Source organism: Ornithodoros turicata, unplaced genomic scaffold, assembly GCF_037126465.1.
Source record: "Ornithodoros turicata isolate Travis unplaced genomic scaffold, ASM3712646v1 ctg00000955.1, whole genome shotgun sequence".
NCBI classification, from domain to species: Eukaryota; Metazoa; Arthropoda; class Arachnida; order Ixodida; family Argasidae; genus Ornithodoros; species Ornithodoros turicata.
The window spans coordinates 429,134-500,699 of NW_026999426.1; the positions used below are offsets into that span (position 1 = coordinate 429,134).

Here is a 71,566-nt window from a genome sequence, read left to right on the forward strand (position 1 = left end):
CAAAAGCATAGCATTGTCACTTGCCCAGCGTAACCAACTCCTACCAGATGTATTTGTTGACGCAGCAGGCCTCAGCTGCGACCCCGACAGCAGAAGGCTGCAAGAAAGCTTCCTTCCGAAGATGAACCTGAGGTGCTCAGGTTGCATATTACGAATAATGACGGGCAGGAAGCAACCTTTGTCTCCATAAAAACTAGAAAACGGAATGGCGGAGCGCACGTGGCAGGAATGTGAAGGTGACTTGCCAGAGTTACATCACCAGTATATATTCGATAAACTGCCACATCATTATGTTGCCTAGAAGGCTCACAACAACAGGCTGTGACGGCCACTTACACGCTTCCGTTGTAACACGCAGCCAATAATTATATCTCGGGGATGCATTTTCGCACTACGAGCCAGATTTGTTGAGTGTGCGGAGTAACGGACAAAAAAAGACGCGCACGTCATGCGCTGCATCATATTTGTAGGTTGCAATCTGAAGCACTCATCTTGCAACCCTTTGCACAGTCTGAGGTGCGGTATTGTGTGATGCACACAATGTTGCTATGAACATGGGCTGAGGTACATGCTCAATATATTATTTTGTTACATTTCTTTAATAGTGTTCTTATGTGTCAGTGCCTCTGGATGTCATGCTAGTCTGTGAGCGAGAGGAATGCAAGTTTTATGTGCATTATGCAGAAGACACAGAGCTAATTCAGCATAAACCTCTCCATGTTCCGATGACGCTCCTTTATCCTTCAATGATCCTTCCCAAGCACGAAAGTCCTGCTAGTCCTGCTTTCTTGTTTGTTTTCAGGCGAAATGGGCTCGTAGACAGCTCCAGTAACAGTATTAAGTACGGAGATTTCACCATCTCACTCTTTGTCTCGAACTGTGATTGAAAGCACCTTATGGGATTCACCATGCGCCACATCACCCTTGCACCCTTCAGCACCCCTTCACCACCCTTGCTTCGTGAACTCCCCAAACATTCTGCCTTCTTACACCCCTTTTACACCCATGCACAAACTTGGCCACCAAATGGCTACGCAGCGATCATTATACAGACGCGTAAATGTGAACATCATTCGCTACACACTGTAGCTCTAATCATTTTTAAACCAAACCAAACCGTGTTCATAGGTCTTCACTAAATAGGTGAGCCGATAATGACTCAAAATAAAATAAAATAAAATAATCATTGCATCATCGCTGGCTGCAAGCTTGGGTACCCAACAGAGCAGCGCGCTCCTATCAATACGCCTTGGGCTGACCTTACACACCCGAGGCCTTTTCTGAATACATTCTGCCGGCGCTGGAATAAAAGATTTATCGCGAGGGTACTGCGATGTCAGCACTGTTGCTGTTTAAGTGATAAAACAGTTCGCCCGAACAGCGAAGCGCACGCGCGGGCCCGGTCTCGCGGTTTGGACTCGCGACGCGCGCGATTCCCCGCGGCGCGAGCGCAACGCGGACCCGTTCTCGCGGTTTAGACGCGCGCGATTTCCCCGAGTGAGCGAACTGTTTTATCACTTAAACAGCAACAGAGCTGACATCGCAGTACCCTCGCGATAAATCTTTTATTCCAGCGCCGGCAGAATGTATTCAGAAAAGGCTTCGGGTGTGTAAGGTCAGCCCAAGGCGTATTGATAGGAGCGCGCTGCTCTGTTGGGTACCCAAGCTTGCAGCCAGCGATGATGGAATGATTATTTTATTTTATTTTATTTTGAGTCATTATCGGCTCACCTATTTAGTGAAGACCTATGAACACGGTTTGGTTTGGTTTAAAAATGATTAGAGCTACAGTGTGTAGCGAATGATGTTCACATTTACGCGTCTGTATAATGATCGCTGCGTAGAAGCACGGCACCGTTTTCTCCGTAGCGAACATGCATTCCTTTCTTTCTTTATTGGTTCGCGCCGGCCGAGTGGCGATATCCTATTACATCCGGAACGAGGACCGATTGTCTTGCGTAAGCATACATGTCTGTGCCGTCTTTTGGCGATGGCAGGATAATTATTGACCTGAGGAATAATATGGATTTATGTGGTTGTGAAAATAGACTTTGTGTTTGTGAGTGTGAAAATGTTAGTGTGTGTGTGTGTGTGTGTGTGCGCGCGCTGGGACCCCACTTGACAGGTAAGTGTTTGCCTTTTCGTGTGACACGAGTGATACATTTATGTACTATTGCGTGAAATAGTGGTTTTAAAAAATAAGGGCAGTCGCGTTTGCATTGCTATCTGTAGGATAGGACGAGCGTTTTTAATGGAATTGCCTCGCGAACCTGGTGAAGTCTTTGTTTTGGGCAGGGTATTTTATGAGTGCCCGACGCCGGTCCTGCTGTTGTTTGTTTGTTTGTTAGTATGTATCTGTCACGTTCGTAGCGCTGTTCAAGCGCCATCCGCCTAGCGATAAGCGGCGATTCTCCGATTATTCCTGAGCGGTACGACTTAAGCCTTTTCCCTGCTCACTTAAGGAAATTTGTGTATCCCTGTCCTGTGACACAAATGCGTGTAATTTTTCGCGGTTCTTTTCTTCTTTCACTGCTTTTACTCAGAATGTTGGTGAGGGGGGAAAAGTCAGCATCCAGGTAGAGCAGGAGAAAGCCGCTCGGCAGAGGAGAGTTCATCAGAAAGGGATTTGTTTGTTTGTTTTTTGTTATATGTTGATGAGTGTCAGTATTCACTAGAGGTGTACGAATATTCGAAATTTCGGATATCGTTGGAATATTGTTGATATTCGAACCCTATTCGTATTCGAAAATTTGATAATCGAGAAATTCGAATATTCGAAAATGTCGAATAATAGAGCACAAGCGCCAGCATTCCCGCTAAAATGAACAGAATTCCAGGTATTGTGATTAATTTTGCGAAAATTCCACGTTTGGCACGTCCTTAGCGCGATTTCCAATTGGAATCTGACTTCATGTGCATCCAGCAAAACCGCAAGTTGGCTTCACAGCATGCTTCCGCGCATTGCATGCAGCCAACTTTAAGGCACAACGTCTGGTAGGCTACCTAGCCGATTTGATTTTTTTGTGTGCTTTCGTTATTTTTTAAAGATAATACAGACTCGAAGAAGTGTTTGTTTGTTTGTTAGTATGTGCCTGTCACGTTCGTAGCGCTGTTCAAGCTTTATTTGCTTTGCAAAAATTCAGACTTTATGGTATTAAGCTGTTCGAGTAGAAGTGACTTTCCCTGCTCGCTTAAGATAAATTGTGTATCCCTGTCCTGTGCTTTCTTCACGAAGGGACAATGCAAATGAGTATTTAGCATTATGCAATAATTATCTGATAGCAGAAATGGGTGTCTTTGTCACAGTTTATTAGCGTGTGTGTCGATATTTTATTTTATTTTTCTCTCTTATAGCTATGCGAGCAAAAGTGCGTGTAATTTTTCGCTGCTCTTTTCTTATTTTCTCTACTTTTATGTAGAAGAAAGCCCCCTGCGTAAAAGCTGAATAGTGTTCTATCAGTGGAAGTGGGGTTGTTTGTTTGATTTTGTTGGGTGTTCGATATCTTGACGAAGTAAGCAGTGCTTAATTTTACAGGTTTTTGAGCAGAAATGCTGGTATCTGAGCACGGAGTAGATATATTTCTCTGCTCCTTAAGAAAATTTGTACGTCGTTTTCCAAGCAGACCGCGTTTAGTTTACGCGAAATAGAAAAATGAAGTTGTGTATGCTCTATGATGATCCGCCGCAGGCTTAGCCCTTTTCCCCGATGAGCAGTGTTTTGTATGCGATGTCGCATGTCTGGACTTGTTCAGTAGTGTTGCAATTTTTACCCTTTAATATCTTGTTGGTGTCGTCTTGTGTTAGACGTTGAGCTTCGTAGCGACGTGCGGTAACGCTACGATTATTCCTGAGCGCACCGTGTGTTTAATGCGTTGTACCCTGTGCGTGCGTGCGTGTGCTTTTTTTCCCCTGATTTGTGACGTCATCGTGGCATGTCTGGACTTGTTTAGCAGTGTTGCAGTTCTTCCCGCCGCTAGTATGTTGTTGGTGTCATGTTGTGTTAGCCGCGTGGCGATGTGTGGTGACCTGAGGTCTTAAGCCTTTTCCCTGCTCACCTAAGGAAATTTGTGTATCCCTGTCCTGTGCTTTCTTTACGCAAGGGTAATGCGGCTGTGTATGTGGCACTATCAGATACCAGACATGAGTGTCTTTTTCTCAGTTTATTGGCGTGCGCTACGGTTTCTTGCAGTTACAGCTATTGGAGCGCAAATGCGTGTAATTTTTCGCTGCTCTTTTCTTATTTTCTCAACTTTTTATGTAGAAGAAAGCCTCCTGCGTAAAAGCTAAATAGTGTTCTACCAGTGGAAGTGGGGTTGTTTGTTTGATTTTGTTGGGTGTTCGATATGTTGAGGAAGTCAGCTGTTAAAGGTATCCGTGAAGAAATGCTTGCATCTGAGCGCAGGATAGGAATTCCTGAAGCACGGCACCCTCAGTGTAAATTAATTATTTTGGATATGAGTCTGCTTCCCTGCATGACAAGGCTGAAATGGGAAGAGAGAAAAAATTGGAGCGCTTCATTAGTAGCGATCCAAGTAATAGGGCAATTATAGTTTCCATAGAAAGTAGAATTTTAATGGGCTCCTAAAATTATAGTTTAGTTGTAGCTTTTCTAAACTGCAATGCAATAATCATTAATATAGTATAGGAATGCTATCGTGTTCCCGTAAAGGCGTTCTGTCTTGTGCTTTGGAATGCGCGAATAGAACTTTGCTCCCAGGCTTTTCCCGCCTTTATGCTCGCAATGCGCGAATGGAACTTTGCCCACCCGGCTTCCGCGCCTTTTTTGCTCGCAGGTGTAGCCTCAGACAACGAATGTGTGAGCATAGAAAGGGTCATGTATTACATAAGCCTGGAGGTGATGTTGAGTGGTTTCACTTATTATTATTTTAAAAGAGCAGTGGTAGTTTACTGTAATTCTTATGACCATGATGAGCCTTTGGGGTGAAAATCGTTAATATGTAGGGTGCTTTTTTGTTGAATTTTAATGAGAGAATGAATGTCATTAAGAGTAGGACAAAGGAAATAATCTTGCGATTCAATGAATAATAGGAGTCTTTGCCGGTGTCTTCTTCAGACAGGATGTGATGACGTCACACAGTCTGTAGCAATGCATTGACCGTTACTAGAAAAAAGTGTGGCAAAATAGTGTGTATTGTCCTGGGCAGATTTATGATGAGCACTGTTTTTGAATAAGAGGAGTGCGTGTGCTTAGAAATAGTTTGATGCTGGTTTCCTTCTTTGTTTCTTTTCGCTTTTCCCCCCTTGTCTGACAAACATGTGCTGACATGTCTGGGCTTGTTCTGACATGCTTTCCTTCTACATGTAGTTTTTTTCTTTTTGTACAAGGCATATTCTTGACGATAGTGCTGCCTTGAATGGGAGTAGAGCTATTCTTAATAATTTTGCGATTCATTTAGTTCAGAGAGTAACCGCGAGGGGGACAGGTGTGTGACTTTATGTCTTGCTGAACCATTTTTTTTTTCCTGTACAGTAAGACTTTGGGAATGAAATGCTACAATCTCCTCTTGTCTATGGTGTTTTTCTGCAATAGTTCCCTACGCAATCATTATAGTAGAATAAAGGAAATAATCTAGGGACAGTGATTCAATAAATAACAGGTGCCCTGTCTAGAGCGTACGCGTCCTTGAGCCACGCAGGTGCATGATGACGTCATACTGTGGCTTCATTGTAGATTGACCAAAGGAGCATTAGTGGAAAAAAACAGGGTAGCCCTGAGACAATAGGATGACGTCACGACCAATGAGAACGGCCAGCAGGGGGCGCAAGGATTCACTTCTCTCTTGGACGCTGACGGGTCTCGACACGCAAATTCTGCTCCTGGCGTTGGCCGTCAGTGGAAGAGCGTAGCTTCGGTGGGGTTCTGTCTGCCTCTGATGGGGTGCGGATGTGTGGTTCGTCACTGGTGAATGGTGTTCGACGATGCAGGTGGATTTTGTGACGAGCGGATTTACAATGTGGGAATGCTGTGAACGGGAAAAATGATGGTGAGTGCCTTTTTCACTCTGTTCAAGTGTTTGTTTTCCTCTGTTGCCCAGCAGTCGTACGATTTGTCCTGACGTGTCCTGACATGCCCCGATATGCATGCTTTCCTTTGTTGACGCTTAGTATTTTTTTCTCTTTTGACAAGGAACATTGTTGTCTTGACGATAGTGCTGCCCTGAGTTCTGCGCTCCTGGTTACCCGTACTCTGTGCTGATTTGTTGAGTGCCTAGTCCTCTTATTTGTCGTTGATGGAGTTACGTGTTAGGATATTTTGTTCTTTTGCAAGTCTCATTTAGTAAGACTTTGGAATTCCTACGATCAGCTTTCATGCATGGTGCTCTTCTGCAATAGTTTCCTATTCAATCGTTATAGAAGAATAAAGGAAATAATCATGGGATAGTGATTCAATAAATAATAGGTCCCCTGTCTAGAGCGTACGCGTCCTTGAGCCACGCAGGTGCATGATGACGTCATACTGTGGCTTCATTGTAGATTGACCAAAGGAGCATTAGTGGAAAAAACAGGGTAGCCCTGAGACAATAGGATGACGTCACGACCAATGAGAACGGCCAGCAGGGGGCGCAGGAATGCTCTTCTCTCTCTTAGCCTCACGACCAATGAGAACGGCCAGCAGGGGGCGCAGGAATGCTCTTCACTCTTAGCCTCTCGGAGGTGGTCGCCCCAGAGGGCGCTAGGAGCGCGTATGCGTAGCGGCCGCGGAGCGGCGCCCCAGTCAGTTTCTCTCCGGCTGTCGCAAAAAGCAGACGTGCGCTCCCCGCGCTCGCTCAGTTTCTGGCTGGCTGTCACGGAGAGCAGTCGCATCGGTCTGCGCTCCTGCTGTGGTGAGGTGATTTGTTGTGTAACTAATGCTTTCGTCAACTTTGTTCCCGCTTTGTTTGCGATTTTCGTGCCAGTGCTGGTTGCTGTTGTCCGGGCATTCCCGCCATTTTCTATCATCTTCTGCCTTGGGACCGGGAGTAGCGCTGGCATGATTCTTAATAATTTTGTTGTGAGATTAGTTGAGAAAGTAACCGCTAGGGGATGCAGCTGCGGGGTTTTATACAGGAGAAAAAAACCATTACGAGTCAGTTTCTGCCTGCCTCTCGGATGGAGCAGTCGCATCGGTCTGCGCTCCTACTGTGGTGAGGTGATTTGTTGTGTAACTAATGCTTTCGCCAACTTTGTTCCCGCTTTGTTTGCGATTTTCGTGCCCGTGCACGTCGGGTGCTGGTTGCTGTTGTCCGGGCATTCCCGCCATTTTCTATCATCTTCTGCCTTGGGACCGGGAGTAGCGCTGGCCTGATTCTTAATAATTTTGTTGTGGGATTAGTTGAGGAAGTAACCGCTAGGGGGTGCAGCTGTGGGGCTTTATACAGGAGAAAAAAACCATTACGAGTCAGTTTCTGCCTGCCTCTCGGATGGAGCAGTCGCATGGTTCTGCGCTCCTACTGTGGTGAGGTGATTTGTTGTGTAACTAATTGTTTTTTCTTGTTAGCTATTGATGGTTTGCATACTCTTGCTTTCCCAGCCCCTGTATTACAAGTGTTTTTCTCCTTGCATGCCCAGAGCTGTCCTAACTTGCCCAGACATGCCGTGATGACGTCACAGCTGACGTCACAGGATGTCCGGAACTGGTGGTCATAGCTGCAATGCTTTGCAACCTGCCTCTGTGCTCCGTCGCCCAGCGACGGTCACCGGCCTTTCCGGACCGCTTCCTTCAAGATGGCGTCGTTGATCTTCAACTAAACTCCTTCTCTCCACTCTATCTCTATCTATTTTTTTATTTTTTATGACCACGTTTATCCGGAAACGCACAGGGTGGTCTGGACACTAGTTAGACGCTCCCCAATTAGTGTGATGACTCATTGGATGATGCTGATTAATGTGGGGGGTCCCAATTAGCTCTAATTGCTAATTAATGGCGTCCAGAAGCCTTGTAGCGTTTCCGGATAAGCGTGGTCAGTACTTACTACTCTTAAATACCTTGAAATAAAGAATAGCCGTTTTCTCCCTTCAACATAACAGCCCATAACAACCGAATATTACTCTAGCTGTGCCTATTTACTGTCCCGCTAGCTGACTCCAATGTCCAGCGTCTCCACTGTCCTCCTGGCAGCTTTTCCTTCTGTACCGTTAGGTTAGGTTAGGTTAAGGTTAGGTTAGGTTAGGCTAAGGTTAGGTTAGGCTAGGCTAAGGTTAGGTTAGGTTAGGTTTCGGTTAGGTTAGGTTAAGGTTAGGTTAGGTTTAGGTTAGGTTTAGGTTTAGGTTAGGTTAGGTTTAGGGTTAAGTTTAGGGTTAGGGTAGGTCAGGGTTAGGTTAGGGTTAGGTTTTTCCTTCTGTACTGTTAGGTTAGGTCTAGCTTAGGTTTAGGTTAGGTTTAGGTTAGATTTAGGTTAGGTTTAGATTAGGTTAGGTTTAGGTTAGGGATAGGTTAGGTTAGGTTAGGGTTAGGTTAGGGTTAGGTTTAGGGTTAGGTTTAGGGTTAGGTTGGGGTCAGGTTAGGGTTAGGTTAGGTTAGGGTTAGGTTAAGTTAGGTTTAGGTTAGGTTAGCTTTAGGTTATGTTAGGTTAAGGTTAAGTTTAGGTTAGGTTTAGGTTACGTTTAGGTTAGGTTAGGTTAGGTTAGGGTTAGGTTAGGTTAGGTTAGGTTCGGTTAGGTTAGGTTAGGTTCCCCGGGTGACTCTAGCTGCCCCGTTAACATGCTGCAAAGCCCTCCAGCGTCGTCGTTATATGGAGCGAAGTGGCCACGCCCCGCCACATTTGAAGGCTTCGAGTCCACTCATGCACGACATCAATGAATGTGTAACACCCTTCGTCTTTAGCATGTTCTTTCCACACTCACTAAAGATGGACACTTCTCCCTTGACACTTTGGATGACCGCACGCAAAATTTTGCGTACGACCCGTGCGGCTCAAAACCAAACCGGAGACTGTGTCACGAGCTACTCTTCAGCACTCGAGTCTTGTAAGGTAGCGCAATTTTGTCTGTTGAGGCGTATATCTTTCGTGAGAGCATGTGCACCCTGGCAACAAAGGTGGGTAAGCTGTACCTCCTGTTCAGAGAGGTTGTTGACCTTATCATGTGCAGCGACATCTCTGTTGACCATGTGCCGTACCTTTGTCGCCGGATTCAGTTCTTCAGACAGGAATTTGTTTCCACGCACGTTGCTTCCACGAGGTAGTGTTCCATGGAAGATGCGTTACATCCTTCACTATATCCAATGTACATATGCAAGCAGGGGCCCCTCGTTTCATTGTGGTCGACGAGGTGTGAGGGAACGCATGAATACTGTCAATACTTCATAAACAGCAAGAAATAGGGAAACTTTCAAAAGCATAGCATTGTCACTTGCCCAGCGTAACCAACTCCTACCAGATGTATTTGTTGACGCAGCAGGCCTCAGCTGCGACCCCGACAGCAGAAGGCTGCAAGAAAGCTTCCTTCCGAAGATGAACCTGAGTTGCTCAGGTTGCATATTACGAATAATGACGGGCAGGAAGCAACCTTTGTCTCCATAAAAACTAGAAAACGGAATGGCGGAGCGCACGTGGCAGGAATGTGAAGGTGACTTGCCAGAGTTACATCACCAGTATATATTCGATAAACTGCCACATCATTATGTTGCCTAGAAGGCTCACAACAACAGGCTGTGACGGCCACTTACACGCTTCCGTTGTAACACGCAGCCAATAATTATATCTCGCGGATGCATTTTCGCACTACGAGCCAGATTTGTTGAGTGTGCGGAGTAACGGACAAAAAAAGACGCGCACGTCATGCACTGTATCATATTTGTAGGTTGCAATCTGAAGCACTCATCTTGCAACCCTTTGCACAGTCTGAGGTGCGGTATTGTGTGATGCACACAATGTTGCTATGAACATGGGCTGAGGTACATGCTCAATATATTATTTTGTTACATTTCTTTAATAGTGTTCTTATGTGTCAGTGCCTCTGGATGTCATGCTAGTCTGTGAGCGAGAGGAATGCAAGTTTTATGTGCATTATGCAGAAGACACAGAGCTAATTCAGCATAAACCTGTCCATGTTCCGATGACGCTCCTTTATCCTTCAATGATCCTTCCCAAGCACGAAAGTCCTGCTAGTCCTGCTTTCTTGTTTGTTTTTAGGCGAAATGGGCTCGTAGACAGCTCCAGTAACAGTATTAAGTACGGAGATTTCACCATCTCACTCTTTGTCTCGAACTGTGATTGAAAGCACCTTATGGGATTCACCATGCGCCACATCACCCTTGCACCCTTCAGCACCCCTTCACCACCCTTGCTTCGTGAACTCCCCAAACATTCTGCCTTCTTACACCCCTTTTACACCCATGCACAGAGTTGGCCACCAAATAAAGTGGACGGGGGAATTATTTATTTTCCCAGGAAAGGTCAGCCAGAATGACGGCTTGGCATTCCTTAAGAAATGATTCTTTAGTGCGTAGTCTTGCGGTAGTTAAAAGTAAGACGATTGGGATTTAGCGGTCTTCCGCCGTCCCACACACCATGTCAGAGGCTGCTGAGGAGACCGCTATCACCCAGGTAGTGAAGAATCGCCGCGGTTACACCACTGCACGGTGTGCCGAGTAGTGTTGCGAAAGAGATGGAGTACCCGAGGCTGGCCAGGCGAGACACTAAAAAACACTAGGCCAAACACCACGTCAGACGCCAGGCAAAAGCAAGTGCTTTACACCCACAACACCCTCGAAGCACCCGTTATGCTCAGTTACTTTATTTTTTTATCCTTAAGCTGTATTTAAGGGTGTGTGGAGATATTCACTCCCTGATTACATCCCAGTTACGCCAGTGTTCAAATTTGAAGAGTGCAAATTCCAAGTGCTTCCCGGAAATAAAAGGTTAAATTCAAATCAGGTGACAACAGGCGCTGCACTGCTATAGTGTACGTTTATTTGAAACACATCCTTGATGTGGTGTGCTGCCGTGGGTCGGGGTGGGATAAGTTGCCTTCCAGTCTTCGCAACTGCGAGAAAAGAGTGGCGCGAAATCAGCAGCCATGCTTGCGTTCGTACAGGTTCCAGTACAGGGGCGGTTTAAAGGGGGAGGGGCGAGGGAGGAAGGGGGGTGACCGTCCCCCATACGGTTGTGTTCCCTATGTAAAAACCCTTTATCCTGAATGATGCTCTGCCGCAAAGCACGAAATTTCCTTCAGACTGCCCCCCATGACACAACCTTAAATCCGCCCCTGTTCCAGTATTTACATGGATACGGCGTATATGGCCTTTGATCAGGAATTGGAAATGACAGGCGGAGGTATCCCAAAGCGAAGGGTAACTCAGGACAGAATAAGAGTCCAGTGACAACTCATTTAAATCCACGAACCGGACACGTGATTGTGACGGTCAATGGGAAGACCCTACACGCTGCAGTCTGAGAGCAATTCTGATGCACCACCGTGGCATCTCTCCAGGAATTCAGAGCCCTTATCTTTTAAATCTTATCTTTACAAAAACCGCTTTGCTGACTTTGCCTTATTTTTCTTATCTTTAAAAAAAACGCTTTGCTCGACCTTGAATTTTCCCCACGTAATCACTAACCTCCTTGCCTTTCGGAACGCTCGTCAATTCCTGCCTGCTGTCCCGTTTCGTCCCCTTGTTCGTGAACCTCCCATTTCTGTAACCGGTCTGGAGCAAAGATCACTTCATTCGCGTAATCCCCTCCACACTCTAACAAAGCCGCCATTCACTCCGGCCGTAAAAGCCTGTACGGGCACTATCTTCCCTCCGGGCTGTTGACCCACAATTCGCATGAACCTTTAACACGTATTGCTAACTGCTTAAATGCCCTGAAAGAAGAAATAGCCGTTTTTCCCCCTTCAACATAACAGCCCATAACAACCCAATATTACTCTAGCTGTGCCCGTTTTACCGCCCCGCTAGCTGACTCCAATGTCCAGCGTCACCAACGTCCTCCTGGCGGCTTTTCTTTCTGTACCGTAACGTTAGGTTCATAGGAGGATTTTGCTAGCGAGCCCGGCGGTTGCGCAAACCGCCTTGCTCCTGGCATCACCAAATAATTTGAATCTTCATGGCGTTTCATTTCTGTAGACTCTCGCGCGGTTATTTGTGAAGATTAAACTTTTCTTGTTTTTTTTTCTTTCGTATTAGCACCGCGAAGCAACTGCGACTATGAGTGGCGTTCTCACGTGGACAGATAGAGAGATGAAACGGATGTTGTTGTTGCCTGCACAACTCGCTCTGAGCTATGCGACCTCGAGCAAGTTCTTTATTGATAGAAGAGCCCTCGAACGCCCTTGAGGGTGCAAAAGAAGACATTTCCAGGGAAAAGCACCCTTTCAAATGGTGTTTTACACAGGTTACACCCTCTAAAAAGGGGTGTTCCAGACCATACGTGAAAAAAGTGGTGTGGGTTATAGGACCAGCCATTTACACCCATAAGGGTATTCTTCAGTTTACAGTGTATCATAGAAGACTGGTACTATAGGATTCCGCTCAGACTATACGTCACGGTCTGCGGGCCCGTCCATTCACCAGAGATAATGCGCTAGTTCTGATAACTCACATTACTGTAGGCAACGGTCAGTCCGGTCCGGTCTTGCGTCACGGCGCTCCATAGAATCCGGTGATCTGAGGAAAACATTACGCCTCATCAGAGGAGTCCGACTGAGGTCATTCGGAAGACGCCGGCAGGTCCCTGCCACACTGCCACAAGCCATGACTTCGCACCAGTGATTCCCCCAGAAATTCACTGCTGGGGGGTGGGGGGGGGGGGTGCTGAGCTTTCAGGGGAGGGGGGTTATGCTTGGTGAAGGCTCCACTTAAGGAATTTTTCTTAGACACAGAACGAGTCGTGGCACAATGGTGGCATAACTGCACAGCTTTTCCGTTTTAGTGTTATTACGTTAGAACAGAGTACAGTAGAATACAGATGCAATATGAACGGCATTTGAACATTAAGATGCATAATCGCACGACCGACAAAGGAAAAAGACTGGCACCTTGTCTCACGAAGCTCAATGAATACCTAGCAGCCAAGGGGAAAAACCTTGGACGAAAAAAGCAGAATACCTCGCTTGATTGAGTTGGGCGCAAATGGTTCTTGATGATCCACATTGAGTTTGTGTGTCCGCACGCATTTTTGCTCGTATATGTGCGCAATATATGCATTGAGCAGTCACTTTCGAATGATTCTGGACAAATGCATGGTACTGGCATCTGCATGACTGGGGCCCTACAGCCCAAGTTTGACAGTACAGGATGTAATTCGCTGCGCCGGACTCCATACCAGAACGTGTTGGTGGCCGAGCTGGGTGAGGTCTCCTGAGAAATTACAGGGGGGGGGGGGGTTGCAAAAATGCAGGGAGGGTGTACACGCCCCATGGGGGGTAGGGAAATCCCTGCTTCGCACGACACTTTACACGTCGATAGCACACGATCACTCACTCAAAATGGCGCCCCTTTCTCAAGACTTGCTACAAGCGGCCTTTTTGTGGCATTTCGCGCACGCGTTAAAACGTGGTGGTGCTAGTGGCAACGCTGTTTCCTGTTCGGTATGGCATTAGAGAGTTCTAGTAGACCGTTACGAACGCACGGAACGCTAACGCAGAGTACGTAGTTCTCGACCGTGAAACGGATAGCAAAAGAGTTTTAGCAGATCGTCAGGCAACGCTACGAACGGTACGGTAAGAACTGTGTTGCCATCCAACGGCGATAACATGAACTACCGTTCGCAAGTTGTCTAGGCATCTGTTTCTGAACGAATTGCCTAATAAAACTACGTTTTCATGCTCTGTTTTTGTTTTCTTTGCGTTCGAAAATTAATTTGTTGTTCCACCAGCAAGCGAAAGGACAACGGACACCCCCTCTCGGTCAGTTCACCGCTATCACTCGCCGTTATGGCGGACGCTGCTGCTCGCTCGGACTGGCAGCATCCAGAGACCAGAAGTTTGTGTTTTCGTATGGTATACAAGGTATACAGCTTCTTTTAAGAAGATGTAGTCCCTCGTACTGAAGCGCAGTCTCGTAGCCTTCACTTCGGACACAGTCGAGGAGGTGTTGCAGGCAGCCATGTTGTTTTGTGCGACGAAAACAACGTAGAGGACGGAACGCAAAAAGATTAGCCGATCGTTCGAACGTGAAACGCGGAAGCCAAGTTTCCTTTCCCGCGCACGCGCTCTTGCTCACGTGGAGAACAGCGTTCCTTCCGTTCACTGCGTAACGCTCTACTAAAACTCACTGTTATATCAAATTTTCCAAAAGGAGAAAATAGAGTCTTTGTTGTTCCAGGCGACCTTGACAGTGAGGGAAGCAGGCAGGAGATTCCATCGCTCACCTTCCGATTATTTAACAGATTACTGACTGCAATCCCTACCACCTTTCAAACTTCATCTCTAACACCTTAAAAGCTTCGGTTCGAGCATACAAGGTTAGATTAAGAAGGGACTGCTGCGGATACGAAGTTTGAAAGAGGGTAGGGAGGGGAATATGTTTATTAAGAAAATGAGTGGAAAGGTCAGCCAGAAGAAGACCAGACGCTTGCTATTCCAGGTAGGAGTCGGAAGCGAGCTTCTGACGGAATTAAATATTTGGCTTGGCAATCACTGCTCGTGTTGTCTGTCTCTTTTAGTTTCGCTGTCCTTGAGTATTATCGTTTTTTATGTATCGTTTCACGTGACGGTGGCGCTTCCTAAAAGGCCGCGAACGGGCCGACACAATGGTTGGCCATATGAAGATATCTATTGATGTATTTGAAAAAAAAAAAAAAGACAATCCGCAGTAGAGTACCGTAATAAATGTATCTGTATGCGCATTGTATCTTATCTATATTACCAAACGGTCCGCAGGATAAAACAATCTCTTACCGCACAGCAGTTTGTGAGTCGGAAGCTTTTGCTCACGTTGATGTACGATGTACCTGGCGTGCCACTTGTCCCCATGTTGTAGGAGGTGTACGCCACTTTTGTGGGAGGCTTCCCTGCCTCTCCGGTCAGGGTTCGCCCTTCCATGATCTTCATGATTATGCACAGGTAATCGGTCTTTCCTGTGTGGCTGAACCTGACACTATATCCATCCTTGACGGTGACTTCGGCGCTAGAAAACATCAAACGTCAGCTGCTCGAGGTTACATTACTTCTGAAAAAGGAGCTCACAAGAATATCGTGCGTTTCCTTAAAGGCATTAGAAAAGCTTGGTGACGTGACAAACATACGACAAACTCCAACGAAGAGAGCTGAATTTTCATTGTATCATCGCCTTTGAGAGAATGTGTTCGACAAAGTACCGACAAAGCTCACCACGCACTCACCTAACATTCTACGAATACAAACCTCCGTGAGAAACGCAGCCGATACCTGCACCATGCACAGGTATACATCCGCCTCCTGGCACACGACACGCAGCTAGGGGCCTCACACCCAAAACGGTTCCCACATTAGGAAAACTGACGCGTGAGCTACAATGAACATCAACCCACAGCAACACATCTCGTGCGTTTCCCGTAATATAACCTACGGGCGCGCACTTTCTTTGCATAAAGACGAGTTCTTTTCCGAGGAACTTCCGGCGATTCTTACATGCAATCCAAGTAAATGCTGGCGTCTTGTAAAACGAAAGGAACATAACGACAACAGGCTTTGTGATGCAAATGGCTCGTCTGTCCCCGATCATCAGTGCGCTGATATTTTTAACGATGCATTCATTGGCGACTTCGTTCATAATCAACCTGCTAATATCCCTGCTATTCCACTGCTTCATTTACATTGTCTGTCGGATTTCACTGTTTCTTACAACGGCATGTGAAAGTTAATTGATTCTCTCAAGATGTCGCATCCTGTTCCGATGATCTGAACACAAAAATACGAAAAAGTACGAAGTTCATATCATGTTACTTCCCTACAGACATTTTCAACGAGGCGCTCTCAAGAGGGGAGGTGTATAGGGCCTGGAGAATTACTAAAGTTATTCTTCTCCATAAAGGTGGTTCCACAACTAGTCCGCTTAACAACAGCCCTGTACTATCACTCATGCAAACTATCAGAACACGTAACTTTTTCGAACAATACGGATTTTGTAGAATTCCGACATTTTTTCTTCCCTTTCCAAAACGGCTTCCGTCGAGGCTTTTCGTGTACCACTCATCTTGCATGGTTCATACACGACCTTCATTACCATCTTGGTCAGGATATGAGCAGTGACTTATCTTCCTCGACTTAAAAAAGCATTCGATAAGGTCCCCCCATCAATCAGACTTCTCGCTAAACTATCTCAACTAAATCTTCCGGACAATCTAATGCAGTCGTTTTCAAATTATCTTCCCTTACGGAGGCATTTACGCGTGTTAACAATTATTTATTATGAAGTCTTTATCTTCCGTTATATCAGGCGCTGTCATGGGGCCTTTATTATTTCTCATATACATTAAGGCCATTTCACATAGCGTCAGCTCCATGGTTCGCCTTTTTCCCGGCGACTGGGTCATTTACAGGCACATCATCAGCTGATCGAACACTACTCCTGAACGTCCATCAAGTTTTAGATTCCTGGTTCTCCACATGGATGGATACCACAGAATCTGTCTAAATGCACATGTCTGCACGTTGGGAAACATCAAAATGTCCATCCATGCACACTGAGCGGCACACCTATTACCAACATGCCATAAGTACCATTGGTCTTGGTTAATATGGCCATGCCACTGGAGGCTTGACGTAATCGTCAAGCCTCCGAAGAAGAAAAGAACTCGAACTCGAAGTGCCTCAAGGCGACGTCACGCTAAGGGACCTCCCCCGTCGTCAGACGGACGCTGTCGACATATTGATGGCTGATCGTTGGCTACGATGCAAGGAGGGAAGACACGTGCGTACATCGTACATCGAAAGCCCTTCATCCTTGAACTTTTTCAATTTTACAACAAAGCATCCCCTTAACACAGCGCGGCTGTGGGTCATAAGCCGGTTATTCCTGTACATTGCATTCAGTGCGACAACAAAGGTGTCAACCAGCTGGCGAACAGTATCAAAATGGCGGGCACCAGGTGGCTGATAAGCGGATTCTTCTTCGATTCAGGCCTTGTGGCCGGTGCAACGGCGACTCTGACGCAAGAAAAAAACATCAGAGCGTGGCCAAACTCTTCCTATCAATGGCTCTGCGCTCCAGAGGCATAGTGCGCACTCCGTCGGTCACCTGCGGTCGTCGCCGTTCTTTTTGTTTTCTTTTTTTTTTTCGTTCCACAACAGGCACCGCAGCGGAAAGACATTGGAGTCACCTTAGCGCCCCTTTAAAAAGTGCTGTCGCATTTTAAAAGATGTGGCAACCTAACTTTTGGTAACGAAAAATATACGGTCAGAAAAGCTGCTATATGCACACATTTCGAATGGAACATGGCGGTTTCAGCACAGCTGCGTTCAGCTACCGCCAGGGGTGCCATAGATGTTGACACGAAAATTAGGTCCCACATCACTGTTGGCGTCGTTGCGGTTTGGTGCACTGTCGGTGACCTTATACCTGCTCCCGTTCACAACACTTCTCCCCTTCCCCAATCCCTTCCCACACCCCTTTCCCCTTCCTTCTCTCCGATAGGAGTAGCAGGCCTCCAGCAATTGGCGAGCCTCTCTTCAAAACCCACAACCAAACAAACTCACGAGAGATGTGGACATCTATACTGCCCATTCGAAATGCACATAGTTCAATGTTTGCGTTGCTGTTCAAGTGAGTTCTACTGCATCGTACGCGACCAACTTTATGTACTATAAGGGATAGCGCTGATCGTTCTGCGCAGGCGCCAGACATAAAGGGGAGCCTCGCGCATTTCACAGAGCCACCACGCCTCTCCTTGCGTACTCGTGCAGGCGACAACGTACGATGAACTAAAACGCACTATTGTTGCACGGAGTTTAGTTACCATAATTTGTTTCTCGACTCGTATTGCAGTTCGTCAACGGAAGTGCGTCCTGAAACCAGTCAAAGCCTAAAGTGCGCTAATCTGGATCGACTTTTATCTGCACACACCCTGTATCTTAAGTTGGACTAGTTTGAGCATGTCGTAAAATACCCCGGCATCGCGATGCGCATCGAGTTTCTCAAGAGCGTTCGGTGAGCGACGTTGCTACATGGTCGAACCCAATGCGTATTGAAAGGTTGGTTTGTCAACAGGCGGCGCTAACAGCCCCGAGACGGTACGCTGGGATTCACAAATATGTTCCTCAAAACGTCGTTTAGTAAATCTCTCCCACACCAAAAAGTCGGGAATAACCGCGTCCGCTTCCGCATTGAGGTGTTTGCTAACCCTTTACGTGGAACGGGGGGAAGGCTCCATCCACGAAGCGGCAAAAGATCGCAGAATGGCCAAACTCTCCCTATGCTAACTCCCTAACTAAACTCCCTAAACTCCTCCCTAAACTCTCCCTAACTCTCCCCTCTCTGAGGCAGTACTCTGGGATTGACAAATATGTTCCTAAAAAGTCGACAACAACCACATCCGCTTCCGCATTGTGGTGTTTGCTAACCCTTTACGGGGAACGGGGAGAAGGCTCCATTCACGAAGCGGCAAAAGATCGGAGAATGGCCAAACTCTCCCTATAAATGGCTCTGCGAGGCAGTACCCTGGGATTGACAAATATGTTCTTAAAAAGTCGACAATAACCACATCCGCTTCCGCATTGTGGTGTTTGCTAACCCTTTACGGGGAACGGGGAGAAGGCTCCATTCACGAAGCGGCAAAAGATCGGAGAATGGCCAAACTCTCCCTATAAATGGCTCTGCGAGGCAGTACCCTGGGATTGACAAATATGATCCTAAGAAGTCGACAATAACGACATCCGCTTCCGCATTGTGGTGTTTGCTAACCCTTTACGGGGAACGAGGGGAAGGATCCATCCACGAAGCGGCAAAAGATTGGACAATGGCCAAACTCTCCCTATAAATGGCTCTGCGAGGCAGTACCCTGGGATTGACAAATATGTTCCTAAAAAGTCGACAACAACCACATCCGCTTCCGCATTGTGGTGTTTGCTAACCCTTTACAGGGAACGGGGAGAAGGCTCCATTCACGAAGCGGCAAAAGATCGGAGAATGGCCAAACTCTCCCTATAAATGGCTCTGCGAGGCAGTACCCTGGGATTGACAAATATGTTCCTAAAAAGTCGACAATAACCACATCCGCTTCCGCATTGTGGTGTTTGCTAACCCTTTACGGGGAACGGGGAGAAGGCTCCATTCACGGAGCGGCAAAAGATCGGAGAATGGCCAAACTCTCCCTATAAATGGCTCTGCGAGGCAGTACCCTGGGATTGACAAGTATGTTCCTAAAAAGTCGACAATAACCACATCCGCTTCCGCATTGTGGTGTTTGCTAACCCTTTACGGGGAACGGGGAGAAGGCTCCATTCACGGAGCGGCAAAAGATCGGAGAATGGCCAAACTCTCCCTATAAATGGCTCTGCGAGGCAGTACCCTGGGATTGACAAATATGTTCCTAAAAAGTCGACAATAACCACATCCGCTTCCGCATTGTGGTGTTGGCTAACCCTTTACGGGGAACAGGGGAAGGCTCCATCCACGAAGCGGCACAAGATCGGAGAATGGCCAAACTCTCCCTATAAATGGCTCTGCGAGGCAGTACCCTGGGATTGACAAATATGTTCTTAAAAAGTCGACAATAACCACATCCGCTTCCGCATTGTGGTGTTTGCTAACCCTTTACGGGGAACAGGGGAAGGTTTAATCAACGAAGCGGCAAAAGATCGGAGAATGGCCAAAAGTCTCCCTATAAATGGCTCTGCGAGGCAGTACCCTGGGATTGACAAATATGATCCTAAGAAGTCGACAATAACGACATCCGCTTCCGCATTGTGGTGTTTGCTAACCCTTTACGGGGAACGAGGGGAAGGCTCCATCCACGAAGCGGCAAAAGATTGGACAATGGCCAAACTCTCCCTATAAATGGCTCTGCGAGGCAGTACCCTGGGATTGACAAAAATGTTCCTAAAAAGTCGACAATAACAGCAACCGCTTCCGCATTGTGGTTTACTAAGCCTTTACGGGGAACGGGGTGAAGGCTCCATCCACGAAGCGGCAAAAGATTGGACAATGGCCAAACTCTCCATATAAATGGCTCTGCGAGGCAGTACCCTGGGATTGACAAATATGTTCCTAAAAAGTCGACAATAACAGCAACCGCTTCCGCATTGTGGTGTTTGCTAACCCTTTACGGGGAACGGGGAGAAGGCTCCATTCACGAAGCGGCAAAAGATCGGAGAATGGCCAAACTCTCCCTATAAATGGCTCTGCGAGGCAGTACCCTGGGATTGACAAATATGTTCCTAAAAAGTCGACAATAACCACATCCGCTTCCGCATTGTGGTGTTGGCTAACCCTTTACGGGGAACAGGGGAAGGCTCCATCCACGAAGCGGCACAAGATCGGAGAATGGCCAAACTCTCCCTATAAATGGCTCTGCGAGGCAGTACCCTGGGATTGACAAATATGTTCCTAAAAAGTCGACAATAGCCACATCCGCTTCCGCATTGTGGTGTTGGCTAACCCTTTATGGGGAACAGGGGAAGGCTCCATCCACGAAGCGGCACAAGATCGGAGAATGGCCAAACTCTCCCTATAAATGGCTCTGCGAGGCAGTACCCTGGGATTGACAAATATGTTCTTAAAAAGTCGACAATAACCACATCCGCTTCCGCATTGTAGTGTTTGCTAACCCTTTACGGGGAACGAGGGGAAGGCTCCATCCACGAAGCGGCAAAAGATTGGACAATGGCCAAAAGTCTCCCTATAAATGGCTCTGCGAGGCAGTACCCTGGGATTGACAAATATGATCCTAAAAAGTCGACACTAACGACATCCGCTTCCGCATTGTGGTGTTTGCTAACCCTTTACGGGGAACGAGGGGAAGGCTCCATCCACGAAGCGGCAAAAAATTGGAGAATGGCCAAACTCTCCCTATAAATGGCTCTGCGAGGCAGTACCCTGGGATTGACATATATGTTCCTAAAAAGTCGACAATAACAGCAACCGCTTCCGCATTCTGGTGTTTACTAAGCCTTTACGGGGAACGGGGGGAAGGCACCATCCACGAATCGGCAAAAGATTGGAGAATGGCCAAACTCTCCCTATAAATGGCTCTGCGAGGCAGTACCCTGGGATTCACAAATATGTTCCTAAAAAGTCGACAATAACAGCAACTGCTTCCGCATTGTGGTGTTTACTAAGCCTTTACGGGGGGCGCGGTGTCGAGAGTGGTGGAGATTCAAGAAATTAGCAAACCCAGTCGCCCGTCATACCTAGACTAAAACCGTAACCGTAATATTCCATGGGCTTGTATAGGAACATTTGCAAATTAACGTAATGTTTTGTTGACTACAACAAATTCGCTGGGTTCGAGGATGCCAATGGCGGTCTTCAATCCGACTCGAGAATTTTAATCCCGTTTAGCGAACTGGATTGGATTAAGCAGGATTGGAGTTCGATCCTGGTCGAACGTGTCCGTGTAGCAGCGCCGGATCCGCATTGAGCTCGAGGAGCTTTGGCTCAATGCGGATCGAAAGTATCCGCGTGACAGGGGTATAATTCGTAATCGATTGTGCATGTCGAGTGATTGAACATCGTGATTGGAAATCCGTCCTGGGATCACCTTAAGGCACCCTAAGCTATTATGGGACACTTGCACAACCCCAAACTACCTAAGGGGCTCAGGGGCTACCCTAAGGTCCAGGATAGAGGCCGCGTTCAAGCGTGCACCGCGCGATGCAAATCGTAATTAATAATAATCGACAGGTTCGACGGCAATCCGCGGGTTCTTTGTCGTCGTTCATTATGCCCTGATAAGCGATGCCCGGCAGAGCGCGGCCTGCCTTCCGAGTCGATATTGCTATTGTGCCTCAGTCCGCGACACTGGTGGTACGGGACCGTTTCTGCACGAGCTGGATAATTCTTACAACCGTACCCACTTAGTACCCCGGAGCATCGCTTATCACCCTTGTGATAGGCAGGTAGCTTCGACTCGGATACAGCAGCACTTCAGTCTAGGTGCAAATTCAGTCGTTTCCGGACCGTTCCGTTTGAATACATTCATCGTGTTCGTATACAGTGTGGCTAGGTGAACAGACGTGCGAGTAGTGCGAACTTAACTTACTCCATAGAAATTGATGGCAAGAGGCAAGAACACAGAAGTAAGGACAAATACAAAATCAAGTCAACAAAGACACAAAGACAAAGGACAAACTCAAAATGAAAGAAGAGAGATTGAATTAAGTTATCTATTGACTTACTCGGTCTCGACCTTGCCTTCGAACGTGAGGTAGGCTCCTGCGCTCAGCATTAGTTCAGTGTAGTATGCCCAATAACCGAAGGCCATGAAATCTGCTGTCTGAAATTGTTCAAGTTAATTATTGACAGAGACCCCAACTCTGACAACCTCCATGGGACAAGCCTGTTCTAAGGCATGCAGGAGGATAAGAGCGCAGAGTATGTTTTGAAAACAAACTTGCACGCGCTGCAGCGCGAACCACCATCTTCTCATTGTGGAGCAGGAGAGGGTACGTGCTTTTTAAAGGAGCATGGAAGTGACATTTAACGTGACTCGAAATCCTGCTTCATTTGTGAAGCTGTCCACAAGGAGTCACCACGCAAAATATTTCCGATCTGTGGCGTATTGTCACTGCGCAATAAAATTTACAAAAGACGGTCGGAGAACGGCAGTCGCGGGCGAGAGACACGAGCCCCGCGTGACGTACAAGCTGTTCGATGCCTTTTTTCTTTGTTTTTTCATCTCGGCTCACACGCCGCTTAATTAATACGTTTCAGCTGTGCCGTGCAGTGCTGTGTGCTGTGCACATATGCTGCTGGGCGGCAGAGCCTTGTCAAGTGACTTCCGGTAACTTTTAGATTTGCTGTCCCACCATGTAATGTGGTAATTCAATAAATTGAAATTGAAAACTCGGAACCCTAGAGCCTATACCTTAGGATTAGAGGACTGTGGATCATGCTCACGTGATCGAACACTGCGCCGCTGTCCCCACCGGTGTAGGTGATATGAATTTCCATGAGGGTGGCGTTGAAGTACGTTCCGTCTGCCACGGCTCCGAACTGATGATAGACGAACTGGCCAAGGCTCAGAGTTTTCAGACTCCCTCGTCGCGTCCATATGTCTTGGCCATTCCATTGCACCTTAAAACGAAACGATTGTCGTAGCACGTATAAGACATGTGGCTGACAAGTTCATGAAAGAAGAACCCTGTTCTGGGCGTCTATACACCGACCTTCCAAAGAGAGAGGAAATATTAAGAAAAAGAAAGGAAAGGTCAGCCAGACGAAGGTCGGCTCGCTATTCCAAACAAAAAAAAAGGAAAATGAAAGAAGGAAAGAAAAGGGGATGAAAAGAAAAGGAAAAGAAGAAAAGAAAAGGGGAAGAGAGAAGGAAAAATAGGGGTAACGAAAATGGAAGAAAAGGAAAAGGAGAAAAGAAAAGGGGAAGAAAAAAGGAGAAAATGGGGAAAGAAAAGGGAAGAAAGGGAAAAGAAGAAAAGAAAAGGAAAACAAAGGAGATAAGGAAAGGAAGAACACAAAACTAAAACTGATAAGTCACACACACACTGTCACACAATTACAAGGCGTTGACAAGGTTCGAAGCGTGGAGAAAGCGGAAGAGCGCAGTGGTGACTGTCCCACTGGGTCGAGAGAGACACACAGGACTCACAAGGAGCTCAGGAGACCCGTGTCACGCAGAAAGCGGAGCACCGCAGGACCAAAGAGGACTGCGCACATGAGTGCACGTGAAGAAAAAAAAAGTAGTTTCCTTCTTCACGTTTTGCATTCTTTAATTGCACCACACTTACAACCCTTTTCTCGTAAGCTCTGCTGGAAATACATAGAATAAGGCATGATCCTAATGGGTTCACCTCGTAATTCCAATGCGATTCAATTGATCGAGATTCTCAATGTAGCCAGTAGTCAGAAAAGCTAGTGTATCTAGCAGTGCCTATCTAGCAAAACAATTGCTAGATACGCTAGCTAGCGTATTTAGCATCAACAAACAAGACCGCCCCCGTCCCCGCCCCATCCCGCTCTTGCGAATGTTAATTAGGGCTAAACCACGTGAGCGCCAGCCCACAGATACCGACCTCACTGTATCATCTGAGGAATTAACCACGTGGGCACCAGCCCACTTTCACGACTCCATCTGGTAAGCCATCCCTGCAACATGCCTTTCTTAATATTATAATTAGGTGCACGCCCTACTGTGTTGGAGTAAACCACGTCAGAGTGATACCGACCTCACTGTGTCATCTGAGGAATTAACCACGTGGGCACCAGCCCCCATATCGTAAGCCAGCCTCCAGCAAGTCCCTCGCACACGCAACACGCGCTTCTTATTATAATTAGGTTGCATGCACACCTACTATGTAATTAACTAAGACTGGGCACGCGCCTCAGTCTTATAAAAACGGTGCATGCAAACGGAGATTAGTCAGAACACTAAAAAATGGCAGACCAGTTCTACATCAATTTACTCTCAAACGCTTCCACCGATGTATTTCCTAATAACACGATGAGTAAGTTCAGAGTTAAACTTGCTCATCCCATGCACTTAGATGGGAAGTGGGAAGTTGCCCTGACAGAGGTGAATGTCCCGTTTGCAATTAAGAACGTCACCGACACTGTTAACGCTATATCTGAAACTAGTCTCTTTGCTCCTACACTCACAACAGAGCAAATTAAGTTTCGTGCAGGAGAAAACATTATCTTACCAATTCGACAATTCCTAACGAAACATTTAAAAAGCCAAGCAAGGATTCTACGTGTCACTGGACATTATGAGCTACAACTGCCACTCAATACCGGACTTGAGTTGAGCCTAGCTCTCTCTGCCAAGCTTGGTTTTCCTGAAAAGATTATTGGATCTTCGGAAGTGGATGAAGGTCAACCAGTAAAAGTATTGAAGTATCAAGAGGATACAGAAGAAAAAATTACGTTAATCATGTACCGCTCACGTACAACAAAATATGAAATTCCAGAAGGGTATTACGAGTCGGGAAAGGACCTAGTTGATGCAATAAATCATGCATACCGAACAAAGCTAGGGCTACCAGAAAGTGCACGTGTTTTGTTTTATAATCCATACAATGGAGTTTGTCAGCTGGAAGGTCGTAGCGAGGGTTATGTCACATTTCATCCATATTTGGCTCTGATGCTTGGATTCGGAAAAAGGACAACCTTCTCAAGTTTTGCTGTAGCCCAGCGGGATGTCTGTCTTTTTCCTGCACAAAATTATATCTTTATTTACAGTGACATCATCGAGAATGAAGCTGTCGGTGATATCACGGCACCTCTTCTCCGTTTACTCCCTTTGAGAGTGCAGAGTCGGAATGAAGTGATTTCATATTCTTTCACTAATCTTTACTATAAATATGTGATAGCAAAAGAACTGACCACCATTCAAATCGAACTGGCAAACGAGATAGGTGATTTCATTCCATTCATCGCCGGCTCAGGACGTGTTGGAGTGACACTGCATTTTCGAAAATGTATATAACACAGGCACCCTGTTGCATAGCACATTATGGTACGGGCAAACGTGATCAACCACTGCCACATTATTCTGCTCCTCTTTATCAAGTCAGATCTGGTTATTTCTCTGATTTAGTGCAGCAGTTTATACCTATACTAACAAAGAAGGTAGCTCCCTACGTGAGTCGAAAGCTCCTCGACACTGGACGACACATAGCAGAAGAAGTTAAGCAGGGATCAACGTTTAGAGAAGCTCTAAGGAAAGGAGTTGGTCGTACAATCCATTCAACACGTGACGAGTTGCTTCAGAGGCTCAGAGGAAAAGGAAGCAAAAGAAAACAATCTGTCAACAATAAAAGCAGACGTAAGAGGGTGGGTCGGTCAGTAAAATCTCTGACGAAGCGAAGAAAGGTCGATTTTTTTACTACAGAAAATGTCTACCATCGCAATAGTACATAAGAATTCCTGCCTCTGCACCACGAACCAATTGGAACTGTTTTCTCTTCCTCCAACAAACTTTTCCTTGGAGAAGTCAGAATATGTGGAGTTTTTTCCAGTTTCTGCCCCTACAGCAAGTGGTGTAATCGAATATAATGTTCCAGGTCTCGGAGGTGGATTCTTTGACTTGCAGTCTAGTTTTCTACGCATTCAATGCAAAATTGTACGGAAAAATGGAGATACGGCATCAAGTACAGTTGGCAGTACAGTGACACCAGATAGTGTGATACCTGTGCAAGCATTTGCATCCTCGCTCTTTCATGATGTCCACGTCTACCTTAATTCGACACTGGTTTCTAACTTAGAAAATTATGCATATCGTTCATACTTGGACATAATAACAAATGCTAATAATGTTACTCAAACTCACACCCTCTCTGCAATGCTCTACGAACCAGATCCAGTGGGAGAATCTGAAAATTTTGCCGCTCCTGTTGAGGCAAAAGGAATTTTTGCACGCTACAAACGGACCAAAGGTTCGACACTCTGCGATCTTTATTCCCCTATCTTCAGTGATATATGTCAACAGGAAAAGTTTCTTCTCAATGGAGTCGACATAAGAGTTGTCCTTCGTCAGAACACAGATGATTTTCGACTTCTTGCACCTGCCAGCGAGACTGAAAAACACACTATAGAGTTTTCACGAATTGTGTTGTACCTGCGACGTGTGCAGGTTTCTCCAAGTGTACTCGTCGGCATCGAACGAAGACTTCAGACAACTCCAGCATCATACCTCCTTCGAGGATTAGAGATTAAGTACAGGACAATTGCTCCAAATCAATCTCAAGTGATTTTCGATGACCTTTACAGTGAACGAGTTCCCTCAAAGCTGACAGTATTGATGGTTAGAAGTGAAGCCTACCAGGGTAACAGACAAAGGAATCCATTTAAAATTGAAAATTTCAAGCTTAAGAGAGCTGTGCTTGATGTTGGTGGACAACAGTACACAGATAACTTTGACTTTCAACGATCGATCTACTCTAAAGGATATATGAATTTGCTTCACAAGCTGAAGCAGAAAGACATACCTCTAGCTCCGGCTGCATATGAGAAAGAAACGTTTATGCTCTACTACCATCTCACTCCAGATGTAGAAGTGCAGTCGCTGAGTCCTGTGGTACAAGCCAATGTTTGTCTCACCCTAACATTTGGTGGAAATCTTACAGAGGCTATTACAGTTCTCTTTGTTTCAGAAACAACTCGTGTGCTAGAAATCAACAAAGACAGACGAGTCAAATTCGTATAGAAAAAAATGGAGGAATGGGAATTTTATGCAGCCTTTGCTCGAAATCACTGCGCAAGGCCACTGTTTCGTGGAACATTTGCATGCAATGAAATTGCAAGTCAAAAAGCTGAACCAGGGCTGCATGTTGTAAACACAGCTCCTAGATCCTCTCCTGGAGAGCACTGGGCCTTATGTTACATCTCTAAGAACAACAGCATTTCTTATTTTGACAGCTATGGCATACGACCAGTTTGCAAAGAAATCTACCAGTTTATTCACCCAACATCTTCCTTTCACTACAATGCAAAACGACTTCAGGGATATGGATCTGCTACATGCGGACTGTACTGCTTGTATGTAGGTAGTCTCCTAGCCTGTGGGTTCTCTCTTCAAGAGTGCACTCAGAAGTTTTCACCAACCAACTTCAGACACAATGACAGATTGATAGAATCACTTGTTCGAAAAAATTTCCCAAGAAAAACAGAGGATATGTCATGCTGTAGTGTACTATGAGCATTCAATAAAATTTCAGTTTGCCTGAAAAGAGCTTTATTTGTCAACTTAATTTGCACACTATATAATGAATCATTGGTGATAAAAAAAAATCTAATCTGAGATAGGCTATTTACAAAAAGTGACTTGCAAACAAAGACATTGTTGATGATTACATACATGCTATTAGAAACTGGTTATTTCATACACATACAGTCAAACTCCTTTATAGCGAACACCTTTTTAACGAAAATACCACTACAGCAAATTTTTTTGCGGTCCTGCTGGAGCCCTATAGGTCCAATAATGGACATCCTTTTTAACGAAAATACTTTTACTGCGAATTTTTTTTGCTGTCCCCTGAGTTTCGTTGTAAATGAGTTTGACTGTATAATAAAAAATTTTCTGACACGGATCATTTACAAACAGTGACTCTCATCTGAGACAGGCTATTTGCAAACACTGACTTGCAAACAAAGACGTTGTTATAGATTACATACATGCCATTAGAAACTGGTTATCACATACTCTTATAATCAAATTCTTAGAAAACAGGTTATTTCACGCACATATAATCAAATTCGTCTGAGACGGTCTATTTACAAACAGTGACTTGCAGACAAAGTCAGTTGTTATTTTCATCGCAAATGCATGCAGCAATATGGGAAAGCAAACTGTCTGTTTCACTCACATCAAGAGCTACACATTACTTCAGGAAGACATGAAATTCATCAGACCAGGTCTTAGCTTAGTCATCACTCGTGGCTAACAAATATCCTCTAGCTCCTAACTCACAGTTGTAAGTAATCCCACACTGACAACCATAGATGTGGAATAATGCAATAGCTTTAGTTCATGGTTCTAACATGACATCATTCTAATATATGACAAACCATAGCTATATGGATGTAACACCTTTATTACAATTTTTTTCTGTGGGACCAGGAATAGAAGGGCAACATCTGTTGCGGGGGTGATAACAGATGAGTTCCCTCCTACTCCCGTATGCCAACTCTGTAATGAAACCTCGTGACGGTGCACACCCCAACACCATCGCTTCATTAGAGAGACCAATCCGTACACATTAAAAAATTCAACCATAGCCAGAAGGTAGCGTGTCAATTCCATCATCACAAATGAAGCGTTTCGTATCCAGTGGATTGAGGGCTATTTTTGTCACTGACACACTTTTGTTGACATTGTCCTTGTGCACAATGAGGTTCTGTTTAACTTTATGCATTGTGCCCTGCTCGAGAGCATTCGTGTACATAGAGAAGTGGAGTTTTTGTGCTTCACATTGTTTAACACCCTTAGCACGATTGTACTGCTTTTTGCTGCACAGATCGAGGGCGTACAGCTTTGGCTTCAGACAACAGAAGCCAAGAATGTGATCACGAGGAAGCTCATTTTTAAACATTCCTAGTACCATCCTGTTTTTTGTCGAATAGAGTGGATGATCAGGGTCATATCCAGAGTTGTCTAGATGCTCGTCAGCTAGTTCGTGGAGTGCTTTATCGTCACTCAGCATCACAATGTAAGAATCAGTGTCCATGTATAGCAGTCGTGTATCAGGGGCTACACGGAGAAGATGGTTATGATAAAAATCAAACATCTTCAGCTTAGACAATTCCAATATTGTGAAGCCCAGGTACAGCGGTTGCTTCATGCGAAGAACAGACTGACTAAATTGGAACAAGATGACATGAGAGCTCAGAGGGCGGAACTGTTTCAAGTTTGGTTTACGTAGAAGCTTCAACACTTGCTCATCTGTTACTGTGAGGCGACAATTTACGAATTTCCTGACTTGCATACATGTCCTGCCATATACATTATTAATCATTAGCTTTGATTGCTGTTTCTCAAATGCATTTGTAGCTCGCTTCCGAAGTTCGTGATTGAAGTCGACATAGGATCGCAGAAACGGCTTTTGATTGAACTTGAGAACCCTGTGAACTTTAGTGAGACGCAACCCCAATTGCAGATACAGTTGCAAATTGCGATAGTGGAGAAAGTACCTCTCTTTATCAAATAATGTTAGCAACAGTTTTGCTTTGGTAGCTTTCTGCGGAAGATTGAACTTCTTCATGAGCGCCTTCTGATAGTCTGACAATAGCTCATAACGAACGGACATTTTTTCAGGGGCAATGGGAAGATCTCTGTGGCGTTCATGAGTTGCTCGGTCATACACTAGGTCTACCTCAAGAAAGTAACCCACAGAGGCATCATCTCGTATCTGAGCTATATCCAAGTTAACAATTTCCTCCTCAGTGAGCCACTCAAATCCTCCGTAAGGCAATGGTTCTCTCATGACTGCTCCATACAGGCCATTTACATCAATGTAGTTAATTTTTTTTTTTCTTTTTCGGGATCAAACTGTTCTGTTCCTGGCACATTCGCAGTTGCTTTTCTCAGGGAGCACTGTGTGACACCTCCTCGTAAGCCATTCTCGATGAGCAGGTACGCGTCGGGGTCGTTAATTAGTTCTAGTTCTACCTGACTCATTTTTAGTGCACAAGACATGCTTAATCCTGGAAGGGATCCAAAATGAAACGGTTCAATCTTGTGCACATCGAGTGTCCACTTTCGAAAGTTCTGAAACACATCTGCTAAAAGCAGTGTGTCTGTCAGAAGGTATAAGTCCGAATACTCTCCAAGACTCTTGAGCCGAAATTTTTCATACACATTCTGCGCGTGGTTGTAGTCTTGTTCACTTACTTCGGTTCCATTCAAAATGTTAAAGAACTTATCTCGAGGTGGTAGCGAAGGCTCATCATAGGCTTCAAAACTGGTGACAAAGTTATAACAGAAGACCCCCTTACGAACAACCAGCTGAAAGTGTTCCTCATTTGGAAAAAACTGGCGAAGGCATTGAAAGTTGGATTCACCTTTATCACGTAGATTTTTCACCAGTGTTTCAAGGCTTGCGTTCAGAAAACTCAAACTGTCCAAGAATCGATAAGAGCCGATGTCAATTGCTTTAAATTTTTGACAGCTGGTGGCAATCACGTTGATGTCTGACTTCTTAAGCAGATGTAAATGAGACAGGAGAAAACTCATGTCATAGTTAGCATTATGTGCAATGATTGGAATCTTGGGTGGCACCCTCAGTTTCAGGTTACACGTCTGACATAGTGTTTGTCGAAATTCTCCGCTTACATGGTCATGGTCTCAAACTTTTTGTCTTTTAGCAAAGGATTCTTTGCAGATATTACAATGAGTGGCTGCTGTATGTTGACGCTCATTCTCTTCGGTCATTTCTAGAGGTGCAAAAGCATGTATTCATCCTAAAATTTCGTCATGCAATTTCCGCAGCAGCTCCATAAATACTGTGACACAATTAGGACCACGAAAAAGATGCTTTTGCAACACGTGTGAGTCGGATGCACGTATAACCAAAAGGCAAAATGAGGAAGGACAGTGATCCTCATACACGTTTGTTTCCTCCAAACAAGGTGACAAAACACTTTCAAAATCATATACACAGTAGAAAGGGACTTCCGACATGAGATGTTCCCCGGCAAATGCTACCGTCTCTCCCTTCTTAGGGTAAATTGTCTTAGCAACCTTCTGATGCAAACACATCTTTAAATGATCACTGAGGATTCTGTCTGATGAGAAGCCCATCATACACCTCTTGCAATGAAACCATCCGCTAGGTTGAAATAATCCATTAAAATTTGTGATAAGCAGAAAATGAGAGTCGATTAGCAACAGATCCACATGTTTCTCACGCTCGTCATCGACAACCTTGATGGGGTACAGAGATTTGTCTTACCTTTCGTAGGCGTACACATTGATACTGATACCATTATTTTTTTCGAATGCTTCAACCTCTTTTGGGAAAGCTACCGGGAATGTTTTCGGAAAAACATACTCAGAAATATATGGTCTGTATGAAGATGCCCTACGCCTGCGATAACCAGTAGCAGGATGCAGTGCAGCTATTACAGAGAAGGGAAACGATAGCGAAAACGATGGTTTTCGCTATTTGCTCTTTTGTATAGATGCTTTCTCTCGGCTTCTTGCCATTGTACCTATTCGTAATAAACGATCTCCCGAGGTTATTCGAGCTTTTAAACTTGCCTTTAAAAGAATTGGGACACCCAAGCTTTTGCACACAGATCGTGGAACAGAATTTACAAACAAGGCGGTACAACAGTTTCTGAAAGCAAGGGGGATCCGGCTCATCCATACAAATTTACCTATGAAGGCCTCAATCTGTGAGCGATCTCAGCGAACAATTGTGACCACACTGTACCGTATCTTCACATTCCAGGGTCACAAGCGATATGTGAACATTTTACCTCAAGTAGTGAAAGCTTACAACAATCGCGTACACAGATCGCTTTCTGCCAGACCAGTGGACGTAAAGGAAGAAAACGAGCACATTTTCCGAGAGAGACTGTACCCCAGCCCGGTTGGACCACCAAAAAAGCCGCGCTACAGTGTTGGAGATGTAGTGAGAATTGCAAAATACAGACATCAGCTAATAAAACGTTATTTAGGGTCATTTACGTCAGAACTCTTCATGGTGAGAGCGATCAAGTTAGGGTATCCTAAAACGTACCTATTACGTGATCTTAAAAATCAAGACATCATTGGTGGGTTTTATGAGAGTGAAATTGTACGAGTGAGAGAGGTTCCAAAAGTAGAGAAGATCATAAAACGACGAGTTAGAAATGGGAAGCTTCAGTACTTGGTTCAGTTCACTGGCAGTCTGGACAAGAAGTGGATCGCAGAAAATTGCCTTGGTTTGTAATGACCAGTCAAGACAAGTCAGCCGCCGATGACACAACATGGCCTGAGGTTGATCCTCGGCTTGATGGCGCATGGTGGCCATCATCAGATGCAGATGAAGAGCAGCCTGTGCTAGGTAGAGGTGTGTGTGGCAGATGGAGAAGAGGTTACACACACGAATTTCGGATGCAGCCTGTGTGTCGTCTCAAACACGTCTCCTACAAGGAGATATTGGAATGTGGGTTAACACAAGTAGGCAAAACTTCGCTCGTGGAAGCTTTTAAAATTGTGACGGATATGGTGTTGTTTCAAGCGCTGCCAGATCAACCTCCTGACAGGGTTACTTGGAAAACTGCAAAAACAATGTATGCCAGAGTTCACACCGCCTGTACGTTTGCCTCGGAATCACCTTTCGCCTTACTTGCTGAATGGTCACGTCACGTGGACGAAATTTTGACATATGCTGACGAGGTTGACGCTATGCATCTTGCTGCCGAGAGTCTATGTTTCATGGAACAAGCCGAGTCTGAAGGTTGGCACTACTTAACAGGCTACATCAGCAAGCTAACACTTGACCTCTTCAAACATCGATTGGTGCACAATGGAGCATAAAAAAATAATCACCGCTCATGTATCAGGGAAATAAAAATGTACATTTGTACTAAGCCCTCTCATTTCATTGTGAGTGAACAGACATGGATAGATGTTTGTGTGTTCTCTTCTCCGTTGTGTGGCACACGTTTTTGCTTGTTGTGGTGATCATCGAGCTAACGAAGCTTCCATCCTCTTCCCTTCAGCTTCATCAGGGCAATTGCAGCAAAGAAGCTGAACTGGAAAAATATGTTTATGTACATTGGTGCCCTTCTGACTTGCTTGTGGTACGCATTTGGAGTGAAAACGGTAAACCGAAGCGTTCTGGTGTTACCCTAACACGAAATGAAACACGCCAGCTGCAAAAATGCTTAGAGACAGCCAATCTTACAAGGACCTATTATGATAACGAATGCTCAGATGTATGCTGTTTGTGCTTAGAACGTGAGTTAAAACTTCGCCGCTGCCCAGGCAACATTTACTCTCTTGGCAGAACAATTGGTCGACATCACTCTGGCTATGGAATCTCACTATCTAAAAGGGCTGTGATCTCACTGTCCTTGTATCTAAATAAAAAAAGATGTAACTGTTTGCAAACGTTTTCACTTCCTGTGATGGACTAGGAAAGCATTCCTTAAATCACAAAGACCTGCATGTCGCCACTGACAGCGGGAGGCATGAAACCTTGTCGTTCCTCATATTTGCATTTCCATAAATGACTTGCATGTTCATAGAAAAGCATTATATATATATATATATATGTATTGCAAAAGAGGAGGGCAAATCCATGTACTGACCACAGTCTGTCTTTCCAGTCAAACACTCTCACGGAGAAAAAAATCTTCATCTGGAATCCCGAGTGGATTAACTTGAAAAAAAAAGTTTTCCACCTCTTCTCCATTGTATAGCACACATTTTTGCCTTGTTGTCAAGGAAGATCTCAAACTCTTCCCTTCAACCTCCTCGGAGTAGTTACAGCAAAAGAAGGAAGATGAACTGGAAAATATGTTTTATGTCAAACCAAAATCAAACGATAAAAAAAAACACCGTTTCGCTAAGTTTAAATGCAAAGAAACATGCAGTAGCAAGACTGAACATTTCCTAAAGTAGGCTTTCCCCCAATGCATGTAGGAGTTGGGTGAAGACTAGCTACATCTCACAAATGAAGGTAGACACATTCCTTTCTTTCTGACCTGTTTGCCATTGACGTGCAGGTGAAGTGTTCTGTTGTTACCCGAACATGAAATGAAAGAGAGAAGCTAAAAAATGCTTAGAAGAAGTCGATCTTACAAGCCCAAAATGTGAGATGGCCCTTCAACCTCGTCGGAGTAGTTACAACAAAGACGATGAACTGGAAAATATGTTTTATGAAGAACCAAAGTCAAACAATTAAAAAAAAACACTGTTCCGCTGAATTGAAATGCAAAGAAACAAGCAATCCAGCAAGACTGAGCATTTCCTAACGTTGACTTCCCGCAACGCACGTAGAAGTTAGGTGAAGCCGACTTGTAAATTAGCAATGTTCTCCAAAACATACAACGCAATGCAATGTCGTAAATAAAAAAATAATGTTGTACTGTTTGCAATCGTTTATTTTTCATTTCATCTACTGCGACGATCTAAGAAGGTGTGCTTTAAAAATCACAAAGATTTGCATGTCGGCAGTGGGAAGGAATGAACCTCTTTTCTTTTTTCTTTCATGGACATGCATTCCATAAATGGCTGTGACCTTGCACGCTCACAGGGGAAGAACTTATAACAAGAGAAAAGAAAAAAGCATGTACTCACCTTAGTCTGCTTTTCCAGTCAAACACCCGCACGGAAAAACCTGAGCTGGAATGTCAAGTGAATCCACCTGAAAACAATCAAGTGGCATTCACTTGACATTCCAGCTCAGTCCGGAAAGCGTTGCGGACGAACTGTCTTACATAGAAGTCGCTTCGTTTGCCTATGAGAGTGCAGCGTCGACCGTCTCGCCCCAAAGACGTGATGAGGAAAGTGAGATTATCGTTTATCCTTGAGAGGTAATTACGGCTTTACCCGGGCTGGCTCGCTCTGTTCAGAAATCAAAGCAGTCAGCATGGAGGTAGCTGTCATTAGTATACTGCGTCTTTTTTCTTCTTCTTTTTCCTGCGGCGCAACATGTATCGCATAGTAATTATTTTTCCTGTCTTCGAGTTGCAAAGGCGACACCGGCTAGAGTAAAAAGGTACGACCTTTATCCAACGAGTTGTCTTATATGCAAATGCTTGCTATTGCAATAACATCGTGTATCTTCCAGCGTTTATTCGACTTGCTCGCGTGCTCATGCAAATCAGCAGAAGAGATATCACAGTCTGAGTGGAAACAGCGTGACCTTCAGCCATCCCGTCGTCTAATATGCAAAGCGTCGCTAACACAACAACATCTTAATGGAATACGGAAAAAGTGATCTTATCATTTCTCGAGAGTTAATCCGTGTCGTACACAAAACGGATTAATGGGAAGAGGTAGCCTGGTCGACTGCAAGTCCAAGCATGTTTAATGAAATCTCTACAATGAATATCATGATGTTCCCCCATGATGCGTCGGATGTCGAATTTCGAAGCGGTAAGCCTTTTGTCGGTTACACGCCCTTAGCACCCTGTCCATAATCACTTCTCAATACTAGCTATGCCATATCCTTGCAATTCGCAATGATGTTGTGGCGGCGGCCGGTGCATTTTTTTTCTTTTTTCGATCGGTTGTCGAAGATCAGAGCTGCAGGCCTTTTTTTTTTCTTTTTTTCGGTTACGCTCTTAGCGCTCTGAAGTTTAAGTATATACTGTCTCTTCGCACTTCGGAAGGAGTCGATTGGCTCATCAACCATTTCCATTAGGCAGACGATAGCGAGGTGTCCTACTTGTCGACTTTAAAACGTAATAAGAAAAAAAATATTTGAACAATGTTGTGCCATGTATGAATCGAGCTATTGTTTTATCCTTGCAGGCATCCAATAAACAAAATACAGAAGCCGACACTGAAGATTTTTGTTTAAGTTTAGTTTGTACAAGCTTTCGCGTGGAGGTCCACGCTTCCTCTGTATTTTGTTTATGAGATCTACAGGACTTGACTCCCCTCTTCGTATACGCTTTTGCAGGATCGAGTAAGAATTGTGCAACTATCCATAAAAAATTAATCTTCGTAATCTTATTATTATTTCTTTTTTACTAAGATCCTTAGATGGATGAACGGTTATGGCACATTTCTGATTTCATAACTAAGCTAATTATTCATTGTTAACGTAGTTTGTTTAAAACAAGAGGTATATCATTCTGATGGAACTACACAATTAAGATGACATTCAGTGAGTGCATCCTACAGGCAAGCAAAGGGGTTGGTGCCCCCACGTGGTCAGCCACAACTGGTCAGGTTTAAAATCTGCGAGAGGGTGGAGGTAAACTTATTAAGAAGGGTATAACGACAGCTTCGTGGGCTGGTTCAACCGCGTTTGAGAGTAAATTGATGTAGAACTGGTCTACCATTTTTTAGTGTTCTGACTAATCTCCGTTTGCATGCACCGTTTTTATAAGACTGAGGCGCGTGCCCAGTCTTAGTTAATTACATAGTAGGTGTGCATGCAACGTAATTATAATAAGAAGTGCGTGTTGCGCGTGCGAGGGACTTGCTGGAGGCTGGCTTACGATATGGGGGCTGGTGCCCACGTGGTTAATTCCTCAGATGACACAGTGAGGTCGGTATCACTCTGACGTGGTTTACTCCAACACAGTAGGGCGTGCACCTAATTATAATATTAAGAAAGGCATGTTGCAGGGATGGCTTACCAGATGGAGTCGTGAAAGTGGGCTGGTGCCCACGTGGTTAATCCTCAGACGATACAGTGAGGTCGGTATCTGTGGGCTGGCGCTCACGTGGTTGAGCCCTAATTAACATTCGCAAGAGCGGGATGGGGCGGGGACGGGGGCGGTCTTGTTTGTGGATGCTAAATACGCTAGCTAGCGTATCTAGCAATTGTTTTGCTAGATAGGCACTGCTAGATACACTAGCTTTTCTGACTACTGTAGCCAGACGGCTTCTCTGCATAGAGCCGGGGAAAAGGAATGCAATACTTTAAGCGAAGCTATTCAGTGACACTAACCCTGATAGCACCTTAAGTCCTTCTTTGTGTCCTGAACCGCTGCAATGGTGGCCAGAAGATAGTGGGCGAAGGGCGGTCTTGTGGTCAAAGCGTGCACTCTTCAAAAGAAGGGTGTACTTTAACTCCTTTCCTCGCCACATATATAACACCCTTTTGAGGAGTACAATTACTCTCAAAATGGTGTCTCCTCAGTCCTTCAAGGGAGTAGCATAACACCGTCTCCCAGCCGGAGAGTAATATTACTCTCCAGTAGGGAAAAATGTGTTATGCTACTCCCATGAGGGAGTGAGGAGACACCCTTTCGAGAGTAGTTGTACTCTCCAAAAGGGTGTTATATATGTGGCAAAAAATGAGTTAAAGTACACGCTTTTTTTAAGAGTGTGGGATGCTCGACAAAGATCCCTCTCATCAGCATGCTCATTCATGCTCAGTGTGGAGAATCAGCTGAGCAGGAGCGAGCAAACGATGAGCTGAGTAGAAGGTGAGCATGAGTGCCGACCTCTGCACCTAGCACGGTAGTGGATAACATTTCCAAGCACTGTGGCACTTGAGCTACAGTGAGCAAGCGTTACGAAACACGAAGAACGAATCAATAGGGAGGGCAACAGACTCAGCGGATGTTCCATGGCGTCACGGAACGGGACGGCAAGAGGTGCCCAATCTCATTGGTGCGTACGGGGCAGACATCTTATTGGTCTCCAGCCTCGTTACGGGTTGCAAGCAGAACGTTGTAGCAGTTCATTTCCAAACGATAAAAGCGCTGAAAGGAGACAAACACAGACGACATAACCTAGAGCACGACTTTCAACAATTCACTGGACTGTGAAAGATGAAAGATAACCTTTTCAGTGACTTTCATCTTTCATCGTTCATTTCTTAGGCAATTTGAGGCTTTGTATGTGTTTGCGCTTTCTATGTTGTTCCACCCTCAGAACATCAGTTCTCTCTCTGGTCAACCCATCTTCATTTATGCAGCAGGAATTCCCTTTCCCTCTCCGATATTGTGAAATACAAAAAGTAAAGAGAGAGAGAGATTTGGGAAGCCCTGCTGATTGGTAAAGGTGAGGACACGTGTGTTAGCACAGAGAGTATCACAATATCACAGAGAGAGGGAAAGGGAATTCCTGCTGTATAAATGAAGATGGGTTGACAGTCCATTAAATTGTTGAAAGCCGTGCTCTATGCTGTGTCGTCTGCGTTTGTCTCCTTTTTGCGCTTTTATCCTCACGGAAGTGTACCAAGAACCCCAAATGGATGTTTTACTCATTAAAAAAAATTTGAAAAAAAAGTGGAGATTCTGAAGCAGAGACTTTCCAGTTTGGGCTAGAGAGACGAGCGACGTTCTAAAATTAGCGAAGGGACTTTCTGCCGAACTTGGAAAAGGAACTCTCCGAAACTATAAAAAAAAGGGGAGTATATTTGCATATGTGGCCGAGAGTGAAGCCCGAGGTATCCGGTTCAAGGAAAAAGCGCCAGTCAGTTCAGGTTCAAGCGCTTCACACTGCATCTAACCATCAGAGAAGAACCGGGATGGACTCTTTAAGGACGGCGCAGCTTCTGGGCACAGCATATCTCTTCTCCTGTATAGGAATTATTGAGGCTGCGGATTGGAGACTGAAAACGTTCTAGCAAGACATCCTGATGTGTTCGAGAGAAGACGCGAGAGGAGACTCCAAAATTTTGAAAGCACGTCCTGTTCCTTTCGTAAAGTGTGGTAGTAGGTGACAAAACTAGTATGTGGTTCCATTTTTTATGTAGATGGGAGGAACACGCTTACCATAAACTCATTTTTCTCGTTGGCATCCATCTGGATTACAGAGACTCCGTGCTTAAAGTCTTCCTGTTTGAGGTTGCTGTAGTCAAGGTTGATGTATTCGTCGCTATAGTTTGTCACGTGCTCGTAGACTCCTAAACTTCTCTTGACAACGGGGCCGTCGACTATGTAAGCCATACGACTTTTCGACACTGTGTCCTTATAATACATGCGGTACTCTTTGCTGAAATAAAAGGTATAATATGACACGGTGCCAGGCACTTCTCGGGGGCGTGAAACTCTCGTAACAATCATACAGTGACATCAGGAGAGACATGGTAACCCAGTTAAAAGTTCTGATTGTAAGAAATTGTTTTTTGCATTGGTTGCAATAGGAATAAATGGGCTTCGACTTGACACAATCGGACATGAATTGGATTCAGTAAAACTCAATTCACTGTCAATGTGCTGAAGTTGTAGTTGACGTCTAATTGCGTACTGGACTCAACCGGGATCAATTTGCTGCCAGTGGCTGACCTTCCCATTTCCTCTTCTTCGCCTAATACGCATATCCCGCCAAATGGGGTCAAATGGGACCTTAGTCACTTGTCGATGTATGAAGTTCGAGTACCAGAAAAACACCGTGCGTTATACGTGCATGAAAACTGCAGAATATTGTGCGGAGTCGAGCGAATTAGTTGACTAGGCGCAATTAATTACCTAGCTTTTTAGTTGGTCGTCTTAGACCGGGACTACGCGAATTGTGAAGTTGTAGAGCGAGGTCGATAAGCCCACCTTGCGTGGAGTCTTAAAGGTGGTAAGAACTCCTATCTGCAGGTATTCAGTTACGGGTGTAGTGGATCTAATAATGTTCTTCTGCGCTTCGTAATTCTATTTACAATTTATTGTTCACTACTTATCCTTCATAACGTGTGCAGCGTTAGCACAAAACCAAACTTTTTTTGCGGGTACGGGCGAGTAGACGTACCGCCATCCGGGTACCTCTATCCATTGTTACGTCATCTGAAGAATTGTAGCATCCAATCAGGCGCCAAAGCGTAGGTACACATAACGTTTTGCTCTACCTCCTAAGCAGTAGGCTTCAATATCTTGGAACAAAAAAAAAAAAATCTGAGAAGTCGACCGGACCACCCTGTCTGATCGCGCCCGAAATCACGTAGCCGCACGATTGCTCAAGAGGCCGAACCCGAGTCAATCTATCTCCAGATGTTAATTTTTTGCATTCCTTACATGTTGACACACAAGAACACCTGAAAGACATCACGTGGGCCACCGACTACATGAAACACCTTTCGGCAGACGCAGTTAAATCCGCACGGGGAAGCGCTGCCACTGCACGATGTCAGTACGCTATCAACAGCGGCAGAAGAGACCAGTTATTGAGTTCCTAATTGGGACCAAACTGGGAAAAGGGAACACAACGACGTAACCTTTGACACATAATCAGACTGTTTGCCAAATAACGAAGGTTTTCTTCCCGCGAAGTTGAGGTCTTCAAGGACTCGGAGCCGCTGACGTCAAACCATAGAGGTAACAAAAAAAAAAAAGAAAATTAAGGAGAGGGCTATAAACAAGAATGCCGTGCGACTCCTCTAGCGATCGCTCCTGGCAATGCCACGCCCATCTATAGTTCCCGGGTCACGTGATCCGCACTTGTTTCTGTTATGGCGGTCGGCGTGGAGGCTTCGAAGTTCAGCAAACCTCATTTTTTGGAAAACCTCTCAACTTCGAAGAACCCCGTTTGCACAACTCTTTGAGCGGTATGACGCATTTCAACATTTGCCGCGTAATAAATCGCAGCGAAAGTTCGGCAGAACAGAAGAGAAGCAAAGCAATGTGACGATGACGCAATTTAGTGATCCATTGCTTCCACACTGAGATCATCTATTTTTTTTCTGTTTCAACGAGCACGATAATTTCTAGCTCCAAAGACGTTATGAAAGCGGAAGCAAGTTTTATACCCCTGCCCCACGGCACGTTCAATGCGGATTGAATCCGATCCGCATCGAGTTTCTCAAGAGCGTTCGGTGCGCGATGCTGCTGCATGATCCAACTCGATGCGTGTTGAAAGGTAGGCTTGTCGACGGGCGGCGCTAAACGCCCCCGGGCAGTACCCTGGGATTAACAAATATGTTCCTAAAAAGTCGACAATATACTACATCCGCTACCGCATTGTGGTGTTTACTAGGCCTTTACGGGGGGCGCGGTGTCGAGATTAAACAAATTAGCAAACGCAATCGCACGTCATACCTAGATTAAAACCGTCACCGTGAAATTCCAGGGGCTTGTATAGAAATATTTGCAAATTAATGTAATGTCCTTGTTGACTGCAAGGAATTCACTGACATCGAGTATGACAAGGACGGTCTTCGAGCCGTCTTGCGAATCTCTGTCCCGTTTAACAAACTGGATCGGGTTGAGCAGGATCGGCGTTCGATCCGACTCGATCGTGTCCGTGTAGCAGCGCCGGATCCCCATTGAGCTCGATGAGCATTGGCTCAATGCGGATCGAAAGTGTCCGTGTGACAGGGGTACTATTCGGCCGCTTCTGGTTTCGCTTCCCTGCGGTATTCAGGTAAGATACGCCATGGACATGAAGGGCGCCATGCTTGATGACGTGTTGCCGTCACGTGTGCGGGCAACTAACCACAATGCCTCGCGATTGTCAGCAGGCCCGCTTGCATTGGGAGAGGCGCTTAGGACACCTCCTTAGTTTCTTTCCTGCAAGCGTCAAACCCAATCTTAAGAGTGTCACCGTATAGACGATTACACTCCACACAGTTCGATACCTGCCAACACAAAACGCATTGATTCAAAATCTGTCAACCACATTCGGCAAGCTGAAAAAAAAAAAGCACAACGGTTTTGCGGCGAGTAGGGGCATGCATAGCTTGACCTAAAAAAGACGTTCATCAGCGTACACTGTTCCAGTACGATGAATATATGTGTGTGAATAGGGCGGTGTTTTAATTTCAATTGCTTTCTCTCTTCTTTCTTTTTTTTTTGTGTTATCTTGGATGTTTACTGTGCGTGTCTCGTGGCGAACGACGCAGGGGACCAAGGGGAGCTTTCAGAGGAACCGTTATCCCGTGGAAACGGGTAACGTTCGTCGCATTTTAATACTTTGTAGTTCTTGAAATGCATGCCGACAAGAGTCACTAAATAAGCTACGCCTCAGAGTATGGACACTGAGTTCCAAGAGCATGCGCCGTCTTGTGTCCCCGCCGGGTTACCCACGCGCACGCGCGCTGCGCACGATGCCATCTCTCGTACGCGGGTGAAATGCTCCTTTCGTTTGCAAGCAGCAGTTGACGGGCTTTAGTTCACCTTTACATCAATCAATGACAATACATGGGTTATCACGCAACAATCATACACGCTTCCCTGTCCTAGAGTCACTAAGTGAGCTTCCCTTCAGAGTATCGACACTGAGGTCCAACGGAGAGCAGGAGCGCCATCTTGTTTCCGCACCACACCGGTACCATCCCCAATTGACGATCAAAGACGGCTAACGTAATGCTCGAGCTGTGGGATAGCGAAGCATATGTATGATTGCTGTGCGATAATCCATGTATTGTCCACCAGAGCGTCCCGAAGATGTCGAGGTGAGCTCAAGGCCGTCAACTGTTGCTTGTAAACGAAAGGAACATTTCACTACCTCACGATAGATGGCATCGTGCGCATGCGCGTGTGTAGCATGGCGCGGAAACAAGATGGCGCATGCTCGTCCTTGGAACTCAGTATCGATACTCTGAAGCGTAGCTTATTTAGTGACACTACCCTGTTCCACAGGGAGGATTATGTTAGTCGTATTTGATCCTTAAATGGGGATGATACCGGTGCGGTGCGGAAACAATATGGCGCTCCTGCTCTCCCTTGGCCCTCAGTGTCGGTACTCTGAAGCAAAGCTTATTTAGTGGCTCCAATGGTGACCCATTTTCGTTCGCAGAAAATGAGACACTCCTTGTGGGCACCATTGCTATAGCCTCCTTCTCGAGGTATATACCTCGAGAAGGAGGCTATAGCAATGGTGTGGCTTGACCACCCTTGCAGCATGTAACACCCTTGTAGCTTGACAAGGGTGTAGCGAAGGGTGTAACTGAAAAAAAAGTGGGGTGTTATCCGCAAATTACACCGCTTTTACACCCTAAAGGGTGCAAACATATTTACTGTGTATAATGGCGCGCTTTTGTCGTTCGAAAGTAGAGGGCCGGGAAACATTCTGGCAGGGAATGTTGGAGGAGCATAGGCGGTGTTTCTATTTATGGAGGGAAGTGGTTCCCCACGCACGAGGTGAACAAGTCAATCCATGACGTATACGTAGCCGAGTACAAGAGGGAAACACGGACAACCCTTACCTCTCAACCGGAAAAAGGTTTACTGAAGACAAAACACGGTTTTAGTAAGTTATTTCACTTACCTTGTTGAGTCGTCGGGAAAATAAAAGACGTGCGTAAACTTCACTGACTTTGACATCCCTTTCGGGATGACCACTTCGCCCGTATCGGCTTTGTGGTGGTGCTTAAATCCATTCTGGAACGATAAAAAACAAAAACACTTCGGTTTTAAAGATGGTATAATGTGTGATTGTGCGAGAATCTCTTTGGCGTCGACATACACCCGAGATCCGATCTCTGTAGCGCCGGAGTATCGCGCATAAAGCCCAATCCGCGAACTGCTCCAGTGTGAAGGCGTTGTCTTAGTGTGTTTTTAAGTCCTACTTTCAGCGGGAGAAGGCAAATGTGCTAGCTAACCATGTGTCGCACTGTCTGATAAAGAAATTGCCTTCCTAATAACAGCTAATTTACGCGCCTTATTATCTACTGGGAGCGGTGCCCCGCTCCGCATGTATTAAGTCCGGTATCTCGGCAGGTGTCGCCTGATACCGGACTAATCGGGGTACTTGTGTTTTTATGCCTTATTTTCCTACAATACACTTCAGTTGTGAGTGACGCACGCAGTTTAAAAATTGTTTTTCTGCTGACTTTTTATGTATACGTGCCAAGGAGCAGGGAGACAATGCACTAAGTAGGTCTTCTCCATCTTGGTGTCGTCGGCGTAACAGGCTGTGTGTCAACCATTGCGCCATTCATTGATATCATTCTGAATGAGAGTTTTGTTCTCACAGTATGGTTGTTGCTCTACAGGTTGAACATGACGCATGACGCTGGCCTCGGTGGCTCATTCGGTACCGTGTCCGCCTCAAGATCGCGGCTTCAAACCCGGCAAGTTCATCTTTTCGTTACGTGAAGTTCACTTTTTCGCTTTTACTAACAAATTACAGTTGTGGAAGCTTGGTACACTGTATAGCGCGAAACGCAGACACTGTCTGCAAACCGCAGCTAATTGGACGCATCCTGACTGACACATCTCGCATTACTACATTTAAGGTCAGCGCAATGCAAGAATCATAATTCGGCGCTTTACGTCGCAGGACAACTTTGATCACGCGCGACGCCCTGTGGCGATGTCTGTGCATTCATTTTGTCCACCTGAGGGTCCTTTTACGTACGCCGAGAGCTCGACACGTCACATCTACCGTCCCTCGCGGAAGACGTCGTGTCAAAGCACCTTGTACCGTTCCACCAAGTTCACCACCGTCCTCGGCCGGGTTCAAACCCGCGATCTTGAGATCAGTAGACGGACACGCTACCGACTGCATCACCGAGGCCGCCGTCAGCGCAATGACATGGCATAATTACGGTGTACAGTAAGCTATGGCATACACACGCCTATGGCATGGCACAACCCGAAAATGCATTCTATAGTAGTTCTGTTCCACACCGTCCTCTGTCATCCTGTCCGCGTTATGTGTGTAAGTACACGTCTATGGGTTTACCTGGTAGACAATATGAATGCCCGGCTCGCTGCGTGCGGTCGCAATGAGACCCATCTGCTTGAAGCTGTAGTGCGCAGGGGAGATAATTGGGTAGGACATGACGTTTACCTTCTCGTGGACGCTCAAGGGAAGGCCACAGGACAGAAATGCATGCGCAAATCGTGCGGGCTTCTTATAGCAACCGGCACATATGGCCCGTATGACCATTGTCTCCACGGTTGGGGTCTGTTTTGGCCGTTGACAGCTTTAAGACTCGCTGCGTTTGCGATTGGCAGGGCAGTATATTTTGCTGGCTCCCAGCTACGCCAACACAAAGCGGAGGCTTCGAGAACTTTCCCGAATCGCATATTTCGCAGACTTCGTTAATTTTCCTTTCTCTGTCCCACGCATACGATTGGCAGGGGCTTCTAGAACAGGGATTTCGCCTAATAATCAGCTTAAGGTTACCACTTTCGTTTGTTATGCTGACACTCTGTTTTCCGTAAGATTTTTATTAATTGGAACTGTCTTCCCTTACATACAGCCGATGTCAGTCGATATCATGGAACATCCTACATTCACCAGACACCGATATCATGACATATAGACCACGATTCGTGATGACGAGACCTGAGAATCCCCTACAGAGTTGTGCGTTGCCTTCGACATGGTATCAAATATACCCAGTTCATTGACAGTGTCGTTAAGTCGACTTTACTAACAATCTCCCACGCGTAATGTCCCCAAGGATCTCGGAGGTAAGTATCATAATAAATCTAGTTTGCGATTTTCATCATCGAATGAAGTTGCTGTTACTTAAACATCAACTTCTCCTGGCAACTACACCAACAACTAACAACATCAACTTTATTGCGACATAATGAAAGGGGCGCCAGGGGCGACACTCTACCCCATGCGGGGAATGAAATAATGAGCCCCTTCGCAATTAGGATCCAAGTCCTATGGCATCCAGAAAGGTCGAGAGAGCCTTGAGGGCAGAGCGTCGGTGGGCTGGATGTGGCCAGGGACCAAGCAATTTTGTGTGTAAGAGAGAGAGGGGGGCGAGTCCAGCATAACAAACTATTTGAATATTAATGACACAAAAAAAAACAAAAGCGCTAGAATGTGCAGGGGATGTTGGTTTAGACCGGAAATAACAGAACGCGGAGACACGGGTGTGCGAGTACGTGGAATGGTGCCAGTTTATAGACACCGAATAGGTACGTGCGAATAACGATGCATATACGCTTGCGTTACCTTGGGGCTAGCAATAGAGAGTTTTAACAGACCGTGGGTAACGGGGCTAGCGTCTCACCGTATCAACCCGAACCAATCGGTGAATAAGATCATGATGACGAATAGCAGCATTGAAGACGAGGACAGGGTAGAAGTAGACGGGACAACTGCAGACTCTCAACTGAACATGAAACAACTGATGTTCTGAGGCTGGAACAACATAGAAGGGACAAATACATACAAAGCCTCAATTTGCCTAAGAAATTAACGATGAAAGATGAACGTCACTGAAAAGGTTAGCCAGCTGTATGACTCGAATCCACATCTTCTGGATTGCCGCTCTAGGGCTCTACCAATTGAGCTAAGCTAACACACCTTCTCAGCGACTTCCAAGGGTGCGTCATCTGAAGGGACAAACCAGCCACTCTCTCTCACTCATCCTCCTTTCACTCTTACATTTTTGCTCACACACACACACACACAATCATACGACGGGATCGACGCAGGCGGCAACTGCTGAACATGAAAGAACTGATGTTCTGAGGCTGGAACAACATAGAAGGGACAAATACATACAAAGCCTCAATTTGCCTAAGACATTAACGATGGAAGATGAAAGTCACTGAAAAGGTTAGCCAGCTGTAGGACTCGAACCCACATCTACTGGATTGCCTTTGCGTTTCCGTTGCGTGAAAGGAGGATGAGTGAGAGAGAGTGGCTGGTTTGTCCCTTCAGATGACGCACCCTGGAAGTCGCTGAGAAGGCGTGTTAGCTTAGCTCAATTGGTAGAGCCCTGGACCGGCAATCCAGAAGATGTGGGTTCGAGTCCTACAGCTGGCTAACCTTTTCAGTGACTTTCATCTTTCATCGTCATTCTCAACTGAAGTTTACTCAAGGAACACAGCATCTTAAACGGCAACATCTAGGTCACTGACTATCACCTAAAAATTGCCAAGTGTAAAGACGGATGTGTCAGCTCCCCTTCTGTCACGCTGGCAGATGTGGAAATATATTTCCTACGCATGGATAAGATGATGAGTGCTATCTCCCAGCCGGCAGCATGAACCTTTGTCCTCTCTGTAAAATTTTAGGTGATGGTCAGTGACCTAGATGTTAGCGTTTAAGATGCCGTGTTCCTTGAGTAAACTTCGGTTGAGAGTCTGCAGTCGTCCCTGTCTACTCCTACCCTGTCCTTGTCTTCTTGCTGCTATTCGTCATCATGAACCTATATTAACTACCCCGAATTGTTCATATTGTGAAGTGGATAATATTCTGAGTCACGCACGAGGGCGATTGGTTCCGATAGAGACGATAACTTTATCAACGGTATACGAAAACTGACTAATATATCGGCCAAACATCTCAAGGGGTAAAGGAGGGTTGTCAGCCGCATCAGCGCTCGCTCTAGTTGTTTCCGTCTGTTCAACAAGGCCGATGTCTTGTACACGTACCAGTGTCGACTATGACGCGAAATAATATAATCTACATGGTGTTTCACTTAAGAGTGACCCCTAATCGTTAAAAGAAAATGTACTTGAGATCAAAATTGAAAATCTTCTGCGTTATACTTGTGAAGGTTTTTGCCGCCCAAACAGGTGATTTCCATCGGTGTACCCCATTCATTTGTCTAATTAGCTTATTGAACTAAAAAAAAATCCCAAGGAAGGGTAACTTTTTTTTACGCTAATTAGAAAGCCCAACAACACCCCATTTCAGTCGCAATTACAGGATCTTTCACGATATTTCCACAAAAATTCGGCACCCGAAAACTGGCATCTCGTTTTCGGATTTCATCAGTGGCGGCGCTATGGGCAAGGCTCGAAGACACTCCTACTGCGCAATGAAAACAGCATGAGAAAAACGGGGAAAAAAGGGGGAGGGCGGGGACCAGCCCAGTCACCCATTTTGTCTTCGCAGCTTATCAGTTCGCATCCATCGGTTACCGATAATCTCCGACATCAGATGTTCTGTGCTGTTTCTTGTGTTGTCATTTCCCCCTCCCCATACATTTAGGTGGGGGCAACTTGAACGAGCGCGCCTCGATGAGCGACGGTTTTTCGGGCAGTTTTTACGTGTTTTCGGGGCTCAAATTTCTCTGGAAAGACCGTGAAAGATACTGTAATTTTGACTGAAATGGGGCTTTCCAATTACCGCAAAAAAGTTACCTTTCTTTGGGAATTTTTCAGTTCAGTTAAGCTAATTAGACAAATTAATGAGGTACACAGATGGAAACCACCTGTTTTGGGCCGCAAAAACCTTCACATGTATGTCGCCAGAAGGTTACTAATTTTATATCTCAAGTACAATTTCTTTAATAAGTAGGGGTCACTCTTAAGTGAAACACCCTGTATAGCCTCATTGAAACATCTTCGACAATGGTAGTCTGAGACCTGTGAACTCGTCCCCGCCGGAGGCCCGCTTTCTGTCTCTGCACCCGGTGCCGCGTATTAAAAGGGAGTCTGACCATTAATGAGATCTGCATATACCAGTGGCTCCACCCACTTTTGGGGGTTTCTACCCAATTAGAGGTCTAATAGAGGTCTTCTACCCAATTAGGGAAGAAACTAGATTGATTTAGATCGAAACGAATATCACTGGTGACAGACCAAAACCATGGATTTTGCGCCCTCTTCTATCAACGCCATCTGTATGGAGAGAGGCATTTTTGGAAGGCTCAGAATTGCAGGTATGGTTACTGGCAAAATTGATTGGTCAGGAGAGCGGTAGACGGCTGTCTGTGTTATATTTTAAATCGCGTACCGTAAGTAGATTGAATCGAAAAAAATGTAATGTAAAACAAAATCTTACGCATCTGGGGCTCCTTTCTTGCTATTTTCTTAAGATGGCGGTCTTAACTTGGCCTAACGGTAGCGAGGAAACATCTCTATGTCGCGTAAATAACGATGGCGAAGCGAAACTTAAAGCTGCTTTTACAAACGCGTACATGATGATATACACTCACATCATGAAATTAAAGCAGTCTCTGAATTTTTTTGCTCACGAAATCTCCGCTTCACCGTTTCAACCACCAAAATCAATTTTCGAGAAATTTTGGTGTCATGTTGGCCCCCATGGAAAACGCCAACCAATGAAAGGCGCCCAGTTTGATTGACTTGCCGAGCCTCTCTTTGAGGCTCCTCCTAATGGTCAGGCTTCCTCTTAATACAAGGCACCGTCGGTGCATTCAATACTAGTGCTGAGTGTTTGAATGAAGCAGTTGCCAGTTGAAGACCTGGCGTCGTTGCTTGCATGACGTGCATGACCGACCTCACCGCATGACTGCTCTGCTCGGGCAGGCCTCGCTCGTTTTCTTTGCTCACATGCAAAGGAATCCAAAGAACGATATACTGTATTGCTGCTGAGCGCTATAGGAGAGGGACACAACACATGGAACTAACTTCCAACACTTTAATGAAACTTGTCGCATCAGGTGCATAAACGCTCCTGGCCACCTGCTGGTTGTTCTTTCTACTTTCACACGTGTCGAGGTGCGTCAGTTCCCTATCAGATAATGTAATGGAAGGAACACTGACACAGGCCTGACCCAAATCATTAATTGTTTGGGCCTCTATAATCTCCCGAGTGGTTCTGTCTGGATTCCTTCCGATGAATACACACTGGGTTACCACAGGTTCACACCCACACCCCCGCAGTGCTAAAGTGTGTGAAGTTAGCACATGTGTTGTGCCCCTCTCTTATGTCCTCGTCTTTATAGCGCTCAGCAGCAATATGGTCTCATACCAACAAGCCCATATACTGGTCTGGCGGACAAACCGCCGTGCAGCCCAACAGTCTTGCGGGGGTTTTATCGTCTAGTGACATGTAGTCCCATAGAACTACGCAAGTGGAATTTTTAGGGAAGAAATCTTCCCCGAACTACGCCGCAAGTGATGCTGCCCCGAAGAAACGCGGGGGCGGACCGCGTTATCATGACGTCGTTGTTGTTCTATTGTTGACTCATCAGATCGAGTCTCCGGCTCCCCTTTGCCTCCCTTCTCCCGAGCCCAGAAGCCACCATCAGGATTGCAGTACTATACAATTTAAAACTTCGCAATACACTCCTAGAGTACACACTCTAAGAAAAAGGGAGTACTTTTACTCCTTTTGGGGAGTAATTGCATTGCCACAAAAAATAGTCCCTTTCGGGAGTAAATGAATGTCACAGAGTGAAGACCGCATTTTACGCGCTGTTGTAAGAGTCCCAGGTACATAATTGGTGCGCATGCATGAAAATACTTTGAAGCAAACCGTCAACCGTGATATATCGAGTGATATAAAATCTTGCGCCATACTAGGGCACAATTTGCGAAGAAAGATGCGCTAACTGTTTCTTACTCTGTGTGGCTGGAAAATTGCTACGTTGTCTGACTTATACAGCCTTATGTCGTTCAAATTGACCAAGGGCACATATTTACGTAGATTGTTGCATTCGGGAGAACATTCGCGAAGTTTAGTGACAATTTGCTGTCCTGGGGAGTAAATGCCGGGACTAAATGTCGGGTTAGGGGACTAAAATGGGGAGTAGTCGCAGAATAGGGGAGTAGAAGCTGCAATTACTCCCCGTTTTACTCCTTTTTTTCTTAGAGTGCAGAAGAGCGAAGCACTTTCGTAACGGTGGCGGACATACGCCTTGTCAACTCGCACCGCATCTGGAGTAACTTCAAGGCACCTAGCTTCACAGTATACAGGTATCGCTTTCTATCGAACACTGCGTTTCTTACTTGACCTGCTTTTTCCTGGTCTTAAGACGCCCCTAGTGTCTCCCACAAGACCCAGAAACAGAAGTGGATCTTGAGGCATCTTTGTATTTTTGGGTATCTCTTCCTTCAGAAGCCTTTAAACAAGCGCCGAGCTGTTTCCCCGAGCTGTTGCCGAGCTTTGACATCATTGAACGAGCGAACAAGAAGAAAGCTCGAAGTATCTCGCAAAGCCAGGCAGGGCATCCGTGGTTGACGTAAGCGCGCAGGGGTGATGCTATCAGGAGGTGTTGCTTGAGTTATGACGCGTTACGTCACGAGCTGCGTGTCCGGGAACCATTTACATGACGTTATCTGTTTCTCTCATATGTCCTCTTCACAAGTGGCATTTTTTTTAATATGTTCAGCCTAGGCCTTGCTAGTACGTCATCTGCGTCGGGTCGTTCTTTCTCATTTAATTCGTCGCAGAACACGCCGCGAGAAAAACAAAAAGAAACCGGGGCCACTACAGTGCTCCTTTAAAAGATCCCCCCCCCCTTTTAGTGAAAAGAACGTATCTGAGAACGATGAAGGGGAATGATACGTCGTGAAGTAACGTGGTCCTCGCCACATGCGATGACATTGGGCCAGATATGGATACGCATAAAGTACGGGCTTCTCATAATAACCGACGTATGTGATCCATGTGACCACTGTCTATACGCGAGTACGTTTGTTTGGGTGCTGGCAGCTTTAAGATGCGACTCGTTTTTTGTTGGCAGGGCCATATATTTTGCTGGCTTCCAGCTGCGCCAACACAAAGTACAGGCTTCGAGAACTTTCCCGAACCCTCTATTGCGCAGCCTCAATTGTGTGTTCTCTCTCTCTCTGTCCCTCTTTTTTAAGAACGGAAGAGGCTGTTCCGCAGGTCTTTTCCTGTTTCTAGAACAGGAACTTGGCTTAATCATCGGTCACTTTCGATTCTCACACTGACGACTTTTTTTATTAAATATATATTTTTTTTATCGTGATTGGAACTGTCTTCCCTTACAAAGATAGCCGACACTATGGATCATCAGAGATTCACCAGACACCGATCACATCATATATAGACCCCCAAATCTTATGACGACACTTGAGAATACCCTTCACAGTTGTGTGATTTATTTCTTAATTGATGTAACCGGTCATTGTTGGACAGTGGGACATTATTTCGATTTCCTCAATGCAGAGACCCTGGCCAGAGAACAAAGAGGGGGTCCTAGAAAACTGCTGGAATCGGCTCATTCGAGGCACCTCTAATCGTGCAAGGCAAGCCGCCCGGTCTTCTCACCGGGGTGTTCGCTGACCTGCTTAAATAATCTGTTGGTTGTGTTCGCCCTTCATTCTCTTTCTCACTGAGGATGTCTCCCATATGGGACACAAAACGTCTGTATTAAATTGTTATTTTTTTGTTGTGTCAAGCCAGTGTTTAGATTTTTTTTCTCGTTCTTAGTCGTGTCCTCTCCTGGCTTTTGGAATAGTTTTTTTCCTGGTCTTAAGACGCCCCCAGAGTCTTCCGGAAGGCCCAAAAGGAGCCTTAAAGGGAGACTCCGGGACAATCCGAAACTATTATAATGACTATGTAAATAAGCTCCATACATTCTTCCGAAATGACAAATAAAGTTGGTTTGACAGTCGATGACTCGGTAGTTGCTGAAAGAGCTGCGAAGCGCAAAACGAAACCGAAACTTCTGAAACGCTTCCTCTCCTACCTCCTGTACCCTGCGTGAAGCAACCGGTTGTGTCGTGCGGGCCACCGGCTGCTTTTCGGGCACGCGTTTTGTAACTACTTCCTGCCACATCGATGACTTGTCATCTGCTTCCTCGATTTCGTTCTAAATTATTCGACAACGCTAAGAGCAAAGGCTACAGGAAGAGGTACACGATGAATTATGATGAGGTGAAGCCCAGTGTTGCCGGACTGCCTTTCCGTCAAATCAGTCAAAGTAAAAACATTCCTTTTCTAATTGTCTGTGCCACTTGGGCATGGGAAATTGTAATAACTAGAGTATCATAACGGTACGGACTGATGTCGCATTGTTGCCTCAACTCCTTTTTGGTACCGAGTTTCCCCTTAAACGACCACGGCATGGATTTTGAGCCCTCTACGTACTTTCCGGATGTCTCTTCCCCCAGAAGCCTTAAAACCAGCTTTAAACGAGCGCCGAGCTGTTTCGCCGAGCCCTTGCCGAGCTTTGACATCATTGAAAGAGCGAACATGAAGAAAGCTCGAAGTAGCTCGCAAAGCCAGGCAGGCCTCCGTGGGTGATGTAAGCGCGCAGGCCTGATGCTATATAGGGTGTGTGCTTGAGCTATGACGCTTTACGTGAGTAGCCGCATGTCTGGGAACCATTTACACCAGGTTATCTGTTTCTCTCATATGCTCTCTTCACAAGTTGATTGTTATGTATTTGTGGACACATGCGCGAGACTGTTGGACAGCCGCAGCGTAAATGAAAACGCCGAATAGATGCACGCTCCGCAAGATGTTGTTTGTCGTGTTTTTTTTTTATCTCCTGTTCGGCTACGTTGGTGATCTGTCACAGTTGTACTTCTGGACTACTGAGTAATGAATGTGTTCTTGTGCTACCTCTTGGCAAACTCCTTCATGGATATTTTTTTTAAATATGTTCAGGGCCTTGGCCTTGCAGGCGCTGTAGGTCATCTGCGTTCGCCGTTCTTTCGCAGGGGCTCGTTTAATTATTCGGGGAACACGTTGCTAGAGAAAAAAAATCGGGATCACAACACAGCTCTTTTAAAAGACCCCCCTCGTCAAAAGAGCGTATCAGAGAACGATAAAGGCGAATGGTACGTCGTCAAGTAACGTGCCCCCCCCTCCCCCTTGTCTGCAGCCATGGCCATGCGCTAGAAATGGATACGCATAAAGTATGGGATCCTCATAGCAACCGACGCATGTGGTTCATGTGGCCACTGTCTACGCGAGTACGTTTGTTTGTGTGCTGACAGCTTTAAGATGCGACTCGTTTTTTGTTGGCAGGGCCATATATTTTGCTGGCTTCCAGCTGCGCCAACACAAGAGTACAGGCTTCGAGAACTTTCCCAAACCGTCTGCTGCGCAAACTCAATTGGGTTTTCTTTCTCTGCCCCTCTTTTTTAACAACGGAAGAGGCTGTTCCGCAGTTTTTTTTTTTCTGTTTCTAGAACAGGAACTTGGCTTAATCATCGATCACTTTCGATTCTCACACTGACGACTATTTTTTTATTAAATATATTTTGTTTTCGTGATTGGAACTATCTTCCCTCACAAAGATAGCCGACATTATGGATCATCAAAATTTCACCGGACACCGATCACATGATATATAGACCCCCCCAGTCCTCATGACAACACTTAAGAGTACCCTCCACAGTTGTGTGCTTTATTTCTTATTTGCAAGTATTTTGCCGGAAGGAAAAAATACCACCGACTTAAGATAACAAAATAACCAATGTATTCAAAAGTTTCGTCTTCCTTACGGGAGACATCATCAGTGCACCCTCGGTGTTATTTTTTTCCTTCTTGCATGATGATTCCCGGCTTTTGGAATATATTGGCAAGTGTTTTGCCTTTCATGTACTATCTAAGATACAACTAGATACCGTTTACAGTGGGGTGGCTGACACCCTCCTCACTCTGAGACAAACAGCGAGCTCATTTGTCAGCGCATTCCAAAGAATAAATCACAGGTAGGAAAAGAGCGAGGAGAAACGCTTTTTTCTCTCTGTTTTTTTTTCTTCTTATTGGGACGTTGTGACTTTAATGGGTAGTGCACCACCCCATCCTCCAACATTTTCACATCGATCCGCACCTATATCTCCTAGTCAACGAATAAGTGGGCGCAAGGACACAATGAGGAAGGAACGCCAGGGACGGACCGCCGCCGTTTGGTTTCGAATCAAGAAAGTGTAGGGGTAAAAGCCAAGTATCCTAGCCACTAGACCACACCAGACACGTTAGGCAGGAGTTGCTCGATAGAAGAAGGGGATTGAAATGAAAAAAGGTAGTCAATGCCTGAAACATAAAACATGAAAAACAGACAGGTCCCACTGAGAGGCGACCTCGGATCGCTGGATTCAGAGTCCAAGAGTGCTGACCATTAGAACTGAAATTCCGATGCCGGGAATCGGACCTCGGCCTCCTGGGTGAAAGCCAACTATCCTAGCCACCGGACACATTAGGCAGGAGTTGCTCGAGAGAAAAAGGGGATTGAGATGAAAAAAGTAGTCAATGCCTGAAACAGGTATAGATACAAAAACAGACATGTCCCACTGAGAGGCGATCTCCGATCGCTCGATTCAGAGTCCCAGAGTTCTGACCATTAGAACTGAAATGCCGATGCCGGGAATCGGACCCGGGCCTCCTGGGTGAAAGCCAAGTATCCTAGCCATGAGACCACACAGGACACGTTAGACGGGAGTTGCTCGATAGAAAAAGGGGATTGAGATGAAAAAAGTAGTCAATGCCTGAGATGCCTGAGACAGGTATAGGTACAAAAACAGACAGGTCCCACCGAGAGTCGAACTCGGACCGCTGGATTCAGAGCCCCAGAGTTCTGACCAATAGAACTGAAATTCCGATACCGGGAATCGGACCTCGGCCTCCTGGGTAAAAGCCAAGTATCCTAGCCATCGGACACGTTAGACACGAGTCGCTCGACAGAAAAAAGGGGATTGAGATGAAAAAAGTAGTCAATGCCTGAAACAAGTATAGATACAAAAACAGACAGGCCCCACTGAGAGGCGATCTCGGATCGCTGGATTCAGAGTCCCAGAGTGCTGACCATTAGAACTGAAATTCCGATGCCGGGAATCAGACCTCGGCCTCCTGGGTGAAACCCAAGTATCCTAGCCATCGGACACGTTAGGCACGAGTCGCTCGATAGAAAACGGGGATTGAGATGAAAAAAGTAGTCAATGCCTGAAACAGGTATAGATACAAAAACAGACATGTCCCACTGAGAGGCGATCTCGAATCGCTGGATTCAGAGTCCCAGAGTGCTGACCATTAGAACTGAAATTCCGATGCCGGGAATCGGACCTCGGCCTCCTGGGTGAAAGCCAAGTATCCTAGCCATCGGACACGTTAGGCACGAGTTGCTCGATAGAAAAAGGAGATTGAGATGAAAAAAGTAGTCAATGCCTGAAACAGGTATAGATACAAAAACAGACATGTCCCACTGAGAGGCGATCTCCGATCGCTCGATTCAGAGTCCCAGAGTTCTGACCATTAGAACTGAAATGCCGATGCCGGGAATCGGACCCGGGCCTCCTGGGTGAAAGCCAAGTATCCTAGCCATGAGACCACACAGGACACGTTAGACGGGAGTTGCTCGATAGAAAAAGGGGATTGAGATGAAAAAAGTAGTCAATGCCTGAGATGCCTGAGACAGGTATAGGTACAAAAACAGACAGGTCCCACCGAGAGTCGAACTCGGACCGCTGGATTCAGAGCCCCAGAGTTCTGACCAATAGAACTGAAATTCCGATACCGGGAATCGGACCTCGGCCTCCTGGGTAAAAGCCAAGTATCCTAGCCATCGGACACGTTAGGCACGAGTCGCTCGACAGAAAAAAGGGGATTGAGATGAAAAAAGTAGTCAATGCCTGAAACAAGTATAGATACAAAAACAGACAGGCCCCACTGAGAGGCGATCTCGGATCGCTGGATTCAGAGTCCCAGAGTGCTGACCATTAGAACTGAAATTCCGATGCCGGGAATCAGACCTCGGCCTCCTGGGTGAAACCCAAGTATCCTAGCCATCGGACACGTTAGGCACGAGTCGCTCGATAGAAAACGGGGATTGAGATGAAAAAAGTAGTCAATGCCTGAAACAGGTATAGATACAAAAACAGACAGGTCCCACTGAGAGGCGATCTCGGATCGCTGGATTCAGAGTCCTAGAGTGCTGACCATTGGAACTGAAATTCCGGTGCCGGGAATCGGACCTCGGCCTCCTGGGTGAAAGCCAAGTATCCTCGCCATCGGACACGTTAGGCACGAGTCGCTCGATAGAAAAAGGGGATTGAGATGAAAAAAGTAGTCAATGCCTGAAACAAGTATAGATACAAAAACAGACAGGCCTCACTGAGAGGCGATCTCGGATCGCTGGATTCAGAGTCCCAGAGTGCTGACCATTAGAACTGAAATTCCGATGCCGGGAAACGGACCTCGGCCTCCTGTGTGAAAGCCAAGTATCCTAGCCATCGGACACGTTAGGCACGAGTCGCTCGATAGAAAAAGGGGATTGAGATGAAAAAGTAGTCAATGCCTGAAACAGGTATAGATACAAAAACAGACAGGTCCCACTGAGAGGCGATCTCGGATCGCTGGATTCAGAGTCCTAGAGTGCTGACCATTAGAACTGAAATTCCGGTGCCGGGAATCGGACCTCGGCCTCCTGGGTGAAAGCCAAGTATCCTAGCCATCGGACACGTTAGGCACGAGTCGCTCGATAGAAAAAGGGGATTGAGATGAAAAAAGTAGTCAATGCCTGAAACAGGTATAGATACAAAAACAGAAAGGTCCCACTGAGAGGCGATCTCGGATCGCTGGATTCAGAGTCCCAGAGTGCTGACCATTAGAACTGAAATTCCGATGCCGGGAAACGGACCTCGGCCTCCTGTGTGAAAGCCAAGTATCCTAGCCATCGGACACGTTAGGCACGAGTCGCTCGATAGAAAAAGGGGATTGAGATGAAAAAGTAGTCAGTGCCTGAAACAGGTATAGATACAAAAACAGACAGGTCCCACTGAGAAGCGATCTCGGAACGCTGGATTCAGAGTCCCAGAGTGCTCACCATTAGAACTGAAATTCCGATTCCGGGAATCGGACCTCGGCCTCCTGGGTGAAAGCCAAGTATCCTAGCCATCGGACACGTTAGACACGAGTCGCTCGACAGAAAAAAGGGGATTGAGATGAAAAAAGTAGTCAATGCCTGAAACAGGTATAGATACAAAAACAGACAGGCCCCACTGAGAGGCGATCTCGGATCGCTGGATTCAGAGTCCCAGAGTGCTGACCATTAGAACTGAAATTCCGATGCCGGGAATCAGACCTCGGCCGCCTGGGAGAAACCCAAGTATCCTAGCCATCGGACACGTTAGGCACGAGTCGCTCGATAGAAAAGGGGGATTGAGATGAAAAAAGTAGTCAATGCCTGAAACAGGTATTTCAGGTGTACTTTCTGGTCTGCTGCCCCTACCTCGGCTAGATGTCCTCTCTCTCTTTTCTTTCCCCTGAGAGAGTACACCTGGGATACTAGACGACGACTTCTGCGATAAGCAGTCGTCGTCGTCCATGTCCATGTCTTGCAATGTGGCCTGGGATTGGCCTGGTGTGGCCCCATCCCAGATGGAGGCAGCGCCATCAACTTCAGTAGAAGTTGTGGCTGTCTCCGGAGGAGATCCAGAAACAGGAAGAGACACCTCTGTGTCCTTTCCCTTTTGTTGGGGAGTATTGGGTAGAGACCCAGAAGTCTGGGTCTCTACAGATTTCCTCAGTGGTGCTACTCCCCTGCGCACCACTTCGGAGAAGGTTCCCTTTTTTGAAAACTCAACCTGCGCTTTTGCATCTCTGTACGAAAGATTATGTGTCACTTTGACCTTCAGTATGTCTTTCTCTTCCTTCCACCGTGGACAGGAGCGAGAGTAGACAGGATGATTACCTTTACAGTTTGCACATCTGACATCCTTCTCACAGGTCTCTGCAGCGTGATCAGTGCCTGCGCATTTCGGGCAGGTGGCCTGTCCACGACAGACCTGCGAGCCGTGGCCAAAACGTTGGCACTTAAAGCCCCTCCGCGGAGTTGGGATATATGGCCGGACGTGACAGTTGATGTACCCTGCTTTAATGGTAGTGGGAAGCTTATGTAATTGAAATGAAAGGACAATGTGTTTAGTGGAAATCTCCTTACCGTCTCGACGCATAGTTATTCGCCGCGCTGTCACAACACCTTCATCCTTTAGACCTTCTTCGATTTCAGCATCTGAACAATCAAGAAGTTCATGCTCAGATATCACGCCCTTCACTATGTTCAGCGTACGATGCCTCGAAACTGTAACAGGTACGTCAGCAATTCTGTTCAGGGAAAGCAGAGTCGAGCTTTGCTGTCGTGTCTGGACATCGATCTGCAAGCCTCCTGTAGTCAACTTTTTCGCGAAGTAGGACTTCCCTATGGCTTTTTCCAGTTCCTTCGCGATCACAAATGGTGATACTTTGCTCAGTGGCTTAGACCCGTTTTCTCCATGGATGATCAGGACCTTTGCAAACCATGGTTCTGGTGTGAGGTCCAGTGATTGTGTTGCTAGTACATCGGTGCGGTGCCGCTTTCGGTACCGATCATGTTTTTTTGAGTTTGAAGAATCCATAAAAGAAATGTTGTGGTTCAGTGCAGTGGTGCGTCGCCCACCATGGAGCCCAACAAGGGAACGTGTCCCACACGCTAACGCCTGCCTCTGCACTATACCCTAGTGCAGCTACTGGAGAGTGAAAGGACTGCCCAAGGTTGACCCTTGCCGCCAAAGAAGCTGAAAAGAGGAAAAGGAAGATAGTGAAGGAGTGGAGAAAGAAAAAGTAATGAAGGGGGAGATGGCGACTAGCTGAATAATCCTGGCCGGGCCTTCCAGGACCACCCGACTATGGGAAGCAGGGGCCAAAGCGGTGTGTTGCTTTCCCGAAGGGTCCTAAACAACCTCCGGGTCCACTCAACCGCCAGGATCCCCCTTTCCCCAGACACGGGAAAGCCACGCACAGCTATACGTGGGGATCTCCCTCCTGCGGCGACCCAACCGTGAGTGCAGGAGGGGGCTACTGCGGCTGCTGCCGGGCGATGGGGGCACCAAGTTCCCGACGCCGGGCCCCCCTTTTAGTGAAAAGAACGTATCTGAGAACGATGAAGGGGAATGATACGTCGTGAAGTAACGTGGTCCTCGCCACATGCGATGATATTGGGCCAGATGTGGATACGCATAAAGTACGGGCTTCTCATAATAACCGACGCATGTGATCCATGTGACCACTGTCTATACGCGAATAGGTTTGTTTGGGTGCTGGCAGCTTTAAGATGCGACTCGTTTGTTGTTGGCAGGGCCATATATTTTGCTGGCTTCCAGCTGCGCCAACACAAAGTACAGGCTTCGAGAACTTTCCCGAATCCTCTATTGCGCAGCCTCAATTGTGTGTTCTCTCTCTCTGTGCCTCTTTTTTAAGAACGGAAGAGGCTGTTCCGCAGGTCTTTTTTGTTTCTAGAACAGGAACTTGGCTTAATCATCGGTCACTTTCGATTCTCACACTGACGACTTTTTTTATTAAATATATATTTTTTTGTCGTGATTGGAACTGTCTTCCCTTACAAAGAGAGCCGACACTATGGATCATCAGAGATTCACCAGACACCGATCACATCATATATAGACCCCCAATCCTTATGACGACACTTGAGAATACCCTTCACAGTTGTGTGATTTATTTCTTAATTGATGTAACCGGTCATTGTTGGACAGTGGGACATTATTTCGATTTCCTCAATGCAGTGACCCTGGCCAGAGAACAAAGAGGGGGTCCTAGAAAACTGCTGCAATCGGCTCATTCGAGGCACCTCTGATCGTGCAAGGCAAGTCGCGCGGTCTTCTCACCGGGGTGTTCGCTGACCTGCTTAAATAATCTGTTGATTGTGTTCGCCCTTCATTCTCTTTCTCACTGAGGATGTCTCCCATATGGGACACAAAACGTCTCTAGTAAATTGTTATTTTTTTGTTGTGTCAAGCCAGTGTTTAGATTTTTTTTCTCGTTCTTAGTCGTGTCCTCTCCTGGCTTTTTGGAATAGTTTTTTCCTGGTCGTAAGACGCCCCCAGAGTCTTCCGGAAGGCCCAAAAGGAGCCTTAAAGGGAGACTCCGGGACAATCCGAAACTATTATAATGACTGTGTAAATAAGCACGATACATTCTTCCGAAATGACAAATTAAGTTGGTTTGACAGTCGATGACTCGGTAGTTGCTGAAAGAGCTGCGAAGCGCAAAACGAAACCTAAACTTCTGAAACGCTTCCTCTCCTACCTCCTGTACCCTGCGTGAAGCAACCGGTAGTGTCGTGCGGGCCACCGGCTGCTTTTCGGGCACGCGTTTTGTAACTACTTCGTGCCACATCGATGACTTGTCATCTGCTTCCTCGATTTCGTTCTAAATTATTCGACAACGCTAAAAGCAAAGTCTACAGGAAGAGATACACGATGAATACCGGTGAGGTGAGGCCCAGTGTTGCCGGACTGCCTTTCCGTCAAATCAGTCAAAGTAAAAACATTCCTTTTCTAATTATCTGCGCCGCTTGGGCATGGGAAATTGTAATAACTAGAGTATCATACGGTACGGACTGATGTCGCATTGTTGCCTCAACTCGTTTTTGGTACCGAGTTTCCCCTTGAACGACCACAGCATGGATTTTGAGCCCTCCACGTACTTTCTGGATGTCTCTTCCTCCAGAAGCCTTAAAACCAGCTTTAAACGAGCGCCGAGCTGTTTCGCCGAGCTCTTGCCGAGCTTTGACATCATTGAAAGAGCTAACATGAAGAAAGCTCGAAGTAGCTCGCAAAGCCAGGCAGCGCTCCGTGGGTGATGTAAGCGCGCAGGCCTGATGCTATATAGGGTGTGTGCTTGAGCTATGACGCTTTACGTGAGTTGCCGCGTGTCTGGGAACCATTTACACCAGGTTATCTGTTTCTCTCATATGCTCTCTTCACAAGTGGATTGTTATGTATTCGCGGACATATGCGCGAGACTGTTGGACAGCCGCAGCGTAAATGAAAACGCCGAATAGATGCACGCTCCGCAAGATGTTGTTTGTCGTGTTTTTTTTTTATCTCCTGTTCGGCTACGTTGGTGATCTGTCACTGTTGTACTTCTGGACTACTGAGTAATGAATGTGTTCTTGTGCTACCTCTTGGCAAACCCCTTCGTGGATATTTTTTTTTTAATATGTTGAGGGCCTTGGCCTTGCAGGCGCTGTTGGTCGTCTGCGTTCGCCGTTCTTTCGCAGGGGCTCGGTTAATTATTCGTGGAACACGTTGCTAGAGAAAAAATCGGGCTCACAACGCAGCTCTTTTAAAAGACCCCCCCCCCCTCGTCAAAAGAGCGTATCGGAGAACGATAAAGGCGAATGGTACGTCGTCAAGTAACGTGCCCAACCCCCCTCACACATGTCTCCAGCCATGGCCATGCGCTAGAAATGGATACGCATAAAGTACGGGCGCCTCATAGCAAACGACGCATGTGGTTCATGTGGCCACTGTCTACGCGAGTACGTTTGTTTGGGTGCTGACAGCTTTAAGATGCGACTCGTTTTTTGTTGGCAGGGCCATATATTTTGCTGGCTTCCAGCTGCGCCAACACAAGAGTACAGGCTTCGAGAACTTTCCCGAACCGTCTGCTGCGCAAACTCAATTGGGTTTTCTTTCTCTGCCCCTCTTTTTTAACAACGGAAGAGCCTGTTCCGCAGTTTTTTTTTTCTGTTTCTAGAACAGGAACTTGGCTTAATCATCGATCACTTTCGATTCTCACACTGACGACTATTTTTTTATTAAATATATTTTGTTTTCGTGATTGGAACTATCTTCCCTCACCAAGATAGCCGACATTATGGATCATCAAAATTTCACCGGACACCGATCACATGATATATAGACCCCCCCCAGTCCTCATGACAACACTTAAGAGTACCCTCCACAGCTGTGTGCTTTATTTCTTATTTGCAAGTATTTTGCCGGAAGGAAAAAATACCACCGACTTAAGATAACAAAATAACCAATGTATTCAAAAGTTTCGTCTTCCTTACGGGAGACATCATCAGTGCACACTCGGTGTTATTTTTTTCCTTCTTGTATGATGATTCCCGGCTTTTGGAATATATTGGCAAGTGTTTTGCCTTTCACGTACTATCTAAGATACAACTAGATACCGTTTACAGTGGGGTGGCTGACACCCTCCTCACTCTGAGACAAACAGCGAGCTCATTTGTCAGCGCTTTCCAAAGAATAAATCACAGGTAGGAAAAGAGCGAGGAGAAACGCTTTTTTCTCTCTGTTTTTTTTTTCTTCTTCTTATTGGGACGTTGTGACTTTAATGGGTAGTGCACCACCCCATCCCCCAACATTTTCACATCGATCCGCACCTATATCTCCTAGTCAACGAATAAGTGGGCGCAAGGACACAATGAGGAAGGAACGCCAGGGACGGACCACCGCCGTTTGGTTTCGAATCAAGAAAGTGTAGGGGTAAAAGCCTAGTATCCTAGCCACTAGACCACACCGGACACGTTAGGCAGGAGTTGCTCGATAGAAGAAGGGGATTGAAATGAAAAAAGGTAGTCAATGCCTGAAACATAAAACATGAAAAACAGATAGGTCCCACTGAGAGGCGATCTCGAATCGCTGGATTCAGAGTCCCAGAGTGCTGACCATTAGAACTGAAATTCCGATGCCGGGAATCGGACTTCAGCCTCCTGGGTGAAAGCCAAGTATCCTAGCCATCGGACATGTTAGGCACGAGTTGCTCGATAGAAAAAGGGGATTGAGACGAAAAAAGTAGTCAATGCCTGAAACAGGTATAGATACAAAAACAGACAGGTCCCACTGAGAGGCGATCTCGGATGGTTGGATTCAGAGTCCAGAATGCTGACCATAACAACTGAAATTCCGATGCCGGGAATCGGACTCGGGCCTCCTGGGTGAAAGCCAGGTATCCTAGCCACGAGACCACACAGGACACGTTAGGCAGGAGTTGCTCGATAGAAGAAGGGGATTGAAATGAAAAAAGGTAGTCAATGCCTGAAACATAAAACATGAAAAACAGATAGGTCCCACTGAGAGGCGATCTCGGATGGTTGGATTCAGAGTCCAGAATGCTGACCATAACAACTGAAATTCCGATGCCGGGAATCGGACTCGGGCCTCCTGGGTGAAAGCCAGGTATCCTAGCCACGAGACCACACCGGACACGTTAGGCAGGAGTTGCTCGATAGAAGAAGGGGATTGAAATGAAAAAAGGTAGTCAATGCCTGAAACATAAAACATGAAAAACAGATAGGTCCCACTGAGAGGCGATCTCGAATCGCTGGATTCAGAGTCCCAGAGTGCTGACCATTAGAACTGAAATTCCGATGCCGGGAATCGGACTTCAGCCTCCTGGGTGAAAGCCAAGTATCCTAGCCATCGGACATGTTAGGCACGAGTTGCTCGATAGAAAAAGGGGATTGAGACGAAAAAAGTAGTCAATGCCTGAAACAGGTATAGATACAAAAACAGACAGGTCCCACTGAGAGGCGATCTCGGATGGTTGGATTCAGAGTCCAGAATGCTGACCATAACAACTGAAATTCCGATGCCGGGAATCGGACTCGGGCCTCCTGGGTGAAAGCCAGGTATCCTAGCCACGAGACCACACCGGACACGTTAGGCAGGAGTTGCTCGATAGAAGAAGGGGATTGAAATGAAAAAAGGTAGTCAATGCCTGAAACATAAAACATGAAAAACAGATAGGTCCCACTGAGAGGCGATCTCGAATCGCTGGATTCAGAGTCCCAGAGTGCTGACCATTAGAACTGAAATTCCGATGCCGGGAATCGGACTTCAGCCTCCTGGGTGAAAGCCAAGTATCCTAGCCATCGGACACGTTAGGCACGAGTTGCTCGATAGAAAAAGGGGATTGAGACGAAAAAAGTAGTCAATGCCTGAAACAGGTATAGATACAAAAACAGACAGGTCCCACTGAGAGGCGATCTCGGATGGTTGGATTCAGAGTCCAGAATGCTGACCATAACAACTGAAATTCCGATGCCGGGAATCGGACTCGGGCCTCCTGGGTGAAAGCCAGGTATCCTAGCCACGAGACCACACCGGACACGTTAGGCAGGAGTTGCTCGATAGAAAAAGGGGATTGAGACGAAAAAAGTAGTCAATGCCTGAAACAAGTATAGATACAAAAATCCGTGGTTGACGTAAGCGCGCAGGGGTGATGCTATCAGGAGGTGTTGCTTGAGTTATGACGCGTTACGTCACGAGCTACGTGTCCGGGAACCATTTACATGACGTTATCTGTTTCTCTCATATGTCCTCTTCACAAGTGGCAATTTTTTTAATATGTTCAGCCTAGGCCTTGCTAGTACGTCATCTGCGTCGGGTCGTTCTTTCTCATTTAATTCGTCGCAGAACACGCCGCGAGAAAAACAAAAAGAAACCGGGGCAACTACAGTGCTCCTTTAAAAGATCCCCCCCCCCCTTTTAGTGAAAAGAACGTATCTGAGAACGATGAAGGGGAATGATACGTCGTGAAGTAACGTGGTCCTCGCCACATGCGATGACATTGGGCCAGATATGGATACGCATAAAGTACGGGCTTCTCATAATAAGCGACGCATGTGATCCATGTGACCACTGTCTATACTCGAGTAGGTTTGTTTGGGTGCTGGCAGCTTTAAGATGCGACTCGTTTTCTCTTGGCAGGGCCATTTATTTTGCTGGCTTCCAGCTGCGCCAACACAAAGTACAGGCTTCGAGAACTTTCCCGAACCCTCTATTGCGCAGCCTCAATTGTGTGTTCTCTCTCTCTTTCCCTCTTTTTTAAGAACGGAAGAGGCTGTTCCGCAGGTCTTTTTCTGTTTCTAGAACAGGAACTTGGCTTAATCATCGGTCACTTTCGATTCTCACACTGACGACTTTTTTTATTAAACATATATATTTTTTTATCGTGATTGGAACTGTCTTCCCTTACAAAGATAGCCGACACTATGGACCATCAGAGATTCACCAGACACCGATCACATCATATATAGACCCCCAGTCCTTATGACGACACTTGAGAATACCCTTCACAGTTGTGTGATTTATTTCTTAATTGATGTAACCGGTCATAGTTGGACAGTGGGACATTATTTCGATTTCCTCAATGCAGAGACCCTGGCCAGAGAACAAAGCTCATTCGAGGCACCTCTGATCGTGCAAGGCAAGCCGCGCGGTCTTCTCACCGGGGTGTTCGCTGACCTGCTTAAATAATCTGTTGGTTGTGTTCGCCCTTCATTCTCTTTCTCACTGAGGATGTCTCCCATATGGGACACAAAACGTCTGTAGTAAATTGTTATTTTTTTGTTGTGTCAAGCCGGTGTTTAGATTTTTTTCTCGTTCTTAGTCGTGTCCTCTCCTGGCTTTTTGGAATAGTTTTTTCCTGGTCTTAAGACGCCCCCAGAGTCTTCCGGAAGGCCCAAAAGGAGCCTTAAAGGGAGACTCCGGGACAATCCGAAACTATTATAATGACTGTGTAAATAAGCACGATACATTCTTCCGAAATGACAAATAAAGTTGGTTTGACAGTCGATGACTCGGTAGTTGCTGAAAGAGCTGCGAAGCGCAAAACGAAACCTAAACTTCTGAAGGCTTCCTCTCCCACCTCCTGTACCCTGCGTGAAGCAACCGGTAGTGTCGTGCGGGCCACCGGCTGCTTTTCGGGCACGCGTTTTGTAACTACTTCGTGCCACATCGATGACTTGTCATCTGCTTCCTCGATTTCGTTCTAAATTATTCGACAACGCTAAAAGCAAAGCCTACAGGAAGAGGTACACGATGAATACCGATGAGGTGAGGCCCAGTGTTGCCGGACTACCTTTCCGTCAAATCAGTCAAAGTAAAAACATTCATTTTCTAATTATCTGCGCCGCTTGGGCATGGGAAATTGTAATAACTAGAGTATCATACGGCACGGACTGATGTCGCATTGTTGCCTCAACTCGTTTTTGGTACCGAGTTTTCCCTTAAACGACCACGGCATGGATTTTGAGCCCTCTGCGTACTTTCTGGATGTCTCTTCCTCCAGAAGCCTTAAAACCAGCTTTAAACGAGCGCTGAGCTGTTTCGCCGAGCCCTTGCCGAGCTTTGACATCATTGAAAGAGCTAACATGAAGAAAGCTCGAAGTAGCTCGCAAAGCCAGGCAGGCCTCCGTGGGTGATGTAAGCGCGCAGGCCTGATGCTATATAGGGTGTGTGCTTGAGCTATGACGCTTTACGTGAGTAGCCGCATGTCTGGGAATCATTTACACCAGGTTATCTGTTTCTCTCATATGCTCTCTTCACAAGTGGATTGTTATGTATTCGCGGACATATGCGCGAGACTGTTGGACAGATGAAAACGCCGAATAGATGCACCCTCCGCAAGATGTTGTTTGTCGTGTTTTTTTTATCTCCTGTTCGGCTACGTTGGTGATCTGTCACAGTTGTACTTCTGGACTACTGAGTAATGAATGTGTTCTTGTGCTACCTCTTGGCAAACCCCTTCGTGGATATTTTTTTAAAATATGTTCAGGGCCTTGGCCTTGCAGGCGCTGTAGGTCATCTGCGTTCGCCGTTCTTTCGCGGGGGCTCGTTTAATTATTCGGGGAACACGTTGCTAGAGAAAAAAATTGGGCTCACAACACAGCTCTTTTAAAAGACCCCCCCCCTTGTCAAAAGTGCGTATCGGAGAACGATAAAGGCGAATGGTACGTCGTCAAGTAACGTGCCCCCCCACCACATGTCTCCAGCCATAGCCATGCGCTAGAAATGGATACGCATAAAGAACGGGCTCCTCATAGCAAACGACGCATGTGGTTCATGTGGCCACTGTCTACGCGAGTACGTTTGTTTGGGTGCTGACAGCTTTAAGATGCGACTCGTTTTTTGTTGGCAGGGCCATATATTTTGCTGGCTTCCAGCTGCGCCAACACAAAAGTACAGGCTTCGAGAACTTTCCCGAACCGTCTGCTACGCAAACTCAATTGGGTTTTCTTTCTCTGCCCCGCTTTTTTAAGAACGGAAGAGGCTGTTCCGCAGGTTTTTTTCTGTTACTAGAACAGGAACTTGGCTTAATCATCGATCACTTTCCATTCTCACACTAACGACTATTTTTTTATTAAATATATTTTGTTTTCGTGATTGGAACTGTCTTCCCTTACAAAGATAGCCCACATTATGGAGCATCAAAATTTCACCGGACACCGATCACATGATATATAGACCCCCCCTTACGGGAGACATCATCAGTGCACCCTCGGTGTTATTTTTTTCCTTCTTGCATGATGATTCCCGACTTTTGGAATATATTGGCAAGTGTTTTGCTTTTCACGTACTCTCTAAGATAATACTAGATACCGTTTACAGTGGGGAGGCTGACACCCTCCTCACTCTGAGACAAACACCGAGCTCATTTGTCAGCGCTTTCCAAAGAATAAATCACAGATAGGAAAAGAGCGAGGAGAAACGCTTTTTTCTCTCTGTTTTTTTCTTCTTATTGGGACGTTGTGACTTTAATGGGTAGTGCACCACCCCATCCTCCAACATTTTCACATCGATCCGCACCTATATCTCCTAGTCAACGAATAAGTGGGCGCAAGGACACAATGAGGAAGGAACGCCAGGGACGGACCACCGCCGTTTGGTTTCGAATCAAGAAAGTGTAGGGGTAAAAGCCAAGTGTCCTAGCCACTAGACCACAGCGGACACGTTAGGCAGGAGTTGCTCGATAGAAGAAGGGGATTGAAATGAAAAAAGGTAGTTAATGCCTGAAACATAAAACATGAAAAACAGACAGATCCCACTGAGAGGCGATCTCGAATCGCTGGATTCAGAGTCCCAGAGTGCTGACCATTAGAACTGAAATTCCGATGCCGGGAATCGGACCTCGGCCTCCTGGGTGAAAGCCAAGTATCCTAGCCATCGGACACGTTAGGCACGAGTTGCTCGATAGAAAAAGGGGATTGAAATGAAAAAAGTAGTCAATGCCTGAAACAGGTATAGATACAAAAACAGACAGGTCCCACTGAGAGGCGATCTCGGATCGCTGGATTCAGAGTCCCAGAGTGCTGACTATTAGAACTGAAATTCCGATGCCGGGAATCGGACCTCGGCCTCCTGGGTGAAAGCCAGGTATCCTAGCCACGAGACCAAACAGGACACGTTAGGCAGGAGTTGCTCGATAGAAAAGGGGGATTGAGATGAAAAAAGTAGTCAATGCCTGAGACAGGTATAGATACAAAAACAGACAGGTCCCACTGAGAGGCGATCTCGGATCGCTCGATTCAGAGTCCCAGAGTGCTGACCATTACAACTTAAATTCCGATGCCGGAAATCGGACTCGGGCCTCCTGGGTGAAAGCCAGGTATCCTAGCCACGAGACCAAACAGGACACGTTAGGCAGGAGTTGCTCAATAGAAAAAGGGGATTGAGATGAAAAAAGTAGTCAATGCCTGAAACAGGTATAGATACAAAAACAGACAGGGCCCACTGAGAGGCGATCTCGGATCGCTCGATTCAGAGTCCCAGAGTGCTGACCATTACAACTTAAATTCCGATGCCGGAAATCGGACTCGGGCCTCCTGGGTGAAAGCCAGGTATCCTAGCCACGAGACCAAACAGGACACGTTAGGCAGGAGTTGCTCGATAGAAAAAGGGGAGTGAGTAGTCAAATGCCTGAGACAGGTATAGATACAAAAACAGACAGGTCCCACCAAGAGGCGATCTCGGATCGCTCGATTCAGAGTCCCAGAGTGCAGACCATTAGAACTGAAATTCCGGTGCCGGGAATCGGACTCGGGCCTCCTGGGTGAAAGCCAGGTATCCTAGCAACGAGACCACACAGGACACGTTAGGCAGGAGTTGCTCGGTAGAAAAGGGGGATTGAGATGAAAAAAGTAGTCAATGCCTGAAACAGGTATAGATACAAAAACAGACAGGTCCCACCGAGAATCGAACTCGGATAGCTGAATTCAGAGTCCAGAGTCCAGACCATAACACCATGGGACCTGAAATTCGATGCGGGAATCGGACTCGGGCCTCCTGGGTGAAAGCCAGGTATCCTAGCCACAAGACCACACAGGACACGTTAGGCAGAAGTTGCTCGATAGAAAAAGGGGATTGAGATGAAAAAAGTAGTCAATGCCTGAAACAGGTATAGATACAAAAACAGACAGGGCCCACTGAGAGGCGATCTCGGATCGCTCGATTCAGAGTCCCAGAGTGCTGACCATTACAACTTAAATTCCGATGCCGGAAATCGGACTCGGGCCTCCTGGGTGAAAGCCAGGTATCCTAGCCACGAGACCAAACAGGACACGTTAGGCAGGAGTTGCTCAATAGAAAAAGGGGAGTGAGTAGTCAAATGCCTGAGACAGGTATAGATACAAAACCAGACAGGTCCCACCAAGAGGCGATCTCGGATCGCTCGATTCAGAGTCCCAGAGTGCAGACCATTAGAACTGAAATTCCGGTGCCGGGAATCGGACTCGGGCCTCCTGGGTGAAAGCCAAGTATCCTAGCCACGAGACCAAACAGGACACGTTAGGCAGGAGTTGCTCGATAGAAAAATGGGAGTGAGTAGTCAAATGCCTGAGACAGGTATAGATACAAAAACAGACAGGTCCCACCAAGAGGCGATCTCGGATCGCTCGATTCAGAGTCCCAGAGTGCAGACCATTAGAACTGAAATTCCGGTGCCGGGAATCGGACTCGGGCCTCCTGGGTGAAAGCCAGGTATCCTAGCAACGAGACCACACAGGACACGTTAGGCAGGAGTTGCTCGGTAGAAAAAGGGGATTGAGATGAAAAAAGTAGTCAATGCCTGAAACAGGTATAGATACAAAAACAGACAGGTCCCACCGAGAATCGAACTCGGATAGCTGAATTCAGAGTCCAGAGTGCAGACCATAACACCATGGGACCTGAAATTCGATGCGGGAATCGGACTCGGGCCTCCTGGGTGAAAGCCAGGTATCCTAGCCACAAGACCACACAGGACACGTTAGGCAGAAGTTGCTCGATAGAAAAAGGGGATTGAGATGAAAAAAGTAGTCAATGCCTGAAACAGGTATAGATACAAAAACAGACAGGTCCCACCGAGAATCGAACTCGGATAGCTGAATTCAGAGTCCAGAGTGCAGACCATTACACCATGGGACCTGAAATTCGATGCGGGAATCAGACCCGGGCCTCCTGGGTGAAAACCAGGTATCCTAGCCACGAGACCACACAGGACACGTTAGGCAGAAGTTGCTCGATAGAAAAAGGGGATTGAGATGAAAAAACTAGTCAATGCCTGAAACAGGTATACATACAAAAACAGACAGGTCCCACCGAGAATCGAACTCGGATAGCTGAATTCAGAGTCCAGAGTGCAGACCATTACACCGTGGGACCCGAAATTCGATGCCAGGAATCAGACCCAGGCCTCCTGGGTGAAAGCCAGGTATCCTAGTCACTAGACCACACCGCACACCTTAGGCAGGAGTTGTTCGATTGAAAAAGGGGATTGAAACTAAAAAAGTAGTCTACGCCTGAAAACATATAGAAACAAAAACAGACCATTACACCATGGAACCTGAAACTCGATGCCGGGACTCAGACCCGGGCCTCCTGGGTGAAAGCCAGGTATCCTAGTCACTAGACCACACCGGACACCTTAGGCAGTTGTTCGATTGAAAAAAGGGATTGAAACTAAAAAAGTAGTCTACGCCTGAAAACGTATCGATACAAAAACAGACCATTACGCCATGGGACCTGAAACTCGATGCCGGGACTCAGACCCGGGCCTCGTAGGTGAAAGCCAGGTATCCTAGTCACTAGACCACACCGGACCCCTTAGGCAGGAGTTGTTCGATTGAAAAAAGGAATTGAAACTAAAAAAAGTAGTCTACGCCTGAAAATGTATAGATACAAAAGCAGATCATTACACCATGGGACCTGAAACTCGATGCCGGGGCTCAGACCCGGGCCTCGTAGGTGAAAGCCAGGTATCCTAGTCACTAGACCACACCGGACCCCTTAGGCAGGAGTTGTTCGATTGAAAAAAAGGGATTG

General features: G+C 46.2%; 3 protein-coding genes and 1 non-coding gene across 5 annotated transcripts; all 4 read right to left on the reverse strand.

Moving 5' to 3' along the window:
* Positions 1–10,896: 10,896 nt before the first annotated feature.
* Positions 10,897–44,955, reverse strand: LOC135375914 (uncharacterized). The gene is made up of 8 exons (XM_064608551.1): positions 44,772–44,955; positions 43,353–43,465; positions 38,936–39,155; positions 22,982–23,158; positions 22,261–22,358; positions 14,845–15,073; positions 12,546–12,610; positions 10,897–10,986 (listed from the first exon to the last, which is right to left on the reverse strand). The coding sequence occupies exons 1-7, from the start codon at positions 44,868–44,870 to the stop codon at positions 12,584–12,586; spliced, it is 963 nt and encodes a 320-aa protein (XP_064464621.1). The 5' UTR covers positions 44,871–44,955; the 3' UTR covers positions 10,897–10,986; positions 12,546–12,583.
* LOC135375909 (uncharacterized) lies at positions 27,691–36,781 on the reverse strand. 2 transcript variants are annotated; one of them, XM_064608544.1, is made up of 3 exons: positions 34,830–36,781; positions 33,839–34,037; positions 27,691–32,668 (listed from the first exon to the last, which is right to left on the reverse strand). In XM_064608544.1, exon 3 carries the CDS (start codon positions 30,019–30,021, stop codon positions 28,807–28,809), a length of 1,215 nt encoding a protein of 404 aa, XP_064464614.1. In that variant the 5' UTR covers positions 30,022–32,668; positions 33,839–34,037; positions 34,830–36,781; the 3' UTR covers positions 27,691–28,806. The 2 variants fall into 2 exon arrangements, with proteins under 2 accessions (XP_064464614.1, XP_064464613.1); XM_064608543.1 differs by lacking the exons at positions 33,839–34,037; positions 34,830–36,781 and adding an exon at positions 32,860–33,830 and having other exon boundaries at positions 27,691–32,802.
* A 12,748-nt stretch (positions 44,956–57,703) lies between the features above and the next one.
* LOC135375903 (uncharacterized) lies at positions 57,704–59,071 on the reverse strand. Its single transcript, XM_064608535.1, has one exon. It carries the CDS (start codon positions 59,069–59,071, stop codon positions 57,704–57,706), a length of 1,368 nt encoding a protein of 455 aa, XP_064464605.1.
* An 11,526-nt stretch (positions 59,072–70,597) lies between these two features.
* Trnaq-cug (transfer RNA glutamine (anticodon CUG)) lies at positions 70,598–70,669 on the reverse strand. Its single transcript has one exon. It is a non-coding gene; the product is annotated as a tRNA-Gln (tRNA).
* Positions 70,670–71,566: the final 897 nt, after the last annotated feature.

What these genes read in the sequence shown, in the direction of transcription:
- LOC135375903 (XM_064608535.1), bottom strand. Translation starts at nt 59,071, where the DNA reads ATGGATTCTTCAAACTCAAAAAAACATGATCGGTACCGAAAGCGGCAC.
- LOC135375914 (XM_064608551.1), bottom strand. Translation starts at nt 44,870, where the DNA reads ATGTCCTACCCAATTATCTCCCCTGCGCACTACAGCTTCAAGCAGATG. An exon ending in TTTCCCGACGACTCAACAAG is followed by an intron (nt 39,156 to 43,352) that starts GTAAGTGAAATA and finishes CTTTTATTTCAG; the next exon opens with CAAAGAGTACCGCATGTATT. An exon ending in GCGGCGCAGTGTTCGATCAC is followed by an intron (nt 22,359 to 22,981) that starts GTGAGCATGATC and finishes GAACAATTTCAG; the next exon opens with ACAGCAGATTTCATGGCCTT.
- LOC135375909 (XM_064608544.1), bottom strand. Translation starts at nt 30,021, where the DNA reads ATGAGAGAACCATTGCCTTACGGAGGATTTGAGTGGCTCACTGAGGAG.